The sequence below is a fragment of the Hylobates moloch genome, unplaced genomic scaffold (genome assembly GCF_009828535.3).
Source record: "Hylobates moloch isolate HMO894 unplaced genomic scaffold, HMol_V3 SCAFFOLD_1, whole genome shotgun sequence".
In the NCBI taxonomy this organism is placed as follows: Eukaryota; Metazoa; Chordata; class Mammalia; order Primates; family Hylobatidae; genus Hylobates; species Hylobates moloch.
Genome location: NW_026652276.1, coordinates 223678077 through 223746748, shown reverse-complemented (window position 1 = coordinate 223746748; position 68672 = coordinate 223678077). Strand labels below are relative to the sequence as shown.

General features: G+C 39.6%; 7 gene segments (V, D, J or C); all 7 read right to left on the bottom strand.

The window, feature by feature from the left end:
- Positions 1–8029: 8029 nt before the first annotated feature.
- LOC131384215 (probable non-functional T cell receptor beta variable 23-1) lies at positions 8030–17465 on the bottom strand. The segment is given in 3 exon segments: positions 8030–8265; positions 17013–17303; positions 17417–17465. Coding segments are annotated over 3 exon segments (576 nt in total).
- Positions 17466–24671: 7206 nt separating this feature from the next.
- Positions 24672–31976, bottom strand: LOC131384207 (T cell receptor beta variable 19-like). The segment is given in 3 exon segments: positions 24672–24719; positions 31503–31792; positions 31928–31976. Coding segments are annotated over 3 exon segments (387 nt in total).
- LOC116814444 (T cell receptor beta variable 20-1-like) lies at positions 26919–27620 on the bottom strand. The segment is given in 2 exon segments: positions 26919–27247; positions 27560–27620. Coding segments are annotated over 2 exon segments (390 nt in total).
- A 2505-nt stretch (positions 31977–34481) lies between the features above and the next one.
- LOC116812655 (T cell receptor beta variable 18-like) lies at positions 34482–35302 on the bottom strand. The segment is given in 2 exon segments: positions 34482–34882; positions 35155–35302. Coding segments are annotated over 2 exon segments (549 nt in total).
- A 16724-nt stretch (positions 35303–52026) lies between these two features.
- Positions 52027–52611, bottom strand: LOC116812609 (T cell receptor beta variable 16-like). The segment is given in 2 exon segments: positions 52027–52346; positions 52454–52611. Coding segments are annotated over 2 exon segments (369 nt in total).
- A 4289-nt stretch (positions 52612–56900) lies between these two features.
- On the bottom strand, positions 56901–57553 carry LOC116812601 (T cell receptor beta variable 7-9-like). The segment is given in 2 exon segments: positions 56901–57346; positions 57472–57553. Coding segments are annotated over 2 exon segments (495 nt in total).
- Positions 57554–61941: 4388 nt separating this feature from the next.
- LOC131384187 (T cell receptor beta variable 14-like) lies at positions 61942–62609 on the bottom strand. The segment is given in 2 exon segments: positions 61942–62447; positions 62534–62609. Coding segments are annotated over 2 exon segments (555 nt in total).
- Between the last annotated feature and the right edge of the window lie 6063 nt (positions 62610–68672).

Genomic DNA, 68672 nt, shown 5'->3' with positions numbered 1-68672 from the left:
TGAATGGAGGAGACACACATTCGCACGGGAATGAAATTGAAAAAGGCTTCCCAATTTCTGGACAAATGAGAGGGTTCTTCATGACACAGGCCAATATATTCTCTACTGTGGGCTGGCTCACGCACCTCTCTAATCGTATTTATAATCCACTTTTGCTCTGACCTATACTCTACCACAAGTAGAACACAGAGTTCTTGGTCTTACCTACAGACCATGTCCATCTGTGTGCTGTGCGTATGTATGTGATTCTAAGGACTGTTGAACCCCTCATTCCATGTGTGAGTTATTGATCTGTGTAACATACATCCTCTGGCATGAAAGGCTGCCAAAGGATAAATAATTTTATTTCTTTACTACTGCTTAGAGTTTTTGGTGTCCTAAGAGAATTTTGCCCACTCTCAACTCACAAAGATGTTTTTCTGTGTCTATGTTTTATTCTAGAATATTTGTGGTTTCAGCTTTTATAATTACTTCTATGAAACATCTCAATTTAACTTTCATTTATAGTGGTAGGTGACAGTAAAGGTTCATTTTTTCCATATGATTATCCAGTTTTTCCAGCATACTTGTTGAAAATTACCATCTTAATGCATTGAAACTTCCAATCCATAAACATGATATATCTCTCCATTTAAAAATATTTTATTTAGTTTCCATTTGTGGAGTTTTGTAGTTTTTAATTGAACGTCTATTCTAAATTGTTCTTAAGTAATTTGTTATCGGTAATATTGTAAATGGTATTATTTTCTGAAGTTTGTGTTTCAATTGTTTTCAACTAGTAAAAAACTTGATTTTTAAAATACTAATGTATCCTGTGATATTGGTAAATTCACTAATTATTTCTAGTTGTTCCTTGATTTCTTATGATTTTCTATGTAAATAATCATGTAATCTGCAAATAATTGTACGTCTTCCTTTTCAATGTTTAAAACTTTTAATTTGTTTTGCTTTATCATGTGGTTAAGATCTCCAATATAATATTGAATAAAAATAGTGAGAAGCTTAGTGCAAGCATTTATTAAGCCCAAGAATTCAAGTCCCACCTGGGGAATATAGTGAGTCCTCATCTATAATTAAAATAAAGTAAAAAGTAATGAGAAAACTTCATGGCTTGTGTCATATTATAGGAGGAAAGTGCTCAACACACTATTAAATCGGATGTTATTTGTAAATTTTTCATTTATAACTTTAATCAGATTAAGATAACTGTCTTACCAGTTTACTGATAGTGTGTCTTTTGGGTAAGTATTGATTTTGTCAAAGGTTTCTCTGCATCTATTGAGATGGTCAAGTGATTATTATTCATTGTTCTGCTGATATGGTGAAATATATTGATTTTGGAATGCTAAACCACTGTTTCTCCTGCAATAAACTCACTGGTCATGTTGTAGAATTGTTCACTTATACACATATGTATATGCACACAAATATATACATATGTTCATACATATTTGGATTTATTTATTTATTTTTGATCCAAAAGTATATTTTCTATTTTTTGAAGAAAATTAATTTTTGGAAGCTTTTGCTCATCAAAATTTGAGTGAATTATCTAGTTACCTCCCCCTCCAGTAGATGTACTTTATAGCAACTCTACTTTCTTTTTTTTTTTTTTATTTCTGGGATACATGTGCAGGGTGTGCCGGTTTGTTACATAGGTAAATGTGTGCCATGGTGGTTTGCTACACCTATCAACCCATCACCTAGGTATTAAGTCCAGTATGCATTACCTATTTTTCCTAATGCTCTCCCTCCCCCCACTCCATCCTGCAACAGGCCCCAGTGTGTGTGTTGTTCCTCTCCCTGTGTCCATGTGTTCTCACTGTTTAGCTCCCACTTGTAAGTGAGAACATGCAACGTTTTTTTTTTGTTTGTTTTTTGTTTTTTCTGTTCCTGGGTTAGTTTGTTGAGGATAATGGCTTCCAGCTTCATCCATGTCCCTGCAAAGGACATGATCTCATTCCTTTTTATGGCTGCATAGTATTCCATGGTGTACATGTATCACATTTTCTTTATCCAGTCTATCGTTGATGGGGATTTGGGTTGATTCCATGTCTTTGCTATTATGAATAGTGCAGCAATGAACATATGCATGCATGTATCTTTGTAATAGAATGATTTATATTTCTCTGGGTGTATACTCAGTAATGGGATTGCTGGGTCAAATGGTATTTCTGGTTCTAGATCTTTGAGAAAGCACCACACTGTCTTCCACAATGGTTGAACTAATTTAGGTTCTAATCAACAGTGGAAAAGCATTCCTATTTCTCCACAACCTTGCCAGCATTTTCATAATGGCTGTTCTGACTGGTATGAGATGGTATCTCCTTGTGGTTTTATTTTGCATTTCTCTAATGATCAGTGGTGTTGAGATTTTTTTTTGGTATGTTTGTTGGCCACATGAATGTCTTCTTTTGAGAACTGTTTGTTCGTGTCCTTTGCCCACTTTTTAATTGGGTTGTTTGTTTTTTTTCTTGTAAATTTGTTTGAATTTCTTGTAGATTCTGGATATTAGACCTTTGTCAGATGGACAGACTATAGAATTTTCTCCCACTCTGTAGGTTTCCTATTCACTATGATGATAATTTCTTTTGCTGTGCAGAAGCTCTTTAGATCCCATTTGTCGATTTTTGCTTTTGTTGTAATTGCTTTTGACGATTTCATCATGAAATCTATGCCTGTGCCTATATCTGAATGATACTGCCTAGATTTTATTCTAGGATTTTTATAGTTTTGGGTTTTACATGTAAGTCTTTAATCCATCTCGATTTAGTTTTTGTATAAGGTGTGAGGAAGAGGTCCAGTTTCAATTTTCTGCAAATGGTTAGCCAGTTCTCCCCGCACCTTTTATTAAATAGGGAATCGTTTCCCCATTGCTTGTTCTTGTCAGATTTGTCGAAGATCAGATAGTGTAGATGTGTGATCCATTTCTGAGTTCTCTACTCTGTTCCATTTTTTTCTGTGTGTGTCTGTTTTTGTACCAGTACTATGCTGTTTTGTTTATTGTAGCCTTATAGTTTGAAGTCCGGTAGCATGATGCCTCCAGCTTTGTTCTTTTTGCTTATGATTGTCTTAGCTATTCAGGTTCTTTTTTGGTTCCATATGAATTTTAAAATAGTTTTTCCTAATTCTGTGAAGAATGTCAATGGTAATTTAATGGGAATAGCATTGACTCTATAAATTACTATGTGCAATACGGCCGTTTTCATGATATTGATTCTTCCTATCCGTGAGTATTAAATCTTTTTCCATTTGTTTGTGTCCTCTCTGGTTTCCTTGAGCAGTGGTTTGTAGTTACTCTTGAAGAAGTCCTTCACTTCCCTTGTTAGCTATGTTCCTAGGTGTTTTATTCTCTCTGTAGCAATTGTGAATGAGAGTTCCTTCATGATTTTGCTCTCTGCTTGCCTGTTGTTGATGGATTGAAATGCTTGTGACTTCTGTACTTTGATTTTGTATCCTGAGATTTTGCTGAAGCTGCTTATCAGCTTAAGAAGCTTTTGAGCTGAGACAATGGGGTTTTCTAGATATACGATTATGTCATCTGCAAATAAAGACAATCTGACTTTCTCCCTTCTTATTTGAATACCTTTTATTTCTTTCTCTTGCCTGATTGTTCTGGCCAGAACTTCCAATACTATGTTGAATAAGAGTGTTGAGAGAGGGCATCCTTGTCTTGTGCTCATTTTCAAGGGGAACACTTCTAGCTTTTGCCCATTCAGTATGATATTGGCTGTGGGTTTGTCATAAATAGCTCTTATTATTTTGAGGTATGTTCCTCAATACCTAGTTTATTGAGATTTTAACATGATGTTGAATTTTATTGAAGGCTTTCTCTGCATCTATTGAGATCATCATGTGGTTTTTGTCTTTAGATCTGTTAATGTGATGAATTACGTTTATTGATTTGCATATGTTGAACCACCCTTGCATCCCGGGAGTGAAGCCAACTTGATCGTGGTGGATAAGCTTTTTGATGTGCTGCTGGATTCAGTTTGCCAGTATTTTATTGAGACATATTTGGATTGAATTTGTTAATATATTGTGAAAAGTTTTCTTTCATTTGCAGCCATGAAAGATACTGTTCTGTAATGCATTTGACAGATTTTGGCATTAGGTTTTTGCTGGGTTTATAAAGTGTTGTGAAATGTTTCTGCCTCTTCTATTTTCTGAAAAAGTTTATGTAAGATGGATAGTCTTTTTTCCTTAATTTTAAAATAGAATTATAAAGAAATAATTCGGGTCTGGAGTTTCCTTTGAGAGTAGGTTTTTGATAAAAAATTTAACTTCCTTCATTTGAAGTTCTTTACATTTCTTATTTCATTTTGAATCATTTTGGTAAGTGGTGTTATTCAAGTAATTTCATTTCATCTAAGTTGAAGAATGTATTGCATATACTTATAATATTCTGTCACTATTTTAATGTCTTTTTTATCTATAGACATGCTTTCCTTCATCATTGATATGGTAATTTGTGTCTTTCCCCTATTTGTCTTGATTGCTATGGGTTAATCAATTTCATCAGTTGATTAAATCATGACCATATTTTCCTCCAAATTCTTGAACATATTTCTATAATAACTGCTTGAAAATTCTCATCTGAAATTTCCAACATTTGTATTATTTCAGGGTTGGTTTTTATTGTTTATTTTTTCCCCATGTGTAACATTTCCTAGTTCTTCCCATATCTAATATTTTTTTCATTTCAAGATCGAAATTGTAGATGCTACATTGTTGACACTCTAGAGATACATATCTCTCTACAGACATATATATCTACAGATTATATATATGTATGTATTTATATTTGCCTTTATTTAGAGAGTGCTGAGATATTTTTCTTCAAAAGGCAGTGAACTTATTGGCAGATCAGCGAGATCGTTTTGAGACTTGCTGAGCTTTGTTAGGGCAGTTCTGGAGTGGTTTACTCTAGGACTTTGGTAGTCCTTCTCTTGAGATGTGACCCCTATGTGGTGCCAGCTGCATTCCCAGGGGTTTCAGCAAGGCCTCTCAGCTCCGCCGGGTCAGGATTCATGTCTCCCATGCTCATATGATTGTCAGAATCTCTATTCCTCTCACGGCTACCCAGCAACTGCTCTCTGCCAGGTCTTATGGAGGCATTTCCCATGCATTTGCTGCTTAGTTTTTGACCAAAGACTTAAGGGGACCTCATAAAATATTTGAAGGTCTTATTCTGCATAGCTTCCTTCTCTGCAGTAGCTTATCCCTCTCACTATCAGCCATGTCCATACCTCTGAACTCAATCTCTGCCTCCCTATGCTGGATAGACCACTGCCCCCTGCTTGGGCTTCATATACTTGTGCTGCAGCCCAGAAATCATATCAAGGCAGTCTTAGAACAATAGTGAAATTCTCTTTCTAGGTTTCCTCTTTCCCAGAGATGGCGACCCTGTACTGCCTGTTGTCTGATGTCTGAAAATAGTTGTCTTACAATTTTTGTCAAGTTTTATAGTGGCTTAAGGCAATAGAAACAAGTACAGTAACAACTATCTATTTTGATTTAGAGCCAAATTCCGAAAAATAAGCATTTTAATGTTTTTTGTTCCATATTGTGAAACTGACACTATTATAAGTAGTTTAACTAGACTCTTAATCAAATTGGACAACAAAATTCATTTGTAAGTGTTCTCAAACACATTTTTACTAATATTTCATTCCATATTCATATGAACTTTCTGTATTCATATTCTAATTCACTATTAAATTGTTTGTTCGATTTTTTTAGATTGTTATCTTTATGGTAAATCCTGATGGTTTGCAGGATATCATTTAAAATTTGTTTTCCTAAATTTATTTTTTTCCCAAACTTCCTCAGGAATTTGTTTTAATTTATCCACTGATAAATCACTCCCAAAGAGAATATAATGTTCTAATGTTTTTCATGAAAGTAATCTATATTTTGCCATCCTTATACACATTATTTGAAATACATTTTTATGGTTCTTTTTACTCTTCTCCCTTTCCCCAGAGACCAAAATTCCATGTAGTGCAGCTGAAAGTTTCTCAGTACCTTTATGTCTCAGTGAATGGGAGTTGCTCTGCAAGCTTTTGTGGGATCAAAATGGATCAGCTGTCATATCAAGAGCTCAAGGAGATAGGTGTTTGCAGTGGATGGAATTTGGCCCTAAAAGAGATAACGCGTGGGCAAGTATTAAGTCTTCCAAAAAGATGTGTGAAGTTTTTCTGTCCTTTGCTATAACCAGGCAGCATAATTCACTTAGAAAAGAGCAATAAGAATTAATTTGAATCAAATTTACCCCATATTGTAAAAAAGCACAGCTAAATGGAGTGAAGCATTTTTTCAGCAGTTCTGGATGGAAAGGGTTGTCGGTGGGTGATAGTAGTTTGGGGACGGCCATGGCTGGTAACTTTTCTACGCTGCTCAAAGACATGAGTAATGATGGAAGAGACAGCATGTTGAGCACTCAGCAAAGTGGAAGTGAAAGATAGTGGAATGGATATCTCCATTCACATAATGGAGATAACATGCATGCACCTGCTAAGGTAAGAGATCACCTGGTTCCTCCCACATCTACTGATTCTTTGAAGTCTGGGACAGGGGTGGTGCCAATTGGGTGGTGGTATTTCCATTGCCTAAAATTTCAAAAAGGAGACTAATATCTTGTATATCTCAGGACCTCCTACAAATCGTTGAGGAAAATATAGAACTCTCAATAGAGAATTTGCCAGGGATATGGGTAGGCCATTTTGAGAACAGAAATCCAGGACCACTATCCCATGAAGAAGCGCTCAAACTCATTAGTAATTAGGAAATTGCAAGGGAAAGAAAAGGAGGGAGAGAACATTATTCAGCCTTCTAGATTGTTGCCAGTTATTATTGTAGTAGTACAACATAATCTCTCAGTTCCTTTAAATTACTGGTTTTATTTAGTGAAAAAAAATTGTCACCTGTATCCTTATGGTAAACACTGATGATATTCTGGCGGTGGGTGAGAGGGGTGGGTGGCGTGGGGTGGAGAGAAAGAGAGACAGAGATTGGAATCTCTTTACATTGCTAGACTGAAAACAATCTAGATCACTGGATAAGGATTAAAGGAGATATTAGGATGTAGGAAAACACCGTATTCACTTTTATGTGGGATTGCAGATGTATACAGTGATGCTGAAGAACCCATGGTGGTATTTAGATAGATAAAATATGCATAGAATTCCATGTCTCAGCAATCATGACTTGCTCTGGGTATATAATCCTATAAAGCAATCATACAAGTCTATGAAGGTATATGTACAAGAATTTTCAATTCTGGCAGGAAACAGGAGAAAGTCTGCGTATGTATTTCCAAAGAAATGGGTATGAGTACTCTCTATCATATAGAAGCAACAAGACCGAATGTACATGCAGAAAAACAGAGCACTTCCCTTGCTTGAGGTGAGTGGAAAAGTAATATTTATGTGATTTTAAATACATACATACATGCCTACTGCTGAGTGCTCTGTGAGATGGTTCATGGCTGGATCATGACCGATCTGTTTTTTTTCTCCTGGGATTTTGAACTCAGGCTTAGAAAGAGCCAGGCTGGCATTTATCAGTGTAGGGAAATGATGGAAACTGAATTTGTAATCTTTAGTGACCATCTCATTCTCACCACGAGGCCTGGAGAAAAAGAGATAGTGTACAGGGAGAGAAAAGCATGCAGCAGCCAAAACTGAACAAAAATCAGAGCTGGAGAGACAGACATTCTAGAGCCCAGCCCTAGTGGTGCCTTTTCAGAACTGTCTATCACCTCTTGACTTCTGCTAAACACCCTTTATCCTTGTGTTAAATTCCACTGTGGCTTAAGCTGGCTCCAGTTATTTTCTGTCACTCCCTTCCAGCCTAATACATCACCTGCTTCCTGAGCTGGGTCTGTGACAAGTTTGTGTGCTAAGAGGAACTGACATTTCAGTACTGTGGATTGACTGCTGGCACAGAGATACAGTGCCGTGTCTCCCAGTTCTGAGGACAGGATTGCCAGGCTGCAGGGTGTGTTCTTGGGGCATTGAGATGAGGATCACTTCTTGTGCATCTCCGTTTCTTGAAGAACTTGTTCATTCTGAAAGGAAATCAAAAGCATAAACTCTTTGTTCTGATTCTTTTGATACCAATAAAGTATGTCCTTTTTCGGGGGTACAATCCATCTTTGTTTTCTTTTCCTTTGACCAAATGTCCTGGAGTCTGTGTGACTTTGGCATGAAAAGAGCCTGTAAGAGAACGAAACAGATGCTGTGGAAAGAGTCCAGGAAAGAGCTTAACAAACAAAACAAAACAAAAGCTTGGATCTGGGGGTCGGCAAGCCCAGGACAAGGATTTTTCTTTTGTGCTCAGGGCGCACCTGCTGCCAGGAGACACAGGGCTGCATAGCCGAGGAGCCTGGTGCCCATGATCGCATTGACGTTGCAAAGGGATGAGGCTTTTTCATCCAGTCTGCACCTTCTTGTGACGTGATCCCTCCACAGACTTATAATCATCATGTTATTGCTTCATGTTCCTGAGCAAAAACACTTCATGGTATCAGGGGAAAAAAAGCTTTTATCCTAACTCAGTAAATATAACTAAGTTATTTTGTATTCATTTAAAAATATTTTATGTCTATTTTTGCTAATATAAGCAATGCACTGATATTTTAGAAAGTTAGAAAATAAAATAACAAAATAAAAATATGACACCACTGCCAGAAATCAATTATCACTGTTAACACCTTAGTGAGTCTTTCTAGATCCTTATCTCCCCCATATATAAATGTGTAGATATATAGACACTTTTTTAAATAAACAATATTCTTGAAATTCTGTTTGATAAGCTTTTTTTCAGTTAATGATCATCCTTTCTCATCAACGCATTTTCATCTTATCTACTATTTAGTTTTTATGCAAAGTTTCACAGTTTCAAAAATGTCCTTTGCCGTTAATTTGAGCATCAGTTTCTAACTCAAGACTGGACGTTCCTTCTGGCTATTAATTATCTAATTATCTTTTATATAATAGGGATCTCTGTTGTAATTGCTATCTTTGTGATTCTGAAACTAGCCACTGCTTTGAAAAATACTTCACCTTCTAGCTCTTTCTAGTGTATTTTAGCTTGCTCATTTACTAGTGCCTCTTTTAGATAACCTCCCTTTTTTGCTTTTTCTCTCTGTTAACTATTTATTTTAAATAGTGAATTTTTTGATTTTTTTTTTTTGCTTACTTTTTTCTTCCTCCATCTCATCCTCATTTCAGGTAAGTAATGTTAGCAGCTTAATGTATATCTTTCCATAGATTTCTCCTTACTAATTTAATTGTTCAGTGAGGTTGTTTTCTCCACATTATAAAATGAACTTTGAATATATAGATAATAACTTGATAACATACCAACAGAATGGTCACTTAAAAGAACAACTTGGCACAGGAAATAAAAGATTATCAGAATATTTGAAAGCTCTTATTTCTTTTCCCAGATTCCATGCCTCTGTTCTCTAACTCTATTGAGGTGTTTGTTTTTGTAATTATTTGCTTCTCTTTTATATTTTAATACGTAGGCACATAAGCAAACAAAATAGTGTTTCGTTTTACATGCTTTCAAACTTTACACAAATGAGACAATACTGTACCTTTCTTCTGCAATGTAATTTTTCATTCAAATTTGTGAAATTCACTCATGTTTGTGTGTTTAGTTTTAGTTTATGAATGTTCACTGCTGTGTAATTTCTTTTTAATAACCAGGATTTATTCTGTTAAGTTACATTTGGATGTTTTATACGTTTTTGCTGTTACAGATGTATTACAGTGAATATTCTTGTCCTGATTTTCATAGAAGGGTTTCTCTAGAAAAGCTTTTCTCAAGGGTGGAATTGATGGATAGTGGGTACACACATCTTGAACTTTACTAGATAATACCAAATTGTTTTCCAACGTGGATCTGCCAATATACACTCTAGCCAGTGATTCAGAGTTCTTTTTGACACTTTCCCTTGCCAACACTTGATAGTTACTGTTTTTATCATCGTAGCCATTCGTGTGGGCATATATTTCATTGGACTCTATTTCTATTTCCCTGACTAGTAAATTTAGCCACATTTACATGTTTAATGGCCAGTGAGATTTTGCTAGATGCTTATGGTTTTCACTCACTTTTTCTATTGACAGTTACCTTTTTCTCATTGATCTGTAGATACATTAGTTTGTAGGTTTTTTTTTTTTGAAACGGAGTCTCGCTCTGTCGCCCAGGCTGGAGTGCAGTGGCGCGATCTCGGCTCACTGCAAGCTCCGCCTCCCGGGTTCACGCCATTCTCCTGCCTCAGCCTCTCCGAGTAGCTGGGACTACAGGCGCCCGCCACCACGCCCGGCTAATTTTTTTGTATTTTTAGTAGAGACGGGGTTTCACCGTGGTCTCGATCTCCTGACCTCGTGATCTGCCCGCCTCGGCCTCCCAAAGTGCTGGGATTACAAGCGTGAGACACCGCGCCCGGCCTAGTTTGTAGGTTTTTAAAAAATAAATTATATATACTAGCTTTTCTTGAAAATATAAATAGGGATATTAATTTGGTATAAATATACAGATATTTAATGATATGTCACTATACAGTCAATCTTGTCACTGTTATGTAATTAACTTTGATAAATTCAATATGTTAATTTTTATATAGCCGTTTTTATCAATCTATTCCCTATTGATTGAGAGAATAAGAAATCTTTCCCTGCTTTAAGGCCATGAAGATGTGCTCTTATACAGTATTCTAGAAGCCTTGTGATTTTATTACAATTATGCTTTTAATATAGCTGGGGTTAATTTTGGCTATATATTGAGATGTGTCCAATTGCACTTATTTTTCTTTATATAGATACCCAATTTTCCCAACACCATTTGTTGAAAAATATATTCTTTGATTATTGCGGTACCATTGCTGTGTGTTTATGAACATGTATCTTTTTCCTTGGATCTATTTATATATCAATGCCCCTATATTACACCACTTTTATTATTGTGGTTTTATAATAATTCTTCATGTTTGTTAGATTTAGTCCTCTCACTTGGAGCTTCTACTTCAGTGCCTCAGCTATTCTTTTATCCTTTGCAGCTATTCTTTTATCCTATCTATCCTTTATCCATTGGTAGGCAGACTCATGCAACTTCATTCATGAAGGCTGTTCATTTCCTAATTTGGTGATTTCTTGGAATCTTAGCTAAGTCTCTGTCTTTCCAAAAAGAACCTCAATGGAATAGGTTCTGTTCACCTCAGCAAACTAACATATAACATTTTACCGACTATTCCCTGTTACCCAACAAGTGTTTGCGGCTTCTTCTGCCTGGGTTACCTTTATTTTTTTCCCTAATTTTCTTAGAAATATCAAATACTAGACAAAACAAAACTCTCACTCTCTCTCTTTCTCTCTTTTGTTTTTACATCCCATGTTCTAATCACTCCTCACTCTCAGGCTTCTTTAATCTCTATAAGGAACCAGAATACCACAGTCTTAATTTCCATGCCTTTTATCTCTGTGATCTAAATCTATATTTGGTTGGAGTTTTCTGTCCCCATAGTTCAATTTATTTACATGCTGAAATCTGCAGAATTTCAACCTCTAGTCCAGCCTTATGGCATCTCAATTTCACATCTTGTCTATGCAGTTGCCTACTTCTAGTTTTTATCTGATTGTTCCATAGACAGTTGAACCCTATTATCCCAAATGGGAACTGCTACTGCTAACATGATTTCATATTGTTTGAAACTGTGCCCTTTGTAAAGGATCAAAGTTATATGAGGAAAATTGAAAAATTGTATCGTTTGCTTGTCTGCTGATGACAAGCTTCAGCTCTCTCTTTTGAGCAACAGCCTACAAAGGACTTTCATAACTTATTATATTCATGGAACCAAAAACTCAACTTTTTCAAAAGCTCCTTTCTGTCTACGTCCTCAAATGTATTCCATTTCTTTTGATTCATATAAATTGATCATCTTCTTTCTCTTTGTAAATTGTTCCCCAAAGTGCTACACTCTTGAATATGCCTTTGCAAAAGTTGTTCTCTTTGCCCAGAATGCCCTACTCAGAACCAGGTCTATCTGGTGAAGTTCTAATGTGACTGCCTCTTTGCTTTCTCTGATTCAATCAGACAGAATTGGGCATGTCCTCCCTTAAGCTCCGAAATGACTTCTGATTATAGTATTATATATTATATTTTCCATTCTATTATAATTACTTTCTTGCTAGACTCTCAGCTCCTTGGATAAAGGATCTATTTTCTTTTCAGTTTTGTATCTTTTGTGTTTTCAAAAGTAACAGGACACAGTAAAATCTCAAGAAAATATTAAAAATGAAAAAATTAAGCTAGAGGATGTGGTAGGGGCTGTAGGGCTAGGACACATTTCCGCAGAGAGACAATGGCTGTGCTTCCACTGTGGTGTGCTCCCAGGACAGAAGTACAAAGCTGTTTGGCTGGTGTGGGTCAACTTCACCATGAGAAGAAACAGCCAGTTCTCTTCTTGGGAGACACTGTAGCCTTCAGTTAGGTCTCCTCTCTGAATATTCTTTTCAACCCTTGAGTAATAGATCAGTCTCAGATTTTGCTTTGGGTCCTGCCAGTACCAGTACCAGTACATGTCACTGTGTCTCAAATTCTGTTTCCACTCCAGAGTCACATCCCATCCAGCCCCAGTGACCTGGAATGGCGTCTGATAGATGTCAGCATCCAAGGGTCCAAGAGACAAAGGCTGGAGATCATGCCCAGAAGAGAGGTGCTGGCCAGGGAGGGGCCTGGCAAGCCCAGAATAGGAATTGACCAACTGGATGTGTGCTGAGCTCACCTGCTCCCAGGAGACACAGGGTCACATAGCAGAGGACCCAGCTGCCCATGGCAGCAATGAAATCTCTCTGAAGTTACAGACACAGGCTCTGAGAGAGAGAGAGAGGCCAATGGAAGGGGCTGAGATCTAGCCCCTCCCAGGGGCTTAATATAAAGAATTTGTCATTGCTATGTGATGACTGATTTTCACAGCTGATTTTGCAGATGGTGAGACTAAGAATTAGAGAGATCAAGTCACATACACCTCCTCTTCTGCTTATAGAAGCTTTTTATATCCCTTCTAAATGGACAAGTGCCTGCCTGCATGGTCAGAAGAGCCAATCCCTCATTTCCTGGTCAGAGTCATACACAGAGTGCCATGCACCTGTGCTCAACTAAACACAAGAAGGGGTTTGGAAGTTTAGTGTTTTTTTTTGGTTTGTTTTTGTTTTTGTTTTTGTTTTTTAAAGAACCGATTCTCTACACCCTCTGTATTCACTATAAATAATTAATACAGTAGAGATGGGGTGGGGCTACTCCTGTAATTTTAGGAATAGCAAAGTGTCTGAAGCGCCCCTTCCCTAGTGACAGTGGATTAGAGCAGGGACTTGGGACACCACATGGGCTTTAGTCCTGTCTCTGCCATATAGCAGCTAGGTAACCTTGGAAAAGTTACAGAGCCTCTCTTCAATTTGACTTCATCTGTAAAATTGAGATAATAAGTAACTACCCCCAAACCTGTGACGAACATTACATAAATAAAGCATTTACAACAGTTCTTAGTACATAAGAAACACTAGATTTGCATTTGCTCTTATTACTTTCTGGACCTGAAGTTCTAATTCACAGGAAATTAGGAAGTCAATACTGTATCAAGTGAAATCAGACATTTGTGGTTGTAGGGTTGTACCAGCTGACTAAAGTATCATTTTCCAACTGAGTAGAAATTTGTATGAGTGTAAATTCATTGTATAACATAGGTTCTTCCCAATAGTTTTAGTAAATAAAAATAAGATCCTAGATGATTTCTTAATGAATGCTTTTGTTTTGGTAAACAAATGTTCTATTTCTGAGGTTATCTGCAATTAAAAGATGCTTTCATGATGAAACTTTTGGTTGCAAGCTGGTGGAGTTTAGAAGCTGTTGCTATTCCCTCCTAGAAGAAAAACAGAAGGCAGAGAGAGAGAGAGAGAGAATATAAGGTAATTATTTAGAGTGAGAAGCATTAAGAGGTGCAGCAGTGTGGGTGAAACTCTGAGAAAGAATGCTTGCAACATAGTTGCTTCCAATGCCTAGGTCTAGGCTTCAGGTTGTCAATCGTGCCTGCGTTGAGGATCTAATTCTGTGTCCAAGAGTTCTTCACATTGTACCAGGGACCTCTTTGTCAGACTGATAAATCCTAAGGACCCCATCTCAGAATAACATTTTAAATGCATAAACTAGAATATAGAAAATTATTTTGAAATGCAGACATCAAATTTTTTAAAATTCTCATATATTAATATAGGAACACCTTTAAATTTCATTAAATAAAATATAACCTGCTGAATCTGAAAACTCTCACTATTTCAGGTGGGGGTTAGTTAAAATAAAGATCTATTTTCCCATTCAAATTCATTGATTCCCTGAATTTTATCTGTGCACTCCTTGGAGGTCCATGGATCCCAGGTTAAAAACTTCTGCCTTAGAAGAGAATACACGTTATGCTGGAATCCACAGACAGGAAATTTTTTTAGGACGTTCATATAGCCTCGGAAGTGCTCAGCCTATATGTGTAGTTTGCAGATTTGTCAAGGTGTCAAGGGAAACAATTTAAACTACTTTTTTAGACTGTTTACAGACTTCAATTATAACAGGTATTATATTATACTTACCGTGATTGCATTCTAGTCCTGGAAACGTGGTACAAATTCTATCATCTGTCTTTCTACATACAGTCTGCATTATCAATTGTATTCATCATTATCCATATCATCATCATGATTATCATGTATATTTTATTCCTAAGGAGCATTATTGGAATAGAAAACTACAGGGACATAGTATGATAGTATATACTCTCTTGCATGAAAGAGTGAGGCTTTATGCTAAGAAACCATGTAATCAGAAATAGTATTCCTAAAATGGAATCACAAAATTATCTCCACACTATGTTTTAAAATAATCTCTACAGTACTATGTGTTACTAATTCTGAGACACCTCAGATCCCAATATTGGTGATATATACACTATTCTTATTGATAGAATTTAGACAGTTCTACTGTATTTAAGATCCTCCTTGTAGTCAGTGTTAGTGTCCTATTTCCTAGATAAAGGAGTAAATAATGAAAAAGTTTATGTCATTAAACACCCTTCCTATATTGCAACAGATTCAACAGTATGTTCCCATTTCGTGCCTCCAACCAATATGGTAATTCTCCATCTGAATACTTGTATCCATTTTTAAGTTAGTGAATTGTATTTTTGGAGCAATTGTAAGTCCACAGCAAAGTTGAGCAGAAACTACAGAACCCCAAGTAGTTCCTGTTCTCACATGAACAACCTTCCCTATTACTGACACTCTGTGTTGTAGAACTATAGACCTGATGAAGGTGGCCTACAGGAGAAACAAGAACGGAATTCAGAGGCTTGACCAGCAGGGCTGCAACACCCAACCCCTCATTCCAAATCATGTGCTGAATTGCAAAATATTCCCTTTAATTAATCTTAACTCATAAGTATGTTTTCATTAACAAAATGTACCTCTTCTTAAAGTACACCTTGCAGAAATTTCACAGCTTTTCCAGTACATGTAAATGAGTGTATTTTACCTGGAAACAGAGCAGCACTATCACTTGATTGGTTCACGTGGTAAATGAGGCTGACCCTGTGAGCTCACATATGGTCGTTCCAAACCATATGCAATTTCTGGAGAAGGTATTTCTATGTAATATGCAGAGGTAGAGATGTCAATTGAAAAATGTGAAGATGAAATTGAATTAGGCTGATGTGAAATCTTGGCAGAAAATATTTTTATTGAATACATTTATAATAATCTTATTAAAATAAAATTTAGCAAAATATGTATAGGATCTGTATAATAAAAAATACAAAGCAATGCTGAGAGAAATTAACAAGACTTCAATAAAGAGATGTGGGGGAGTTTTTGAGACGATGAAAATGTTTTGTATCGATTGTCATCATGGTTACATGGGTATAAAAGTGTGTTAAAATTTGTTGAAGTGTACACTTAAAACGGGGGTGTGTTTTATTGCAACGGTTGCATTTGTTTATTGCATACATATTTCATATATATCTTATGTCTCAACAGAGTTGCTTTAAAAATCTTTGTAATTGTTGGCCAGGCGTGGTAGCTCACGCCTGTAATCCCAGGACTTTGGGAGGCTGAGGCAGGCGGATTACGAGGTCAGATCAAGACCATCCTGGCTAACATGGTGAAACCCCGTCTCTACTAAAAGAAATACAAAAAATTAGCTGGGCGTGGTGGCGGGCGCCTGTAGTCCCAGCTACTCGGGAGGCTGAGGCAGGAGAATGGCATGAACCCAGGAGGTGGAACTTGCAGTGAGCCGAGATCACACCACTGCACTCCAGCCTGGGTGATAGAGCGAGACTCCGTCTCAAAAAAAATTAAATATAAATAAATAAATAAAAATAAAAATTTGTGATTGTAACATTCCAGAGGGCAGGAATTGCTAATGGTTCCCACTAAGCTTCTGTGGCAGGGAGAGCTGTGAGAAGCAGTCAAAAAGCCTTTTAGAGTCTGTCTCTAGTTCAAGGAAATGTGCTGCGTCGGAAGATCAGGGTCTACCTGAAAGACACAGTTGATCTGCTTGTCATTCTTATTTCTGCACTCACAACTTCACCAAATGAAAAGCACAGAATCCCATTCTTTAAATGAAGATTGTTAGAAATCCATAAAGCTCATATAGAAAGAGAGAGAGAAGGTAACCTAGCATATCTTACCTAATATCCTGAACACCGAAGAATCCAAGCTTTTTATGCCTTCTGGCCCCTTCCCTGGGGTTTTGTCCCCATCAGTTGTTTTAAATAACCCCCCTTTGTTTTTTGCTCACTTATTGCTGTTATTGACAAGTTTTTCCTTCTGATTTATTGTCTTTCAAGTTGGCTTTCTGTTATGTAGTGCCTACCAACCTGCTACACACTTACTTCCTGAGCTGGGTCCATAATGAGTTTGTGTTCTAAGAAGGGCTAACATTCGGCACTGTGGCTTTGCTGCTGGCACAGAAATACAGTGCCGTGTCCCCTGACTCCGTGGACTGGATCTCCAAGGTACAGGATGAGTTTTTGGGGCATTGGGCTGAAAATCGCTCATTGATTATTTCTGCTTTCTGAATAATTTCTTCATTCTGAAAGTAAACCAAAAACTTGAGCTCTTCTTCCAGCTTCTTACGATACCAGTAAACATAACTATGTCCTTTTATAGGAACACAATCCATCTTTGCTTTCTGTTCATTTGCTTTGACCAGAAGTCTAGGTCTCTGGGTGACCTTGGTGTCCATGGAGCCTGTGGAGGAAGGAGACAGCAGCTGTAGAAAAAGCCCAGAAGGGAGCTTGATACAGCAGCCACAAGAGAGAGTCTTGGAACTGAAATTCAACCAGTTCAGAACAGGGCCTTACCTACTTCCCAGAAAGAAAGGGCCACACAGCAGAGAAGTCTGAGGCACATGGTTGGCTCAGAGAGAAATCGTAGTGGTAGCTTTTTCTGTAAGGCTTCTTCACCCGCTCCCCTAGCCCCCGTCAGCAACCTGCTTGTGACGTGATCACTTTCCATAGCCTTCGTAGATTCTCTGTACATGGGACAGAGTCATTTCAATTTCATAGAATGTAGGAGGGCAGGCTTTGTTTTAGCTGTTAAAAATAGTGTAAGTTTCAGCCTGCTTTTAGTTTTTTTTTTCTGTGACTCACTGTTTTGCTATTTTTTTAAGTAAAATCACTCATACATTTATTTACTTAAAAAATTATTATACTTTAAGTTCTGGGGTACATGTGCAGAATGTGCACTTTTGTTACATAGGTATACACGTGCCATGGTGGTTTGCTGCACCCATCAACCCATCATCTACATTAGGTATTTCTCCTAATGCTATCCCTCCCGTAGCCCTCCATCCCCCGACAGGCCCCATGTGTGATGTTCCCCTCCCTGGGTCCATGTGTTCTCGTTGTTCAGCTCCCATTTATGAGTGAGAACATATGGTTTTCTGTTCTTGTGATAGATTGCTGAGAATGATGGTTTCCAGCTTCATCCATGTCCCTGCAAAGGACATGAACTCATCCTTTTTATGACTGCATAGTATTCCATGGAATATATGTGTCACATTTTCTTTGTCCAGTCTATCATTGATGGGCATTTGGGTTGGTTCCAAGTCTTTGCTATTGTGAACAGTGCTGCAATAAACATGCATGTGCACATGTCTTTATAGTAGAATGATTTATAATCCTTTGGGTATATACCCAGTAATGGGATTGCTGGGTCAAATGGTAATTCTGGTTCTAGATCCTTGAGGAATCGCCACACTGTCTTCCACAATGGTTGAACTAATTTATACTCTATTTACTTTTTTAACTTGTCAATTTACTTCTTCCCCTCCTTTCCATCTCAGGTAAGGAATCATACAACTCGGTCTTTACAAATAGTAGCTTTTGACACACTTATAAAATCACATAGCAGCTGCTTTACATTAAGTATTTATTTATTTATTTATTTTTGAGATGGATCTTGCTCTGTCTCCCAGGCTGGAGTGCAGTGGCGTGATCTCGGCCCACTGCAGCTTTTATCTCCGGGGTTCAAGCAGTCTCCTGCCTCAGCCTCCCAAGTAGCTGGGATTACAGGCCCCCACCACCGCACCTGGCTAATTTTTGCATTTTTAGTAGAGACAGGCTTTCACCATGTCACTGGCTGCTCTTTAATTCCTTACCTCAAGTGATCTGCCCGCCTCAGCCTCCCAAAGTGTTGGGATTACAGGCATGAGCCACCGTGCCCGGCTACATTAAATAATTAAATGTTGAGCTATACAGAACAATATTTATGACAAATATGCAATGCACATATAGAAGCAATAAAATGAAGACCTTTGCCTGAACCAATCAGCTTAAGAGTTAGATTATTGCTGAAAATTTCTCAGTCATTGGTTCTCCGTCATGCCCAGGTAGGTGTAATCTGAAGTTTAAATTTGTCATTCACTTGCTTTGCATTACAGTCTTTAGCATTTACACAAGAATCTGTAAATTATGTAGTATTTAATTTTGTGTGTCTTTGAAATGTATCTAAGAGGAATCAGCTAGTTTATATATTTTCTATAATGTTATTTTTTCATTCAACATTAGATCTGTGATAATATGTTGGCACATAATCTAGACAATTTACTTTCACTGCTATCTAGTATTACACTATATTTATTGGCTAGAATTTATTCATTCTTGAATTAATGCACACTAATTTTTCCCTGGGTGTTTGTGCTGCTACAAACAGCGCTGTATTCTTGAACATGTCTCTGCTTTTCTAGGTGCAAGATTGTTGCCATATCTGGCAATGTAAAGACTGCGTCTTCAAGTCAACATGTCAACTTTATGTAACATAACAAAATGCTTTCCAAAGTGATTAAGCCAAATAAATGATCCCACCAACAGCTCATGAGTGTGTTCAGATGTTCCACATCTAGGACTACACTTGCTATTTAATATACTTTTAATTTTGCCAGTCTAGTATGTTAATATTATCTCATGGTACAATATAGTTTTAATTTGCTTCTTTCTGGTTGCTAAGAAGGTTGAACATATTTGATATAGGCCACCAGTGTTGCCTGTAAACTGCCCTTTGTCCATATTTCTTTTTGGTTGATTAGCTATTATTTATTTGTAACAGTTCTTTCTAGTCTCTGGATACCCAACCTTTGTCAGCTGTATGTGTTGCTAATATCTTTCCAATTTGTGGTGTATGTCTTTATTCTCTTTGTGCTACTTTTTGCTGGATTTCTTTAGTAAAATGCATCATTCTTTTATGTGGGGTAAACATGTTTTTTAATTCTTTATTAAAAAAAATCTCCCATAGCCCAAGCTAATGAAGATATAATCCTTATTATTTACCAAAACTCCTAACATTTTGAATTTTGCATTTAAGCATTTAATCCACTTGTGATTTATTTTGACATATATTGTGAAGTAAGGTTTAAATTCATCTTTCCTTGTATGGATAACCACCTGTTCCAGAATAACTTGTATATTACATCATTCCTCCATATAGCTTCAATAACACCTCTATTATATATGAAATTCCTGTATATTCATGAGCCTATTTTTCATTTTCTATTTTCCATTCGCCTATTTAATCACGCTTCTTTCATTATCCTAAATGATAATATAATTTGATAATTGGTAGAGCAATTCACATCACTTTTTGTACATCTTAAATATTGCTTATTTTTGTTCTTTTTCACTTAGTTGTAGATTATTTGCCAAATTTCATAAAGTAAATCTTTTGTAGTTTGATTACTGTGGTATTGAATATATAGATAATACTGCAGAAATTGAAATAACCTTACTATTGGATTCACTTTTTCATGATCATGTTGTATATCTTTACTTATTTCAAACTTTTTTTTTTTTTTTTTTGAGACGGAGTTTCACTCTGTCGCCCAGCCGCCTGGAGTGCAATGGTGCAATCTCAGCTCACTGCAACCTCTGCCTCCCGGGTTCCAGCAATTCTCCTGCCTTAGCCTTCCGAGTAGCTGGGATTACAGGCACCCACCACCATGTCCGGCTAATTTTTTGTGTGTTTAGTAGAGACGGGGTTTCACCATGTTGGCCAGGCTGGTCTTGAACTCCTGACCTCAGGTGATCCACCCACCTCGGCCTCCCAAAGTGCTGGGATTACAGGCGTGAGCCACTGCGCCCAGCTTATTTCAAACTTTTAAAATCATCCCCTTAAATGTATTTATTTATTTAGAGACAGAGTCTAGCTCTGTCGCCCAGGCTGGAGTGCAGTGGCATGATCTCGGTTCACTGCAAGCTCCGCCTTCTGGGTTCAAGCCATTCTCCTGCCTCAGCTTCTGGGCTAGCTGGGACTACAGGCGTGCACCACCATGCCTGGCTAATTTTTTTGTATGTTTAGTAGAGATGGGTTTCACCCTATTGGCCAGGCTGGTCTTGAACTCCTGACCTCATGATGCGCCCGCCTCGGCCTCCCAAAGTACTGGGATTACAGGCGTGAGCCACTGCGCGCGGCCCTCATTCCCCTAAAATTTTAATAGTTTTCTGCATGATAGTCTCGCTAATCTTCTAATAGATTTGTTCTTAGGTGTTTATTTTATATTTTATATCATTATTTGTAAATTGTCTCTCTTGTTAAGAAACATAACTGCTTCTAGTATGTGGAAATAAAATAATGTTTTATATTTATGTTAAATTCAGTAAACTTACCACATTTTGTTATTGATAATGCATTGCTTCTTCAGACCCTTTTGAATCTCTATAAATAAACTTCTCATGCGCCAATACTTATTTTTCTTTCCTTTCTCACTTTCAACTTTTTCCCCTTGTTTCACTGGTTGCAAATTCAGCACAATGTTGAATAGAAATCACGATATTATTCATTTATGTATTTATCAATTATGTAGAAATCACACAACTACAGGTGCCAGATATGGGTAAACGCTAAGGGTGTTACAAAATGTTAAGATTAGATCCTGCCATTTTAAAGACCAATTGGCCTCCCAGGATATCTGCAATTTTTTTGGTCAATCAGTACCTAAACATCTCATCTGAAATATCCGGTGAAGCTGTGAGTCCCCACTTGATGGGCGGCAGATATTTTATAGAAAGATCCACATCACCCTCTAGTGGTCAAAGGAGCGAATTCCTCCGATGCCCGCTGAGCTCGACCTTGGCCTGCCTGAGTGGGGAGTGGCCCGCCCCGCAGCGAGGCAGCCAAGAAGGCATCCCAAGTGTCAGAGGGGAATTAAGAAAAAAGCAGCACTTGATGTGGTACCTGCCACATACTCCACAGCATTGTTACTAGCAATTACTTACACAATTACTCAGCCATTAGTCTAATGCCGATGGTGGTTTATCAGTGCATTTTGCCTCCCTCAACCTTTTACTGTTCCCCAAGGCAGGTATGTTCCCTAAATCTCTATCCTATGTTCTCTGCTCTTTTCAGTGTAAACTCTCTATCAAGGGGTTGAAGGCACTTTCGTTCTTCCAGTGATGCTAAATGTCCCAAAGGTGTACTTCTGATCCAGATCCATTTTCTGAGTCCATGACTTGTACATCCAACTGCTCTCTCCATATTCCTGGTTAGATTACTGTCCCTAAGGCACTCCCAGTTTCAAAGCAAATCTTGATCTTCTTCCCACTTGGTCCTTCTTATTTGTCTGTCTGTAGCAGTCTCTTTTAATCACCACCCCCCACCCCCTGCATATTGCTGCTCATGTCTAATCAATTGCCAAGTCCTTTGATTTACTTCCTTTTAAATGTCTCACTTTCCCCATATTTCTAACACCATCATCATTATCTGAGCTAAACTACTGCTTGCCTGAGCTAAGTTTTCCCTCCGCATCAACTCTGTCCACACTGCTGGAGGGTGGCAGCGTAAGCCTCCCAACCCTCTGCTCAAAATATGCCACTTTGGCATAAGGATTATTTTGAGCTAGAGGCATTAAAGACAATAGCAAGTATAAGAGGAGTACTCTGACCCTTCTCCTTTTCTTCTTGAAAAATGGAACAAGCCTCCCATATAAAAGATGTCTTATCTATACCAGGAAGAAAGAATATTCTTCACATCCAAGATAGAATGGGATGATGTTGAGGCCAAGGAATCTGTACCAAAAAAGCTTATTAAACTAATACTCACCTTCCTAGTCACTTTGCCATTCAACCAGCAACCCTAGCCTAAGCCCCTTTACTTTTTCACCTCTCCACAATGTATGACTCTTTGCCCAATTCAGTATGTGAGTGTTCAACTCTAACTGCACATTCAGGTCTTCCTTTAATTATGGGGGCTTTCATGTGATGTAAAACTTGTATTAAATACATGTGTATGCTTTCCTCCTGTTAATCTGTTCCATTCTCAGGACCAGCCGAAAACCCTAAGAGGGCAGAGGTAACATTTTGCCTTCCCTGCACGGTCTGTTATTTCTTCACTTTGTGACCAGGGTGATTAAATACACAGATACACACACAGCCACGAATCTGATTACTAAAGAAGTCAAATGTTGAAAACCTCAGTGTCTCCTGTTAAGCTTTATGTTGGATTCTGCATCATTTACCTTGACCAGTAAGGTTCTGAGTGGTCTGATGCCTTCCTGCCTTCTTCAATTTTGTCCTGTACTCAACCGCCTCCTCCCCCTGCTCCTGTCACTCTGCTGACTTCTTTCCTGTCATTAAACACAACAATTTATTTCCTGATTAAAACATTTTGCGCTGGTTCTTTAATCTTTCTTAAATGCCCTTGAATTCATTATCCCTCGTCCCACTTAATTAACTCTAGCTCACCTTGATGTAAGTTATTTAGGAATAATATTTAAAATTTCTTCCTATACCTCTTATTAAAAGGAGGATGACCATTAAATATGCAGTATCAGGGGCTTCAGACTCTCCAGGGAGTATTTCATCAATGATTACTTTCAAGAAATTAGACATAGTTCATTTTTTTAGGATAAAAGAGTCTTAACTGGTTTTCAAAAATGGCACCAGATAGGAGATTACAGATAAAAGACACTCACATATTTATGGGTAGTTAAAATTGACTACTGGTCAGTGAATAGGAGTCACACTGCTTTCCACATTCCAGAACGGAAAAACAGCAGCAGAGGTATGAAGTTGTGAAGTAGCTAATCAAATATTCACCTTTGGACACCTGAGATGGTGCATGTACTATAGCAAATGGGTTGAGACTCTGGGAAACCAGTTCGAGAGATTATTTTTGACATTAAGAGTGGGGATATCCAAGGATATAGAGGAATTAGAAGACCCTAGCTCCCTTGAAACCTCTGAAATTCTTCCCGTGGCTTCTCCATTACTGGGAAAAACAGTGGCTCCGTGTGTGTGTGTGTGTGTGTGTATGTGTGTGTGTGTGTGTGTGTGTGTGTGTGTGTGTTGGGGAGGAGGATGTAAGAGTCTGTCTCTTACCTCACCCATCACTGCCTCTGAAAGGTGAACTTGATTTTAAATACAACAAAGCACAGAGAGTAGAATATAAAATCAGAACAGAAAGTCCAACACTTCAAAAAGAATTGCTCATCAAAAATTTATGTCATTCAAAATTTACAGGAAATGTGATAGGATTTTATTCTGTTGGTACTTGTCCAAGGAAGACAGAACACAAATTTGGATTGAATGCTGTTCAATGCTGTTGTCTCCTTTCCTAAAGTAATATAGATAGGCAGTAGGCTGTGTCCTTGACAGTCACCTGGTTTGGGAAAGGCAGGTCTGAACCCAGCACCGTTCCATGCTAAATGTCACTGAAACACTACACTCCTCAGCTTAATGTAGAGGGAAATAGTGACTGCATGAAATAGGAATGTAACCACTGTCTCCCTGTTTCATGCCAGAGCCTTAAAAGCTCTAGTCTTTTCCATGGCACTAGTGAAGCAGTGGAATATTTTAAAAGTATTTTACTAGCTCTGTTCTCCAGGCTGAAAACACTAACAGAGTAAAAGGCTACAACCAAAATGGGTCCTTGAGTTCAGTGGCAATGGCACAGTCTGAGGTGACTGAACCCAGGTGGGGTATGTAACCACCAGCAACACACGGTCATAGCGGAGACGAAAAGCAGCAGCGTGTCCACTGCGGAATTGGCTCCCATCTTATTCCAGTCAGTTTCACCTTGGTCAGGGGCCAGGTGTCATCTCCATGCTTTCACGTTCACCCTTGTTGTCTAAACCCCTGTTCTCTGTTGCAAAGGGGTTGACAAAGGTCCAGGTCTGTTGGGTGGTAGGTTGTCCGCTGTGATTAATTCAGCAGCCGATGTCTACACGAGGATGGTAGCAGTTGAGCCACTGCTATTTCACTCCTGGTTTTGACTATAAAATGCCCTTCATCCTTTTCTTGTAAGAACGCTAATCTATTCATTTATTTGTTTTCTCTTCTTTTTGATGCTATATGCATATAATTTTATTTATCTTAACCTATGTTTCATAACACACAGGCATTGCTTGTCAATGAACATTTATTTAAAAATATAACAGGAACTTGTAAAACATCTCCTCCTCAACATTATGCAAGATAGACCTTGACAATAGTTAAATGTATAGCTATGTAGTTCTCTCTCATTCTATCTCCTGCCATGCCCCAGCCTTATAAAAATCCTGAACTTGGGTCATTATTATTCCCTGCCAGTAGTGTGTTGGTAAAGGGTTGACAACTAACTCTGGAGGAAAATAAAGCAAACTGTAATTTGTTCTGTTTGCCGATTTCTGTAGTGTAAATACCCTCACTATGGCCAGTTTCAAGCTAACAAAATTATGTCACTAAAACTGGAGTTGGGAAAAATGTATACAGTCAGTTCCCATGAGCTGATAAAGTAGGCTCCAGCATACAACTAGTCTTTGCTTTCCTTTCAATATAATTTGATCTAATATATTTTAGTCCTGAAAATTATTTCCTTGACTTGTTTATAGCTTTATGAAAAGCACCTTATGCTTTGCATAATCTCATTAGACTTAGTTTTTAGATTTGCTATTATATTGCTAAGATTCACCTATAACCTTGCTCTTCACTATAATTCACTCATTTTGACTTATATGAATATGCCACAGTTTATTCATTCACTCTTCTCAGTGCATATGTGGCTCGGTGCCATGTTTTTCTACTGTTTGGTGCTGTTAAGAACGCTTTTGTATTATGTCTTCTGATATGTGTATGCAAGAACTTCTCCTGATGTAAACCTAGGAGTGGAATTGCTGAGTCATGGTATATAGGAATCTTCAACTATGAGATAGTGCTGAACTGTTTCCAAATGGTTTATAGTACTTATGCTCCCATCGGTAATTTTTAAGTAATCCTATGAATACATACCCTCACTAACATTTTATATTTCTAAACTTTTTATATTTTGCTAATCAAGTGGGTATAAAGCTATGTATCATTGTGTCTTGCTTCATATTATCCTGATCATCAATGAAGTAAAATATCTCTATATGTTTATTGGTCATACATGTTTCTTCTATTAAATGTATGATCGTATGTTTTGTTCATCTTCTATTAGTTCATACAGATTTGTGGTCAATGTAAATGTTTGGCTTCTCCTAGGAAAGGATTTTCACTGTTCCACTTACTGTCTTCTAGCTACTGGCAGAACTTTCCAACTCTGTAGACAAGCTATGTTGCCTGAGGTCTTCCTTCTAGGTACCTCTGCCCCCTCTTCCCCTTGACACCTTTCCCAGGAGCCAGCTCACCAGCACCTTCCCTAGCGATACATTCCGTATGGTGTGTACCTAGGCGTAGAGGGTGCTCCCCTCCCTTTGTACCGAGTCTTACTCTGTTCATTCATCAACCAAAACACCATGGAGAACATGATGGCGTCCAACATTTACAGGAAATGTGAAGGATTTTATTTTGGTGGTCACGGTCCAAGGAGGACAGAACACAAATTTGGAGTGGATGCTATTCAGTGCTGTTGCTATCCTCCCCTAAGGTAACGTATTCATGCATAACTCTCTACTTGTCTGCCTCTTGGTTATCTTTGTCTTGAGAGCCCAGCAGGATGACAAGAAAGCCAATCGCTGAAGTTTATTATAGGAAATACACAGTGATTACACAACTGTCTTCATATCTACCACTAGGATTATGTGTAGATCTTTTCAGGAACACATGACTAATGTGGCAGAGTCAGGGCAAAATTCCAGGTTTTACAATTTTCAGGGAACTTTCCATGTCCGCTGACCACTTTAGGCCCAACTCTGTTGCCATTTCGTGGGTCTCGAACACTACACCTCCTCCACACTCCACACTCACAGTGCTTCGTTTCTTTTTCTCCCCCCCACCCCCACCCCACCCCCTGCACACACACTCCCAGATGTCTCAGTCAGGAAAGCTGTGGTTTTCCATTCTCCACGCCTCCCTTCTCAGCACTCAGGGGGCCCGCTGGGGCGGAGGGCAGCTGCAGGGGTTCTTGCCGCGGTCTCTAATCCCCTCCTGGCGCTGTGTCTCTAGCACTGCAGATGTAGAAGCTGCTGTCTTCAGGATGGGCACTGGTCACTGTCAGAGTGGAGAAGGTCAAGTCTGGATGGTTGATGGGAAACTTGTCCTTCTTGATGCCTTGCTCGTATGTGACCGTGGAGCCCTCATTGGAAGTTGCCATCAGCATGAGGCTCTGTTTCGGGAACTGACGATACCAAAACATAGTTGTGGCCTGAAAGTCCAGGGAACGGCACTCGATCTTCACAGAGGTTCCACTCTTACAGATAACCCTGCTCGGATGTTGAGAGACGACAGCACCAAGCCCGGAGCCTGCTGAGACAGAAGCCAGAGAGAGAGGAGAGAGGAGAGCCCAGTGGGAGCCGAGTCAGACAGGATGCCAGGCAGAGCTGAGCCTCACTCCCTCCCTGTCCTCCCAGCTCCTGGAGAATCCTGTTTGTTTTGTGCAATCTTCCCGTCATCTCCCTAGGGCCACAATCCCCCATCTCCTCTGACCGGCGGCTCTCACCTTACCCTTTACACCTCTAGAGAGCAGGGCCTCTCCCTCTCCCTTCGATGAGCATAAACAATCCACATTGCAACCCTGCTGGCCACCACTTGACCATGCCAACACACGCACATGCCCACCAACGTTCCCAGGTAGAAGGAGGCTTATACCTGGCCCCAGAAGCAGCAGAAGCAGCAGCATCTTCCGTGATGGCCTCACACCACCTTCTCTGGGGAGAGTTGTGACCACTGCCTCCATTCACCAGCGAGGAGGGATGACTGATCACAGAATCCCAAGGATGCCCTAGTCTGCCCCCTGGTGGTAATCTTTGCCCATGACTGATGTTACGTGCATCTCTGCCTGTCAAAAAACCATACGGGTCGGGTGAGGTGGCTCACGCCTGTAATTCCAGAACTTTGGGAGTCCGAGGTGGGTGGATCACAAGGTTAGGAGTTCAAGACCAATCTGGCCAACATGGTGAGAACCCGTCTCTACTAAAAACACAAAAATTAGCCAGGCGTGGTGGTGGGCGCCTGTAATCCCAGCTACTCGGGAGGCTGAGGCAGAGAATTGCTTGAACCCGGGAGGACGAGGTTGCAGTGAGCTGAGATCATGCCACCGCACTCCAGCCTGGGCTACAGAGTGAGACTCCGTCTTAAAACAAAAGAAAACAAAAAAACCCATACACTGCCTGAAGTGGCCTAAAGACTTCCCAATTCAACTTCCAAATTTATTAAGATACAAGGAGACATAGAGCATTGTAATGACTTAAGTGAGTTTCTTATAAGGAAAGGAGTGTCGGTTTGGGTAATGAATGGCATTGGAGTCTGTTTGCTGCTTCTATTTCATATCCTCAAAGTAATGACACCAAGACAACTCATGGTTGTTAATCACTAGACCTACAGGTTGGCACTACCATAAATACTGATAACGTGCAGGCCAGTGCCTTGGCTGGAAGTCCAATGTTTCTTCATAATCATGTTGAAGCCACTTCATCATTTTCTAAATGAGATCGTTACCTCATGAGTATCTCGTGACAATTTCCCTCATATATAGAGGGACTTAATTCTAAACATTCTAATAATATGTCTCAATTTAGCTTGTATGTTTCCGTGTTAATCACTGTTGAGGCTATGAGAATAATTAGTTACATTTATTCTATTGTAATGGCGGTCATACTAAGTACTGGACAGTGAAAATAGTTTGTAGGAGGCATAAGAAATTCCTTGATTTGAACAGGCTGGGATACTTGTTTAAATGGCTTGATGTTGGAAATGTGTAGCAATTACAAAGAGCTGGAAAGTTTTTTTGAAAGCCCTATGTTTTCATTTTTATAACAGCCTCCCAATTGTGCTTTCATTTAATATTTAGTTCTACTTCTCTGGCACAGGTAGCTAGAAAAGATAAGATTAAGACTTCGCCCATCATATTATGTTTGTGCAATAGTGAAATTGTTTTTAAAAAATATAGCTATTGCATTGTGTTAATATTGATGTATCTATTGAAGGGCATCTATATGCTTCTGTAGCTATGAGGCCACTTCCTGTCTTTCACTTCAGGTGATATCTCTCTTACAACCTGGTTGTGGGAATGGAGATTATGATGAAACTTCATAGCTACAGTGTTCTTTTCAGTATTAAGATTACCCTGAAAAAAGCAAATGGTTAATAGTTTTACAGTAGAATTTTTGAAGTCTATTTAAGTTCTTATGCCCTGCTTTAATAAATTCCTCACTGAAAGAAAGGAATTTGTGTCCATTCTAGTCACGGACAAGAAAAACAAGGAAAAACAAGATTGTCTATCTCTTACTGTCTTCCCTTTCATTTTCTTCCTCTCATTGGACAGACAGTCTTTCCCAATCCCATCACCTCTGGAGAATGGCTTGTACACAGGGCACAGATAACACTATGGGACTGTGCCTCTGCCACCGCCATGAAGGTCCCTGGCTCCATCCTCAGGCTCAGAGAATGACTGATGTGGAGATATCTGTGAGTATGGTCTGAATATTCAAAGTGAAGTATCTTAGAGCCATCTCATTTCCAGTGTTTTACTTACTACTGTCAGAAAACATTAGTTTCAATGACTGGTTGTAGTTCTCATGATACCATATTTTAATGTTCTTTAGATCCTATTCAGGGAGAAATGTCTTATCCATCCCTATGTTTTAGTATTTTGGTTTCTGTGGGACTCTGTGTGAGTCAAACTCCCATAGGCTATGCAGAAGAAGAAATCCAAAGCTAAACACAGAATCCAGGAAATAATTCGAAGAAAATTCGTGGAGCCAAGGCTTGTATATTCTGGACAGGGACTCATATTTTTCTAAAAATTTCTTATCCCTGGAAAAAGAGGACAATACAGCAGGACAGACTAAGGTTATCTGATGCTTCTGACAAGATTTTACAAAAATTTTCAACCAGCAGTTTTAGTTGTATTTGAAGGATAACATAGAAACATCAATTTCTAGAAATGTAATTATATGATCAAATAGACATTTGTAAGTCAACATAAGAATTAACACCACTTACACCACCTACCTTCCAATTCAATGCATAGGTGGCAGAGCATAAAGAGAGAAAGCATAGAAGACAAGATCACCTGGAAAGTTTTACTCACACCTGTGTGCTTAACTATCACTCAAACATTTCTCTCAAGCCCGACCCTCTCTTCTAAGTGCCAGACCTGTACTTACGGAGCCTCTTGGATATTTCTACACAGATGTCCAATGAAGGACCACTAGAACAAGAAACTCAATTTTGTTCAATAACTTGACTCCATTCATTTGTCCAAATTTTCTTCCATTGCCATATTCCGGTGGAGGAGGGAGTGTTGATAATTTTTTTCCTGGTATTATCTCATCACTCTTTCCTTTCATAGTTCCCTTAGCCTGCCTCCCTCTTTTGGTGCTTGCCCATCTGGTGAAATCCTACTTGCCCATCTGGTGAAATTTGAACAATAACTTTCATCTCAAAATTTGCTTTCTCTTTGACGCCCTTCCTGATGTCACCAGACAGAATTGGCTGTGTTACTTCCTATACTCCACTAACGTCTCTCATTAAAACACGCGTCATATGAAATTGCGATTACAGGGTTTGTCTTCTACATCTCTCTTTCCACAGGCTTTTTTATCTTCCTGAAAGAAGGGAAAATTTTCTATTCATTCATTCATTTCTATTCATTCGTTCATCTATTCATCTAGCATTCAGTAAAATAGAAAAAAGCTTGGGGTTGTAAGATTAACTTTCATTTCTTCTCTGTGTCTCTCTGACTCTCTCTATATGTATATATCTTATATACAATATATAACATATATATAACATATCTGTATCTATATCATATATAAACATATCATATCTATATCTATATCATATATGACAGGAAACTTCACTCAGCCACTAAGTGGCTATATATATATATATATATAGTTTTTTAAAATAACTATATAACACTATAAAACAGGCACAGTGACTCATGCCTGTAATCCCAGCACTTTGGGAGGCTGAGGTGGGTGGATCACCTGAGGTCAGGAGTTCGAGACCATCCTGGCCAACATAGTGAAACCCTGCCTCTACTAAAATACAAAAATTAGCCAGGTGTGGTGGTATGCACCTGTAATCCCAGCTACTTGGGAGGCTGAGGCAGGAAAATTGCTTGAACCCGGGAGGCAGAGATTGCAGTGAGCTGAGATCATGCCACTGCACTGCAGCCTGGGCAACAGAGTGAGACTCCATCTCTAAAAAGTAAATAAATAAATAAAACTACAAAACTATAGTTTAAAAAGTGATATATATATATATATAGTTATATATATATAAAACTATAGTTTAAAAAACTATATAAAACTATCATTTTAGTCTCATATATAAAGTTTTAGTTATATATAAATATATACATATATAGTTTTTGTTTTATATGTATAGTTCATATAGAGAGTTTTAGTTATATATAGTTTTTTAAACCTACTTAGTGGCTGAGTGACATTTCCTGCCATCATACAGTGCAGAGGAGCCCTGCCACCTGGTCGGGGAAGCAGGACTGGGCACATTTATGCACAGAGAGGCGACATCCATGCTTCACTGTGTCTATACTACTGGCACAGAGATAGAAAGCTGTCGGGTTCTTTTGGGCCGATGTCACAGTGAGAGGAAAGGATTCCTTCTTCTCCCGAGAGACGCTGTACCCTTCAGCTATGTCTCCTCCCTGAAAGTCATTTAATATCGGTGAGTAGTAGATCAATCTCAGCCCTTGCCCTGGGTCCTGTCGGTACCAGTACATGGCATCGTGGTTCAAATTCTGTTCACAACTCAGGGTCACATTCTGTCCTTCCTTTCTGAACAGGTACTTTGGGGACTGAGTGATTCCACCATCCATGGTGTCTGGAAAAGAAAGAGAGGCATGCCTGAGTACAGCCCAGGGAGGCACCTGATGCTTCTTCTGTCCCTCGGGGAGGCCTTAGATTTGGAACTTGCAGCACTCCAGATAGGAATTTTCTCCCTGAACCCAGGACTCACTTGCTCTGAGGAGACAAAGGACCACACAGCAGAGCACCTGGTTGCTCATAGTGGAAAGGGGGCCTCCTTGTAGCTCCAAGCACTCGTTGGAAGAGAATGAGAAAAGAGGCTTGGCTCGGGGGCTTCTCCTGGCCTAATGTGCAGAGTTTGTCAGAGGCTGGAATGAAGAGGTGGGAGGTTCCTAGAGATATTCAAGACAGGCTTCCTAATTTTGCAGATGAGACAGGACAGACAGCAGAGTCATTCACACCTCCTGTAACTCTGCATTGCATCTGTGCTGAGGGGGCTGGCACCCCACGTTTCCGCGCCAGAGTTTCACTCCAATTGGCCCATTGGTTTTTATCTTTCCAGCAACCGTAAGGTTTGGGTTACTCTATGAGTGCTGTAGACACTCTGATTATACAAGAATGTGGAATTCATTTATTTTTCCTTTTTTAAAAAAAACATTGATACATAATATGTGTACCTATTTGTGGGTGCCTGTGGTATTTTGTTACATGCATAGAATGTGTAATGATGAACTCAGGATATTTAGGAAGTCCATCCCCTGGAGAACTTATTGTTTATGCCCTCAGCTCTCTCAGGGAAAGTGTGACTCCTGGGGTCTGGCCAGCAGTGCTGTGGCCACTGTGACAACCTACTGCTTAGCCGTCCTGCTGCACAGAGCCCAGCGCTGCTGCTCCAGGCCCCTCATGCAATCATACAAAGACCTCACCTTCTTTGACCACCTTCTGACTGGCTGGTTTCACTCATGTCCTTCTCATTCTCCTACTTGTTTCTTTGTCTTTGTTCAATGTCCTGACTAAATTTTCATTTGGGTTTATTCTCCGTTGGTCATCTTTTAATTTATTTTTCATGACTGGGATAACTTTGTCTTTTTCTTTCATGTCCCTCCTGAGTTCAATCAATATGTTTTTTTGATGTCTTCTCGTTTTGGCCATTTGTAGTCTGAGTTTTTGAAGTCCTGGTCTAGTTATGGTCACTTATATCCTCAGCTGCTTCCTTGAGTGTATTTATTTCTGTTTGGAGTGTAGACGTACGTTTTCTTCTGACTCATGATTGCTTTTGAGATGAGAGAACAGGGAACAGAGGTGAGATGTTTTCCTTTGTTGTACGGGTATTACTTTCATCTTGCTCATTTTCGTGTTATTGAGGTGTTTTACAAAATTCCTAGTCTAATGTTCCTTTGACCATCATTCTAGCAAAATCCAGACTCCTTAGTGAGCTTTGTTTGTTTTTGTAGTGGGGCTGGTTGTGGGTCCTCTTAATTTGTGATTTCCGTTTGTTTTGCAGAATTCTCAGTTTCCCCCTTTTTCCTCTTTTTCTCCTCACTGTTGAATTGCCAGAAGACGCTCTTTCTTCCTCTTTGCCTTTTTTTCCCCTCCCTGTAAAGCACTACCTTTGGAAGACTGTGCCTTTAAATTGCATGTCTGGTGCTTTAAATGGCATGAAGTTTGGCATCCGTCTTCTATGCAGCCTTGCTGGGGTCTCAGGGTTGGTCTTTTTCTGGAAATCTCTCTAGATCTTTCTCAGGCTCCCCAGCTGATGTCCCTCTTCTGTCTTCCTGGGAGATTTTCTGGGTTTTTCTCCTTTTGGGTGAAGTGAGGGAGGGGCAGGAGTACATTAAATGATTTTAGAAAATCAAAGGGCAAAAACTGCAGTGGAGTCACATGGTTTATACTCCAAGCTGGTGAGGCTGGACTTAGTCTGCACATATATTTGAAATGACTTTGCTTTTGTCTACCTTTTGATTTTATGAAATTGTTTCATCAAAGCAAATTATAACAAATCTTTTTTCTGTAGGTGGCCTATATCTGTTGAGTGATGAGAATAAAAACAAACATTAAGACAAAAAGTTGAGGTGACGCATTACTAATGAACAATATCTGTGGGCCAGACCTTTTCCCTAAATTCTAGACAAATTTATCCAACTCTATTTCCGTCATCTCTCCGATGTTCTATAATTTTATAGCAGGAATTCTTGAACCTAGCATCCATACAAACCTGCACAGGTACTTGGCAAGGAACAGAACAAGGATTATGCCTGAAAGAATGCTAAGCAGCATGATGTGAGATAAAAGTCATAACCCTTTGAGCCAAATGCTTTCTGCCACCTACTAGGTTGCCTTCTCCCTTCCCTTCCCTTCCCTTCCCTTCCCTTCCCTTCCCTTCCCCTCCCCTTTCTTCCCCCATCTCTGTCTCTTTCTTTCTAAAAATTAACTCCTAGAACCATAATTTCTCTTGGCGAAAATGAAGAAAGCGCTTCCTTTGCTTGTGTGTCTTGGTGATTAAATAAAATTATTGATGTAAAGCATGAAATATAGAACTTGACATACAGTATGGAGTAAAAAACAGTTACACTGCTAAGTGTTTTGAAACTGACAAATTAAGTCAATGCGGAAACTGAAAAATTATGTCTAGTTCTTAAAAATCTTTATGTTCTTTGGATGACAGAGTCTTAGTTTCTGAGCATAGCCTGGGATGTTTCATGCTATTCCTACAATCCTCCCCTATTTCCATCCTCAACTTGCAGAATGCCTTAGAGCTGACCTGTTCAGTGTACAGGTAACGCGTTTCCCTTCCCAGCCCACCGCTGTTTCCAAGGCAGGTCTGGAGGATGTTTGTGGACTGAGAGGATGTGGCTCTGCATCGATGTGGGTGGTGAGCTGGCACAGAAATAAGCTGCAGAATCTCCTCGCACTGCCTGCTGGATCCTCAGGATGCTGGGGCCCTCTTTGGGAAATTCAGCAGAAAATCGTTCCTTTGGCATTCCTGACTCATCTATGATGTTTTCTTTCTGGAGATAAACCATGAATTTCAGACCTTCCTCTGGGAGCTGCCGATGCCAATAAACATGACTGTGTCCTTTCATTGGGCTGCATCTCAGTCTTGCCTCCTGTCCCCTCCTCCTGACCAGGTGTCTTGGGTTCTGTGTGATGCCGGCATTTGAGAGACCTCAGAGGAGAAGAGACTGCATGAGACAGAGTTGTAATGGCAGAAGGGTGAATGTCTTACAGTGAAGGAGCCTGTTTGAAGTCTCCTGCATTCATTTAAAAACTCACATGAATTTTGCTTTTCACTCCATAATGCAATTATTTGTTTTCATATAAATGTCAATACCTTTCACAAAATATTTGGTCAACACAGAGGTCCAGGGTATATTTGAGAATCTGCTGTAGAGCCCAAAACAAAGCCCACTGATGGTGATTCTTTAGCTGAAAACTCACCTGTCCCCAGAAGACAGATGACCACACAGCAGAGGACTCTGGTGTCCATAGCAGAGTTGGCCATGGAGGGAGCCCACAGGCAGGGCAAAGGCACTTGCTACAGCACACTGGGGAACCAGACCTCACAGCTGCCTCCTACAAGATGCATCTTCCTGTGAGGTCACCATTTCCAGTGGGTCCTATGGTTTCGAGAACCAATCTTACATGTCAGTTAAATGGTAGATCTTTTGTTCTAACCTATACACACAACCTAGCTTAGTGTGTGTTTGTGAGGTTAGTGTTGTGAAGTAAGCACCTCTATTACTCATTCTTTTTCCCTCTTCACCTTTTTGTTTTTTTTTTTTTCAAGACTGGATCTAGCTCCGCTGCCCAGGCTACAGTGCAGCAGTGCAATCATATCTCATTACAGCCTCAATCTCCTAGGATCGGTCAAGTGAGTCCTTCATCTCAGCCTCCTAAGTAGCTAGGACTACAGGCCACCACACCCAGGTAATGTTATTCATTTTTTTCATAAATGGGGTCTTGCTGTTTGCCCAGGCTGGCCCCAAATTCCTGGGCTCAAGCAATCCTCCCACCTCAGCCTAAGTAGCTGATCTCTCCACTATTCTTATTTTTTGTTCCCTTATTTTCCTTTTATTGGCTCATATAATCTTTCTATTTTCTGGCTGTTGCTGAGTAGAGGTATTGACAAGCGATGATACATAGATGCACCCATTAAGAGACAGGGAGGTGGACACCAACATTGCTGGAGGGAAAATTTGAGATAGAAAATGATTTCATATTGTTTCAGTTTGCTTTTTTGCTCCCACACCTCAGCTAAGGGATGGCTTCAAGCATTTTCAGGGAACTTTAAAATTTGTAATTCACTTTTGTCACCTTCGCTTATTCCACTTGAATTTTCGATATAAGTAATTCACAGTACAAACTCTAAAAAGACTCCCCCCTCTGACCTCAGGTCCCCTTATTCTGCATACCTATCTGTATCATTCTCTGTAATCATGCATGGGATGCCTGTGTTTGAGAGATCTCCCTTCCTCCCTTTTTATTATTTATTTATTTATTTATTTTTAGACTGAGTGTCGCTCTGTCACCCAGGCTGGAGTGCAGTGGCGCGATCTCGGCTCACTGCAAGCTCCACCTCCTGGGTTCACGCCATTCTCCTGCCTCAGCCTCCTGAGTAGCTGGGACTAGAGGCGCCCGCCACCATGCCTGGCTAAGTTTTTGTATTTTTAGTAGAGACGGGGTTTCACCGTGTTAGCCAGGATGGTCTCGATCTCCTGACCTCATGATCTGTCCGCCTCGGCCTCCCAAAGTGCTGGGATAACAGGCATGAGCCACCGCGCCCAGCCCCTTCCTCCCATTTTCCTGTCCTTTCTTATCCTGTAGCATTGAATAAAAATTATGTGAAAGTCTACTTTGTCCCAGGCATAGTGAAAGAAAGATACAAGAAGCAAGGCACAATCTCATTCCATTGGATAGGCAACCCAGAGGAGTTAGGTGTGTGACTTGCACCTCTAGGCCCCTCCACACTTTGACTAATAAATAAGATCATGTTAACATTTAGTGTCCAAATAATAATGACTCATGGTCTTACTCATATCAGGATCCTAGAGATCCAAAAATATAGTCTTCTTTCTGATGTTGGAGCTGTAATTTTGAATATCTTCATGTTGAGTGTCGACATTTTCTTTAAAATTGAAATATAATTTACATACCATAACATCCACCCTTTCAAACATATAAATAAGTGGTTTTTAGTATATTCACAAAGCTGCAACCGTCACCATGAATTCCAGAATATTTCTATCACCGCAGAAAGAAATTCTTTATCATCAGATGTCATTTCACATTTATTCCTTCCCACAGCCCATGGCAATCATTAATCTATTTTCTGTCTTTAAGGATTTGCCTATTTTAGACTTTTTTTTTTTTTTTCTGGAGACAGAGTCTTGCTCTATTGCCAGGCTGGAGTGCAGTGGTGCTGGGATTACAGGTGTGAGTCACTGCACCCGGCCTATTCTAGACATTTTATATAAATGAAGTCCAACAATATGTGCCCTTTTGTGCCTGCCTTCTTCACTTTCTATAGCTTTTCAGTGTTCATCCATGGTATAGCATGTATCCGTGTTTTGTTCCTTTTTATGACCAGTTTTATTTTATAAATAAAACCTATTTAGTTCATCCACTCATCAATTGATGGATATTTTCACTTTTTGACTAATATGAATAATACTGTTTGAAGTGTGTGTATAAATTTTTTAAGTGAACATATTTTTTATTGTCTTGGGGGTATACCTAGGAGAGGGATGGCTGGGTTACACGGTCATTCTATGTTTAACTTTTGAGTAACTGCTGGACTGTTTTACACAATGGCACCGGCAATTCTTGAGGGTCCCAATTTCCTCACATCTATGCCTACACCTGTTATTGTCTGGGTATCTTTATTATGGCCTACTGGGTGTGAAGTGGTATCTCATTGTGATTTTGATTTGCATTTCACTATTTGCATCACGACTAATGATGCTGAGCATCTTGCATGTATTTTTTGGCCATTTGCAGATCTTCTTTGGAGACATGTTTAGATCCTTTCTCATTTTTAAATTAGGTTATTTGTCTTTTTATTATTGAGTTGTAAGAGTTCTTTATATATGCTTGATACAATTCCCTGTGAGATATATGATTTGCAAGTATATATCCATTTTGGGGTTGTCTTTCTTGAAACTGTCCTTTGAGGCACAGACTTTAAAAATTTTGATTAAGTCCAATATATCTTTTTCTTTGGTGGCCTGAGTTTTGAGTTTCATATTTAAGAATTCACTGCCTACTCTGAAGGATAAGTCCCTGAATGACCTTGGCAATGCGGATCTCCCTTTTCTCTTTTATAGTTCTTAAGAATAACTGTAGGATGTGCTAGCAATACCACATCCTGTGATAATGAGGAACTGGCAGGAAAATCCTGGCCTCTTCTTGTCTCTCTTAGAACAGGATGTCCTGCAGTGCTTTAACCCATTAAATGTAGCCCCTGGGTTTAAAACCCAGGACAGAGTGCACTTTCAGCGTCTCTCAGCTACAGTGCAACATGAGGCATATGCAGGCAAGGTTCCACTCATCCTGGGTAGTTTTTCTGAGCCTTGAGAGACAAACTCACCATGAATCCTAAGCTTCTACTGTCCTTTGCTGCCTATCTGAGGGTAATAAAGTTGCTTTGCTCAACTTGTTATATGAATCATGCAAGTGATGGAAATTGCAGTTCAAGATGCAGTGGGCTGAAGTGGTGGTTGGCATGGTGATGACCTCCTCTATCCTTCATGCATTTCTCCCTGGAAAATTAACACAATCCCTTGGAATTCGTAACAGTGCACAGCGAATCTGCTTCACATATACCTGTTAGAATAGGTAGGCAGATATGAGGAGGGCATGAGAGACCCCCTCTTCCCCCTCCCCCGACCCCCACCACACACACTCCAGAATGTCAGGTGATCATCAGGTGATGGTCAGGTGGTTGTTAAACTGTCTTTCAAAGATGATAATTAGTCACAGCCAGCATCGGGGAAAGACAGTTTCCACATAGATAAGAAAACATCTGGAGCCTGTGATCAGCAGCTTCCCGATAAGATCTCTGGAGTTGGGTGAGTGGGCTCAAGCATGTGCACGGAGGCTAAATGACGGAGTTTAACTAACATATGACTCTAGGAACACCCCACTGGTAAGGGAAAAATGCCTCAAGTGAGCACGTGCACGACTCCAGTAAGAACACTACACGCACAGCCCCTCCCAAGTGCTGGCAGGCCACTGAGCACACAGACAGCTTGCCCCAAGGAAAAGACATCAAGGGGGGAGAAACACAAACCCTAGAACCATGATGATGTGTAAAACCCCAAGTCAAGGGCTAAACAGGGCACTTAGGTCTCTCAGGTTGCCCACTTGGCCCTCTTCCAAGTATACTTTGCTTCCTTTTACTCCTGCTCTAAAACTTGCCTGGGTCTTTTCCTCTGCCTTAAACTTCTGCCCCTTGGCCAAATTCTCTCCTCCTAGAGGCTAGAATTCAGTTTACTGCGGACCCATATGGATTTGCTGCTGGTTACATACACACCAAGGTCACAAAGATGTATACCTATGCCTTCTTCCAAGAGTTTTAGCTTTTACATTTAGGTCTTTAATTCATTTTGAGTTGTTTTTTGTTTATGGTATGAGAAAAGATCCAACTTCACTCTTTTACACATACACACACAGTTTTCCCGGTACCATTTACCATTCTTTCCCCATTGAATGGTCTTGGCTGGCACTCTTGTCTAAAATTAATTGCCCATAAATTTATGAATTTATTTGAGGGTTCTCAATTCTATTTCATTGATCTATATGTTTATCCTGTTCCAGAACCATACTGTTTTGAGTAATGTAGTTTAGTAATAAGCTTTGAAATTGTGAAGTGTGAGTTGCTCAACATTTTTTCTACTTTTACAACATTGTTTTGGCTGATCTTGGTACTTGGGACTTCCATATGAATTTTTACTTTGGTTTGTCAATTTCCAAAAAAAAAGTACAACTAGAATTTTGAAATTTTGATAGAGATGAATCTATAGATCAATTTGGGGAGTGTTGCCACTTAACAATGTTAAGTCCTCCAATCCATGAACATGGAGTATCTTTCTATTAGGTCTTTAATTTCAACAATATTTTGCACCTTTCAGTCTACAAGTCTTTTCTGTTTTTTTTTTTGTTTAATTTATGCCAAGATATTTTATTATTTTGTTGCAATTATACACATAATTCTGCTCTTAATTTCATTTTCATATCATTGCTAACATATAGACATACAATAGAACTTTTGGTATTAATCTTTTATTCTGCACCTTGCTGAACTTGCCTATTAAATCTAGTGGAGTTGTGTGTGTACATGTGTATGTGTGTGAGAATTCACATTTTCTATATACAAGATTATGTCATGTCAACTGTAATTAGAGATTGTGTTATGTCTTCCTTTCTAGTCTGATTGTCTCTTATTTTCTTAAAATGACTAATTTCCCTGGCTAGAATGAGGTTGTTGCAGGTTGACTTTTTTCTTTCAGTACTTTAAAAATGATGCTTTTCTATTTTTTTCCACTGGATATCCCAGAAAAAAAAAAATTGTCCGTACTTTGCCTAGACTCACCTGCTCCCAATAGACGAAAGTTTTATGGAAGAATTTCCACTCATCCATTACAGAGTGCAGCAGAGAATGCACACCTGCAGCTTCAGGTACCAGCTCTGAGAATGGTGAGAAACAATGCTGAACTTGGAGTTCTGCATGGATTCACATGCAGATTTTGTTTATTCTATTAAATGACAGAAGTCATAGATGAATGGAATGGTTCCTGGCTTAGATGAAGATCTGTTCTAAATTTTAAAATTTTAGATTCCCTACGGCCTAATTTTAAGCTACTTTTCTTGGTGTGTGTGTGTGTTTGTGTGTGTCTGTGTGTAAGCCCTGAAGTGTAAGGCAGCAGTGAGTGAGGTCACTGGTCATAGAATGAGCAGATAGTGAGTTCGTTTTGATTATAAGGATAGATGTGAGGATATCTCAAATGTGCCTCAATTTCAGAATGATCCCATTTGAATTTGTATGTCTCCTTTATTGACTATTCTCTTTCATCTGTGCTCCCTGGATTTGTTGGCCACATTTTTTTTTTTCTTGAAATCCAAGGTCACCTTAATCCCTCTAATCTCCCTCATTTTTTACAGCAGACAGTGTTAAAATTTTGTTCATTCTATATCCCAAGAGTTTATTCTCCTCTTTCAAATTCTGTTACTGTTGTTTCAGTTCAAAGCCTCATAATTTCTTGTCTAGGCTATTCCAATAATTAAATTTTTCTTTAAGAAATTTATTTTATTGTTTGTGCTATGAGACTTACCCTGCAAACACATTTTTTAGTGTATAATACAGTACTGTTAGCTATAGGTTAAATGTGCTACCTTTTTTCTTTCCCATTTTAACATCCCTCCATTTAGTTGCTTTTGACAACTTTGTCTAATATATAGATGACTTAATTTTTTTCTGGCTCAATAATATGAAAAGATCATTTTCGAAATCAAAAGAAAATTAAAAATCTTTGGATTCTCTATGGCTTAATTTTAAGCTACTTTTCTTGACTTCACCCCAATGACATTACACTGTGCCCCGGTTTTGCTGAGCCCATGTGTGCCTTCCCACTTCAGTGACTGTCCTGCTCCCCACTCTGCCTAAACTTTCATTTTCTAATTCCAATACCCAGTGCAAGAATCATTCAAGGTTGCTTTAAAACATTCTTTTCTGCCAACATTCTTGGTTTTCACCTCTAACTCTGAGCAAATGGAGCACTTTCTTTATGTCTAACTTAGGGGATTTCCCTCAGCCTCTACCACTTCTGTTTTAAGTGTATGTGCATGTGTGTGTGTGTATGTGTGTGAGTGTATCTGTCTGTGAGTGTAGCTGTCTGTCTTTCTTCCCACTAAATGGTATGTTCCTAGAAGGGAAAGTCTTATTCTTCTTTGTGTTGTTAATAACATTTATCATAGTCCCTGATGTGGAGGAGCTATTATTTAATAACTCTAAATTAATTAAATTTCCTGTTAGTCAAGATTGAGTTTATCCCCCCTAAAATTTCTAAGCAAGTTAACCTCAAAAAATACAAATCATTTTTTCTCTTTCCTGCTTCGTCATTCTTCCTTTAGCCGAGAAGTTACTTGAGTCCTTATAATATAATTGCACGGGTCTGGGGCTACTGGGTCTTCTCAAGAGCTCTAAGATTGATATGTACACCTGTCTTACTAGATAACTGAAGCCAGGATAATTTCCTATTGCAACCAGGTGATTGTATCACTCTGAGTAGCTGGTATTGTAGGGGTAACTTGCAGAGTCATTTTAGGCAGCAGATATTTTGCTGTGAATAAATATATTAGCCTCAGGCAGACTGACTACAAATCCTTGGGAATTACTTTTTCTGATTAATCATTTTACTCTAAGCAGCTATAAGCAAGCTGTGGTCCCATCTCTAGATTTATCAATACCACAACAAGAGACATTCCTCAATGTCTTCCCAAGCTTGTCTCATTCTCAACTTCTGATTGGATATTGTCATTTCTAGGTGACTGAAAGTGAAAACAAAGACAGGAACTGAGGAAAGGGCAGAAGAGTGAGCCTAATGATGCAGCCATCAGTGAAAAACTTCAAGCCAGGTCCCAGAACATCTGGAACTGGAATGCCCCACCTGCTCCCAGTAGAAAAGGCCACGTAACAAAGAATCTGGGGCCTAGGGCAGGACCAGTAGGTATGTCCCACAAACAAGGGAGAGACCTTATGTCTGTCGCTCTGTGGTTTCTCTACCCCAACCCAAATAGCCTGGCACATCACAGTCCCTGCATTAGCTCCTCCCTGTCAAGAAGCCCTACCTCCTGTGCAGCCTAAGTCAGATGTCAGAAATAGTTGGGCCGGGTGCAGTGGCTCACGCCTGTGATCCCAGCACTTTGGGAGGCCGAGGTGAGCGGATCACGAGGTCAGGAGATCGAGACCATCCTGGTTAACACGGTGAAACCCCGTCTCTACTAAAAGTACATAAAATTAGCCAGGCATGGTAGTGGATGCCTGTAGTCCCAGCTACTCGGTAGGCTGAGGCAGGAGAATGGCATGAACCCGGGAGGCAGAGCTTGCAGTGAGCCGAGATCGTGCCACTGCACTCCATCCAGCCTGGGAGACAGAGCGAGACTCTGTCACAAAAAGAAAAGAAATAGTCAAAACAGCCTCTCCACTAAATCCTAAGTATCTGAAGCTAGGTCTTAAGCATTGGCACTTTGTGTCTACTCATCATCAGTCAAAATATCTATGGCAGGTCACCATGGCAACTGTTCAATCTCATGCCAACCTTCCCAAGTGTCAAAATTTCTGCTTAGCCACAGGCAATGGCACTAGCATTTGCCCACAGTATTGACAAGTTTGGTGGTCACTGTATAGCAAGAAGACATAATGTGCTGTGTTCAGACCTCTGGGAACTGTTCTTATTCTTGTCTTTCTCCAGATAATTTGTAGTTTGTCTTTGCACAGTATTTCTGTACCTTTCAGCTTCCTATTTTCAACTTCCATTAGTCATCCTTTAGCTGTTGTGCCCCTGGGCTTTTTCTCTCTGCTTGTTCTAGTTCCTTTCTCATTCTTTAAAAAAAAAAAAAAAATTATATATATATATATATACTTATATATATACACACACTTTTTTTTACTTATTTATTTTTTTTTTTTTGAGAGAGAGTCTTACTCTGTCGCCTAGGCTGGAGTGCAGTGGCATGATCTCAGCTCACTGCAAGCTCCGCCTTCTGGGTTAATGCCATTCTCCTGCCTCGGCCTCCTGAGTAGCTGGGACTACAGGTGCCCGCCACCACGCCCGACTAATTTTTTGTATTTTTTAGTAGAGTTAGGGTTTCACCATGTTAGCCAGGATGGTCTTGATTTCCCGACCTCGTGATCCGCCCGCCTCAGCCTCCCAAAGTGCTGGGATTACAGGCATGAGCCACCGCACCCAGCCTTAAAAAAAAAAAAAAAAAATTTTTAATTTTTATTCTTTTTTGAAAATTTCTTTTTTTTTTTTTTAAATTTTTAGAGACAGGGTCTCATTCTGTTACCCAGGCTGGAGTTCGGTGGCATGACCATATCTCACTGCAGCCTCGAACTCCTGGGATCAAGCAACCCTACTGCCTCAGTTTCCGGAGCAGCTAGAACTATAGGTGTCAGCCAGTGCACCCAGCCCTTTGTCATTCTTAACTCAACATGATGATAGTAGAGCAAATCAAATTAAATAAAACCCTTGATTACAAATGCCAGCTCTACGATCGGCTTAGTGTACATCCTGCACTTACCCTCCTTAAACTTCAATTTCTTTGTTAGTAAAATAGGGATAAATCACATAATTTTGGGTTACTGGTATGGATGAAATGAAATACCATATGTGAAATATCTAGCATGGTACTTCACGTATAGCAATATCCTGCCTAGTTTTTTCTCCCTCTTAAAGCCCATACCACCTCTAATGAATATTACAATATGTTCTTCTAGGATATTATTGAGCTGATTTAACATAACTGTTGTGATGATCACTGCGTTTGCTTAGAAAGAAATTAAGATCATTCTTGTAATCTTACTAGAAAAAAAGTTACTGCTTCGTTTCCAATCTTTGCCATGAAACATACTCACAGTTGTGAGACATTGGACAAATTATTACTCTTTCTGAGCCTATAAAATTGGGGATAATAATACCTACACTAATAGTTCTCTTATTCACAATTAAGGGAACAAGTCCCATGTAGCATATGGTCACAGTATCAGCATATGTTGACCACATATGGTAATTTTGACATTTATGCTGATATTGTCTGGCACGGCTGGATTGACTGAAGCATAATGACATCTCTGGACAGATTTCTTTCCACTTGGATGGAACAAGCAAGAGAAATGCACACTCGTTGTTTGTAGTAGATTTGGAAGGTATCGCACAGTATCTGGGGGTAATGACAGAATAACCAGTCACGGAGTTGCTTCTGTCAGTGATCCAGTAAGAGCTAAACCGTGAAACTCAGCAAAAAGCTGAAGCACAGCAATCCTAAATAATAACACCTCATAATAGTAGGCCAAACTTATGTATACTAGCATTTGAGTTTTAGGCACCATACTAGAGATTTTCATTATCTTATTTAACCCAATACTATCAGGTAGGTATTATTATTATTATTATTATTATTATTATTATTATTATTGAGACAGAGTTTCACTCTTGTCATCCAGGATGGAGTGCAATGGTGCAATCTTGGCTCACCACAACCTCCGCCTCCCGGGTTCAAGAGATTCTCCTGCCTCAGCCTCTTGACTAGCTGGGATTACAGGCATGTGCCACCACGCCCAGCTAATTTTGTATTTTTAGTAGAGACAGGGTTTCTCCATGTTGGTCAGGCTGGTCTCGAACTCCCAACCTAGGATGATCTACCCGCCTCGGCCTCCCAAAGTGATGGGATTACAGGCATGAGCCACTGTGCTCAGCCCCAGGTAGGTACTATTATCTTCATTTTAGAGGTGAGGAAGTGAGGCATAGAGAGGTTCATAGTCTTGCTCATGTTCACATAGCGTTTGAGTAGAGGAGCCAGAATTGTGGTCTGCATTATTTGATTCCAGAGCCTACACTTTTAACTATCACCTTCTAGTGACCCATGGCAGGCAGCATCACATAGCTGGGTGGGCAGTGGACATTTGAACGTCTTCTTGAGGCATCCAGGATGAGACTTAATGCTGTGAACACAGATAGTTCCTTTGAGAGAAAGGTATTTCTTTAATCATGAGTGAGTAGGGGTCAAAGACTGTACCTATCAGAAGTCACATTGTCCAAGACATTAGGTGGAAGATCACTAATCTTGTTATATATTACATGTTGAAGGGACATTTTTATTACGTATGGAAAATATACAAAAATTTTTTATTATTTGTGAAAATATATATGAAACATATAAAACATGCCAAGGTGAACACGAAAGATGTTTCTATAATTCTGAGGATTTCCAAGGCAGGCAATAAAGATGCCTTCATTAAGGGAGTTATCACTGAATAGGGAAATATTTTAAGAGACCAAACAGAAGGCACAAGTTGGGAAAGAATCAAGTAAGAGAGACAGAAAGAAAATTTGGTTCAAATGATGGGCACTGGCAGAAGGGGAGAGAGAAAGGGGCTGGCCTTGTTATGAAAGCCCATCTGGGAAGAGCAGGAGCTCAAATGCTCAGAGAACCTGGAAACATATAATTAAAGCATGAAAATAAAACAACAAATTACTCAGTAAACTGCAGAGTGCTAAATGAACATGAGGTATTTTTACAGCCAATGACGTTGGCAGGGTGCACAGGAGACTAGAGAGAAGAGGGTGGATTTCTCCGGAAGGCCAATAAGTGTATAACAATTCTTTTATCCTGTTTCACTTTTATTACTTATTTTACCCTGTTGTCACTGGCATTTGGTTACATTTATGTATTAGTAGATGAATGAGGGAAAGTCAACGTCGGTTGGTTTTCTTCACAGAGAAAATAGGTCTGGAAATATCCTGGTAGGTTTATTAGCAGGTAGGAATTGGGAAACGTTGGAACACATTGAGAGTCAGTGGGTGCTGGGCAGACAGTGACAGAAGCACTAAGAAGACCAAGCTGAGTTTTTAAGTTGAGGCTTCATACACCACCTATCGCTAATACAAACTGTAAGTAGGGCTGAGATATATTTAAATAGTAAAATGACAAAAAGCAGACCAATGCTATAGCTTCGTGTTTATTTATTCTATAATTTAAAAAATCGATTTCATTAAACCGAAACAAAGAAATGAAGGTACTACAACATTAATAAACAATTTACTTTCAACAGAGATGCTATGATTTGTGTCATTATCTACAATGACCGTATAGTTTAATGTTCAAATTGAGACACTTTTGTATGTGAAAGAGGATGCTATTAACAATTATGACAGGACAACAAGACTAAACCGGGATTGCGTGGTAAATATGACTGCGCGGTAAATAAATCATGACGTCCCCTCCCCGGACTTTCTAACATGGTCCTTTACTGCCATCTAGCAGCAGTGGAGGGGATTGCAGGAACTGTATAATACTTGCACAAACCACATTTCAAATTAGCTTCAAAGTTGTGGTATCTAGGGGTGATCTATAATGTCCCTTGCAACCAGATAGTCTCTGGATCTGTGTTATCTGCATATGTAATTATGCTCATATTTGCCAGCTGGTAGTGATGTCTTCCATCGCAACCCTGATTGTCACATGTGTAAAATAGCTGTAGATAGATAGATTATACATACACACATATATTTATATATTAATACTTATATATAATGTATTTTTAATATTTGTATTAAAATTTACATAAAATATATTTGCATATGTTTATATATAAATCTTATGTGATATAAATATTTATATTTATATCAATAAATATATATTTATTTTTATATTTATATAAAATATATATAATATATATTTATATTTATTGATATAAATTTATATAAAATATTATAAATTTTATGTTTATATTAAATATAAATATATTTATGTTAAATGTATATATCAATATTCTAATATTTGTATAAATAAATAAATAGCTAGCGAGTCAAATGATCATAGTTGTATTAGATCTTAGAGACTAAGTGCAGCAAGTCTCTAATTTTGAAGAGGAGGACACTGACTCCCAGAGAAGTAAGAGCATTTGCCAAGATTTCACAGATGAAGGGGAGTAAACAAACCAGTTTTGGGATTAGAAAGCAATTTTTCTGACTCCAGTTCCAGTGTCTGTGAGTCTAGGGCCTCCGAGAGAGAGAGGAACAGTTGAGTGTTTGAAGTAACAGAATAAAACATCGCGCTCCCCTGGGCAGCCGTATGAGGAACTGAATTTGCTAGGACGGTCCCCGAGTGGGGATTTTAGACAGTGTTTCTCTGGCATCCATCCGCTAAGAGGGTCGTGTTGCCGTCTGCCTTGCGGTTTGGTTTAGTCACTGCCCTCCAGGGAAAGTTGGTCTTGTTGAAGAGGTGGATCTGCAGTAGTCAGCAGGCTGTTCCACAAATGTACATGTCATTGCCTCTGCTGGGGTACGTTGGTGGGGGAAGAGTTTGCAGGAGAACTGTGTTTGAGATAAAATCAGTAGGAATGTTTTTGTGTTTTGGTAAGTAATATCAACCTCAGATAGCTGGTCTCTGAACTTGGAAATTCGTCTAGGGCCCTTCCTTCTAAACATGTGGATTCCTCCTGATCCACAGAATGTCTCGTTCTGTATTTGGGTAGTTTCAGGAGCGCATTGCCCAATGTACCCATCACGACCATTTAAGACATTAATTCATGGTCTGGTACTCTCCTGGTAGCAGCTGCAGCCACAACAATCAACTCGCTTCTTTCTTCTGGGGTAGGAAGATAAGGAAGAGGCTTTTTCAAATGTTTTCTTGGAGTTCATCTGGGAGGAGAGCAGCCAGAGGGTTTGCACCCTGGAGGGAACTGACTCAGCCATGCTGTGCCACCGCTACTGCAGAGATACACGGCTGAGTCCCTCGGCTCTGTGGGATGGATCTTCAGCATGGAAGACATTCCGTTAGGTCTTTCAGCTGTGCATCATTCCTTGGGCATCCCTGAATCAACTGCAATGTTTTGGTATTGGAAGGAAATCAGAAACTTCATTTCTTGCCTCAGATTCTGTCGGTACCAGTGAACAAATATGTGACCAGAAGATGGATCGCACCTCAGAATCACCTCCTGTCCTATCTCGGTGACCTTGTGTCTGGGGGTCTGGCTGACTCCAGGCTCTAAGTGTCCTGTGGAAGAAGACAGAAGCCATAGAAGGTGAAGGGAAGCCCAAAGAAAACATCTTTTTTTTTTTTTGAGACAGGGTCTCTCTCTCTTGCCCAAGCTGGAGTGAAATGTGATCTCTGCTCACTGCAGCCTCTACCTCCCAGATTCAAGTGATCCTCCCACCTCAGCCTCCCAAGTAGCTGGGACTAGAGGAGCATGCTACCACGCCTGGTTAATTTTTGTATTTTTTGGTAGAGAAGGGGTTTCACCATGTTAACCAGGCTGGTCTTGAACTCTTGACCTCTGGTGATCCACTCACCTCAACCTCCTAAAGAGGTGGGATTACGGCCGTGAGCCACCACGCCCAGCCAAAAACATCTTTTATGCAAATTTTTAAGTATATCTGGACTCACTTGCCCCCAAGAGACACAGGGTCACCCAGCAGAGGAGCCAGATATCCATGGTGAGGTCAGGCAGGGCAAGGCACTCCCAGCGATGGGTTCTGATGTGCAGTAGCAAAGAATAGTGAAAGTTCTGGGTTCCCTTGGCTGCATGAGGTAGGATCTGGCTGTGACATAATGTCCCCAGCAACACCCACAACCTCAGGGCACCTTCCATAGGAGATGGGGGTCCTTGGTTCAAATATTTGGCCTCATCCTTATTTTGCTACATGGATGATGTTAAACAAGGCTCCAGTCCCACTTGCAGGTGCTTAGGAAAGTTGAAGATTCAGGAAAACATAAGATGAAGTGGAAAAGGAAAGAGAAGAAACAGAATAAAAAAATGAAGAACAAAAGTGTAAAACACTACAGAAGATTTCGATGTTATTAATCTTATGAAGTCCTTAGGGCAGAACTTTAGCACAAACAGAAATACTCAAGAGCAATGATATGTATTCCTAAAGTCCACCAACAAGAAATTTTGACTCTGAAGTTCTGACCCTGTCCTAGGATATACCTGTTTAACCCATCCCTCAGGTGATACTGAGAAAAGTTGTCTCAGACCACACTTCACAACTTTTTTCTTTTCTTTTTTTTTTTTGAGATGGAGTCTCTCTCTGTTGCCCAGGCTGGAGTGCAGTGGTGTAATCTCAGCTCACTGGAACCCCCGCCTCCGAGGTTCAAGTGATCCTCCTGCCTCAGCCTCCCAAGTAGCTGGGATTACAGGCTCCTGCCACAGCGCCCAGCTAATTTTTGTATTCAAATTTTTTTCAGTAGAGATTTTTTAAAGACTAAACAAAAAAGAAGACCACTTTCCCATTAAATTAGAATGTTAAACTTTAAATAGAATGAGAAGAATTTTCCTGGGAAAGAGAATATTAAATAGATAGATTTAGTTTCTGGGAACTGCACTGAAAACAAAAAGAATAGAGAAAATGAGAAACCTAGCTGAAAATGATATAAATGAAACTGAGCAAAAATTAATGCTCAGGACTTAGGACATGGTCAGTATTGTCAAGAGCTTCAAAGAGATCAAGCAGGCAAAGAAACACATATGTGTGTTTTGGTCTGGTAAGTATGTAATTTTAATCTTTAGGAGAAGAGTTTTGTTAGAATGGAAATATTTCAAGAAAAAGCTGAAAATGGCATCTAGAGGAGTGACTTCCCTGTAACAAAAGCAAAGATGTAGACCACCAACAGCAAGACTGGGCTTGAGGGAGAGCAGGAAAAGGAACTTGAAATGAGAACGTGTGGTATTAAATAGATCAGAAAAGTGATAAAGTGAGAACTTCTGTTTCTAGGGGTCAGAGTGAATTTTTTTCCCAAGAAAAGAGGTAACTTTGGACTTCTGGAAGTAAGACAACTGGGTTCAGCTTATACTGAAATAAGAGCAGATGTAACTGGGGAGAATAAAGGAACTTCTCTCAAGGCAAATACTAGGTAGTGACCAGATCTGTGAACAGAATGGATTATCAAATTTTAGCAGAGTTATTTTGAATTCTATAACTGCTCAATGTAAGTGTAGTCTCCTGCCTACGTAGAGTTGATACCATAATGCCTCATTAGGAATGTTGATGTTGAATACGTTGCCCCTCATTACAATTTGAATCATATACCTGAAGATTTTTTAATTGTCTGTGCATGAATGTTTTACACCAAGAGCACATTAATCTGTTCTCCTTCAGTGCCATAGAGGCCAATTAGTGAATTTGTAGGAGCTGAAGTTGTCACACTTAAAATGAACATGCTTTTTGTGTTATCTAGGTTTAATTTCTTTTTTTCCTTCTATTTTATTTTATTTATTTATTTTTTTGAGATGGAGTTTCGCTCTTGTTGCCCAGGCTAGAGTGCAGTGGCACGATCTTGGCTCACCACAACCTCCCCCTCCCAGGTTCAAGCGATTCTCCAGCCTCAGCCTCCCAAGTTGCTGGGATTACAGGCATGTGCCACCACACCTGGCTAATTTTGTATTTTTAGTAGAGATGGGGTTTCTCCATGTTGGTCAGGCTGGTCTTGAACTCCCAACATCAGGTGATCTGCTTGCCTTGGCCTCCCAAAGTGCTGGGATTATAGCCATGAGCCACCACACCTGGCCGGTTTAATGTCTTAAAGAGAGATTAACCAGACTCTTTACGTGGTCTGATACTGTTCTAAATAATAAGGTTTTGATCCCCTCTCCAGACTCTTCTCTTTTCCCAAGGATTGTATATTCCAGAAAATGTATTAATTATCCCTGACTTCTCACTTGTGATGGGTGCCTATTGGATGTTCTGACCGGATTCCACCCCCTGAAATCCTTGGTCCACAAGGTCACAGGGACAGGCTCTCAGATACCATCTTGTTCAAAATAATTCAATTCCCTTGGATTTCCACGAGCACATTCTTGAGTAAAGCAGGATCACATTTTTTTTGTCTCCTGCACCCTGGATTTGTAATCTAGCATGAGAGAAAGTCACGTTTGTCTCAATTGACTGGAGGGCTAACACCTGAATGTGCAATTTTCTAATTACTGTAAGACCCAAGAAACAGAAAAAGACGACTTATAATAAAACAGAATAATGAGGCCGACAAGGTATATAAAAAATGAGTTGTCAATCGACCATGCCATGGTTCTAAGGTTTCTTTTCTTTTCTTTTCTTTTTTTTTTTTTTGAGATGGAGTCTCGCTCTGTCTCCCAGGCTGGAGTGCAGTGGCGCCATCTTGGCTCACTACAAGCTCCGCCTCCCGGGTTCACGTCATTCTCCTGCCTCAGCCTCCCGAGTAGCTGGGACTACAGGCAGGCGCCCGCCACCACCCCTGGCTAATTTTTTTTTTTTTTTAGTAGAGACAGGGTTTCACCGTGTTAGTCAGGATGGTCTTGATCTCCTGACTTCATGATCCGCTCTCAGCCTCCCAAAGCGCCGGGATTACAGGCGCGAGCCACCGGTTCTAAGGTTTCATTGCAGTTTATTTCTGGAAAGTTCCTGTGTTCTTGCTTTGTGGTTCTATGGGACGTACATTTAGCCTTAGAATACATTCCCCTTTGGCTTAAGCTAGCTCTAGTTTCTGTTATTTCCTTCCAACCTAGTACACCACCCACTTCCTGAGCTGGGTCCGTGATGAGTTTGTGCCCTAAGATTAGCTAATATTTAACACTGTGGATTGGCTGCTGGCACAAAAATACACGGCTGAATCCTTCAGCTTCGTAGCCTGGATCTCAAGGCTACAGGGTGAATTTAGGAGGCACTTAGCTGAAAATCTTTCCTTGGGCATCCCTGTTTCATCAAAGATATTTTCATCCTGGAAGGAAATCAAGAACTTGAACTCTTTTTTCAAGACCTGTTGGTACCAAAAAACATAACTGTGTCCTTTTATTGGGGCACAATATAATTTTGCTTTCTGTCCTTCCCCTTTGACAAGATGTTTTGGAGTCTGGGTGACTTCTTCACCAGGAGAACCTGTAAAGAAAGCAGACAGGAGTTGGAGACTGAGCCCATGAGGGAGTTTGATGACATGGATGAAAGGCTTAGAGCAGGGAGCTGACAACTGCAGAACAGGGACTTACCTGCAGCCAGGAGACAAAGGATTGTGATGCAGGTGAATATTGGGCTCATGGCAGAATTAGGGGAAGAGCAGGCAGCAGAGGCAGGTGGCTATCTGTGTGGCTGTCTCCACCTCTATCGGCGGCTTCTCTGTGACGTGATCACTTCGTAGAATCTAATTGCCTTTGGCATCCTGCTCTATACAAGTAACACAAATTAACAGGATATATGAAACAATTGTATTCAGCCACTGGAAAGCAGACAGCGCAGGACTGTGATTCTGCCAAAGCACCAAAACATGGGGCAATTTCTGCACACACACAGTGGGGAACAGAGCAACAGAGCGTTGCAAATTTTGAGTTGTGGAAACGGGTTACAAAATCAGCAGGGGCTGAGGCAGCTAGAATTTTCAAGGAAAGACCACCAGAGAGGAGGAAGCTGCACAAGAACTCCATATGTCTGGAAGAATTATCTTAAATTCTTGGCTAAACAGTAATATGTGTCTGTGTAGGAAAAAGCTTTAAAAGGCATTGGAGAGAAACCCCAGAAAGGCTTTACCGGCATCTGCGGAATGGCCATGCTCTAGTAATGAGACAAAATTAGGCTAGAGCAGGAGTTGAGTTGGTGAACTACAGCCCATGGTCTGGACACCTATTTCTATAAACTGTTTTATGGGCAGGGGGCAGGAGGGGAGAAGTAGTCCAGAATGGCCACGTGAGGAGTTTTGAATACCCTCTCCCCAGAGAAAAAGACATAACTGCTGAAAATTTAAAAACAACCATGGGGGATCTCTGAAAATTCATGAGTCACGATCAATTACCTGAATCTGACCTTGGGTTAATACTTCTTGGCCTCTTAGAGAGTTGGAAACATCTAGTGTTGTTAATCTCTATAGGTGGTGATGTAATAAACCATTCCATAGTAGGGATATCTGCATTGTCTTTCAAAATTAAAATGAGTATGAGGACACATTCATTCTCATCCTCTGAAACCGACAATCTAAAGTTAGGAGGTACCAATTCTTTCTTATGCTCGTGAACCTTATGTATTCAAACATCCATTTTTCCAATCCATCATTATAAGTATTTCAGCCCACTAAAGGCCATAAAATACTGGCTTTTAGAAAGCTATTCTGGTAGATTTCAGAAATCCCGTTTCTTCTAAACAAGGCTATGGTACTTTATATTTTGTATTACTATTAAAAATTTAAGTCAGACTCTAATAATTTTAATATATCTTCTAAAGCAACACATCTAACTTTTTAATAGAATTCCTATTTATATGCCACATGAGTGGTTCATCAACAGATTTATATTAGGGAAAATAGTTAAATGCATTATAAATAATGCATGATCCAGGCAATTTATTTGTCTTAAGTTCTGGCACAAAGTTTTAGGAGTTCTAATTTTCCTACTTGATAAGAAAACTGCAAGACTGCACCAATGTTCCTATGAGGGAAGTTTCTTCTCTTTCTTAGGGCATGGATTCATGAGAGTGAGGTTCTGTCTTGTCTAGTTTTGCCCTTAAATGCAAAGAGCTATACAGCTATAGGATTCCTTACAAGTCTAGAGGATCACAGATGTCTGCCAGACTGGGTTTGCACTGGCCAGTGTTAAGGTAACAGGTTCCTTCTTATCCAGAGTGGCATTGTTCTCATCACGTACATCTCTTTGGTTTATAGCTTCCAGGCATTTAAAACAAGTCTATCTGGCTTGTTTATTACCTTATTTCCAGAACCTGGAACAATGTCCATTATACAGGAGTTCCTAAATACATATTTGCTGAACAAATGGCACAAGAATGAACATCAGTAGGCAGTCTAAGTCCTGAGTCTTGTTTACAGCATTGTAAGTTTCATCGATCACATCTGAGTGTCACCTCTGTTTCTGTCTCTGTGATTAGGATATCCACAGAGTCTGTGGGACTAGAATATAGGAGCAGGGGCTGGAGAGGAAAATGGGGGTGAATATTGGACTGAATATTGGACTACCAGAGGAAGGTATGGAAACATACTACAGTGTGTGCCCAAGGCAGACAGGCTACCTATGCCCAGGACTCACTGCCCTCAGGAGGCAAAGGGACTCATAGCAGAGGAACCTGGTGCCATAGGCAGGCTTGGAGCAGCAGCGGGGCCTCAAGCTTCAGAGCTTTAAAAGCTCTGCCTCCAAATTCTGTGTGTTGTTTCTATTTTGTCTCTGTTACCTACGGCTCTCTAAAACCCTGCACATATTTGCTTGGCAAGAAATTGGCAAGTTTTTAAGGATCAAAGAGGGGTCTCAGACTCTCAGATAAAATAAAACAGGGTTAGTTTTTCTAGGTTAAACTAATGTGTTGTCAGCACTAACTGCATACTTCAGAGAGTATACAGGTGACTAGTTCATGTCTATTAATGAGGAAGGCAGGCAGGCAGGAAGAAAGGAAAGAAGGAAGGAGAGAAGATTGAGAAGGACAAGAGAGAAATCAATTTATTTTTATTGAACCTGAGCTTCTTCTGGAAAGACAGGCTTTATGCAGGTCATGTAAATTGATCATCTCTAAATAGTATGGTTCTAAATTGTATGGTTCATACAGAAGAACTATGAAAAGGTCTAAGCCAGCCTCTAGCTAAATCCAGGGTTCTAGTCCCAGTGGTGAAAGTGCTAAACCTGTAGGTCTGTTATCTCCCAGCTGGGCAGGGATGGGGTGGGTGTATATCTGTGATACCACTGCACATACCTACTCTCGGATTCCAAGTGTCATTTTTGACGTAGTCAGCTTGCAGTTTATGGTGACCCTTTCCTCATATCTCACAGCCTTCTGGACTGCATGTTGGGCTAGTCTGGATAAAGGATGCTCTTCAGCTTCTCTTACCACTCTTGGAGGCAGCTGATTTTCTGCCTGCACCTGCCCCCTGAACATCCTGTCACTTCTTCATCCATGTTCCATCCTCATAGGCTCCCTACCATGCATATAACCATGATTCAAAGTTTACTACTTGAGGAAAACATCTCAGCATCTCTACAAGTTAAAGAGTTTATGTTTAATTTCTCACCTTCTAAGGGAGACTCATTCATCCTTAAAGGATCCCTTGGGATCAAGATTTAAGGTCTGCATTTTTTACCCTTCATCCTCCCAGGTTTATCCCAAAGACCTTCTTTCTCTATGTTGGTCTTCGGTGCAACTCAGTGCTAGTCAACCAGTGAGGCATAGTCACAAGGGCTCACCCCTCTGGCCAAGACCCAAAGAAAAGCGAGTGCAATGTTGGTGAGAGTGTGGAAATCTTCTGGCTTATAACCATTTACCTTCCTATCCGAAGGTCTGACTTAGAATCCATGTAAACTCTGAAGAGAGAATGAGCTCCAGAAGTAAATTGTCTACCTTTTGATCCTGGCTCCACCACAAACGAGATATGTGATAAAGGGCTAGTTACTTGTCTGTGTCTCAGTTTCCTCATGGATAAATGGGTAAGGTTACAATAGTATTGACTTTCTGAGGTTGTTATAAAACTTATATGAACTATAAATATATGTGAAGAAGACTTAAGGTCTAGCATGTGTTAAGTGCTTAGTAAATGTTAGCTATCATTATGTTATTAATATCATTAAAGCAAACAATTTGTAAAAGCTCTTTTGTAATAGATCTTGTCATATTTTTCCTAGATTATCTTTATTTAATGTGTGAAATTTTACATTTTTAGATAGCCATATAACTATATTTTCTGCTTTTTTTCTCAGAATATCATTCTCATTGAGGGATGTTAATTATAAGGTAATTTGTAAATATATACTTCCATGTGACAATTTATGAGGTTGCAACATTTCTCACTCAGCATTTTTTTTTTTATCTTTGTTAAGGGGAGCAGGATCTCCCATCTTCTTCCTTCCTATAGTTTTTCTTATTGACATTTGCTTTTGCTCTTATGCACCTTAATGACATTATTACTCTCTTCTATACAGATGGCTCCATGATCTTCATCTCCAAATGTACTCTATTTTCAATATCATTTCTTTATATATTTATGGTTTCCATTTGGTCATCTCAGTAGTACCTCCAACTCCAGATATGAGCAGATTAATGTATGGTCTTCTCTTTTTTCCTCTCCAGTGTGGTTTTTCCTCTGAGAGATTTTTATCTTGGGATACTTGTGCTTTCATTGTCCCATTAATGAGGTAGTTGCTCCAGGTCTAGGCTAAAAATATGTGGATTCTCCAGGAGGATTAAATCCTATAAGTGTTCATCGAATGCCAGAGACTTGAGTTTATATGACATTGGGTCTCCATAATTCTTCACATATCACCTCTTATATTTCTAAGCCTCTGACTTAGATTAAAACAATGAAAAAAAGAAAGAAAATGTTGCTATTCATCTTCTGAAAAGGACAGCATGGGTTCTAAATGTGATCCTGGGAAAATACCACCAACTGAATGCCAGGCATGTGTAACCACTTTTCTACTCTTGGCATAACTGTCAATGGTTTTTATTGGTTTGTGCTCAACTTCTGTCTACAGATGAGATATTGACAGCCACAAACCCACTTCCTATTGTTGTGAGAGGTGGTGAGGGAGAAGTCCTAGAGAAAGCACCTGGATCTGGGAAACAATGAGGTTTATGAACAAAGAGGAGGAAGCACTGCAGCTCTGTGTCTCTGCTGGTGGCACACAGGTACACTGCTGCGTCCCCCAGGCCTGGTGAGCGGATGTCAAGAAAGCAGAAAGAAGTATTTGGCCTCCTGGATTGGAAGTTATCAGGGGTGTCTGCTTCATTGTTAAAATCTTTGTCATAGTAGTGGAACAGCAGCTTTGGGGCCTGACTTGACTTCTGCTGGTACCAGTACATGACATTATGGTTCAGATTCTGAGAACAACTCAGGGTCACTGGCTTTCCCAACTGGGTAACCTGGTATCTTGGATTCTGGATGACCATGCCATCCCCATGACCTGTAGAGAAAGAAGACAAATTTGGAGTCAGAGTTAAGGAGAACAGTGTTACTGCTGTGAATGAAAGGTGCAGACTGAGGACAAGATAGCTTTGCTCAAGTATTTCCTTTCTGCCCAGTACTCACCTGTTCCAAGGAGACAAGGGGCCATCCATTGGAGAAGCCCAGGACCCATGGCGGGAATACCACCCCATACAGGAATGAAGCATCTGTCTGTCTCAGGCTCTGATTCCTGGGTTGAGGGGCGGGAGTTTAGAGAGTCTCCAGTCCCTGATAGGCAGATTTGCCTGCGATGACTGTTGCTGTTGACTTTACCAGGGCCGGGGTCATTCCTTGTTGCAATGTGATACACAGCTTCCTACTTGGCAGGTACATGGGCTTGTCTGGAACAGGGATGGAACAGATATTTATTTTCTATATCATTTGCTGCTTCTTTGAGACAAGTGTCCCCATATTTGCCCCTGTCCCTGTCCTGTGTTGATCCAGTTCTCCTCGCTTTACCCTACTTTTCTCACATCCTAAAAAGCAGCCCAGAGATTTCTCCATAATGATAGTATTTGCTAAAGTCTCACTCGAAAACCATCAAGATAGTGCCTTTGCTTTTTGCTGCTCACATTAAAGACGCATGAATGTGATTAGGTACTTAGTGTATTTACTATAGAAAATTAATTTCTATTTATACCATGACGATATATGTTAAAATATTGGTGCCTAGATGTAGGAAAACTGATGATTACATAATACTTGGAGTACAGAGATACATGTGGTAAGTAGGGTCTGTATCTGACCTAGTCCAGGAACTGTGCAAAATGATACTTGAGAAGAGGGGCCTTACAACTGTAATTATTATAGGTGTCATCTAGAGCTTGGCTACTCAGTGTGGCCCATGGACTGGCAGCTTTGGCATCACTTGGACTCTCGTTCAAAATACAGGGAACCTTAGCTCTAACCCTGACTGATTGGATTAGAATCTGCATTTTAACAAGGTCATAATTTACATGCACATTAAAGTTTGAGGAGGCCTGGGCTAAGAGGATTTTTGGAGATGGTGGAGAAATATATGCAGAGCACGATGTTGAGGACACATTATAAGAAATGATATTATGTAAGGATGGTTCAGATAGAATGAATTGCATGGTGGCCTTCCTAAGGATATTATTTCTTTTTTGTCCTAAAGTAGACAATTAGAAGTTGACTTTTAGAAGCTTGCTGAACTAGCTGCCATGAATCTTTACCTTTCACTGGTCTGACTGAGAGAAAAATAAGGATCACCCATTTCAAGTCTGAGATAGCAATCCATGATTTTTTAGTGGTCTAGGAAACTGTGGAAGACTCACTATTATGAAGATACCGGTTCTTAAATTAATATATAGTTTTAATGTGATTTCATTCAAAATATCAGATTGGATAAGGCTGATAATAATTTTCATAAACATGAAAATTTGATGCTGTATCATAAATGACATTTGTAGGCACAGTGTGGCAAACAGTAGGAAATACTTGAGGCTAGAGGTGACTGTTTTCAAGGTTCTCATGGCCTGGGTCTTGCCTGACTTCCATCATGGTTGAGGGGATTATTACAGCAGCATGCCTGTTGTCCATTCATGGAACCCCGTTGGTAAGCTCTGTCTACCATCACAGGGTGAGTCTGGCCCATCTGTGTAGCCAGCTTGGTCAGCATCGTATGTGTGTAGCCTCACCATCCTCACAGCACCCTGCTGAGTCCACTGCCAACACCACTTCAGGACAATGAGAGTGATGGGCACCGTGAAGCACTGAAAGTCTTTCAGTTCCATCTGATCCAGTCATATGCTGTGTATTTATGACTGTAGACACTTAAATCCAGACAGACATGTTCTCTTAGGGATTCTGTAAGAAATACCTTGTTAGTTCTTGCAATTTTTTCTGGGTGTGGCCTCATGTGGTGTCATGCCAGGGGTCTGCTTCAGAGTTACCATCTCTCACCTGTCCAGGCTTAGGATGAATTTCCTGTCATATGGTGATAATTAAGGGAGAAACTTTACTAATGAAAGGCAAAACATAAAGGCCAAGGGCAGCATGGGAGGAGAAGACCCTGGTCCCTCATCCTCCTATCATGCCAAAGAGAGGTGTGCTGGGTGCAGGGGTCCGGGCTGCTTAGCACTAGACATTCCAGGTTTGAAGTATCAGCTGCTTATAGGAGTTGCCATCCTTGACTTCTTCACGTATAATTTAAATTGCAGCTTTTATCACTTCCTGGAAAGTGTAAAGACCTTAAAGCCCTTATCTGCATTTATTCTTTCCATCTTTTATGCTAGTATTGTTCATTATTTATAGCTAATCTAAAAATAGCTATTATTTGCAACCTGAAGACATATTTGAGGCTTAATCAGAATAAAAGTTGATGTTTTAGAGTGTGCTCGAAAGTTCTGGAGACCTAATGGACAGCATGGTGACTATAGTTAATGGTTATTGTACACTCGAAATTTTCTGAGAGTAGATCATTCTCCCATACATACACACACAAAGGTAACTTTGTGAGGTGATGGATGTGTTAATTAGCTTGAGTGTGGTAATCATTTTGCAATGTATATGTATATCAAGACATCGCCTTGTATAACTTAAATACATACAATTTTTTTCTGTCAATCATAACTTAAGAAAGACTAACAAATAAAAAATTTATAAAAATTGTACATAAAGATACCACTTGAGCTAACAGAACTATAAAGAGAGCCACTGTGTGCCCATTACAGGATAGAACATTCGGTGTCTATAGTATGAAATGGCAAAGCACTTAATTAAACTTCCACTTTTCAGATTTTGGAGTTGAGGCAATGTAACCACCAAGAACTTGTTTTGACTCATAGCTGCTATTTTTAAATATAATGGAGAGATTACAGAGTGGAAAAATAAATCAATAATTTAGTTACTTATTATGACCTTGGATTACATAACACAATAAAAGGAAAGGCACCAGTTAGGGTTCTCTAGCTGAAATTTTGAACAAAAACTCATGTCCAATATGTGGCTATGCTTTAGAAATCTATTTCTCTTTGTTCTTATCATACTAAAGGAGTTTATGGACAAGTTTCAAGTAAGATATGTGTTTGTGATGCCTGTGACAGAAACAATATACCTATTCATATTACATGTCCACATAGAAAGAGAGAGTACTGATTGTCTAAAAATTGGATCTTGATCATTAGAAAAGGAAAATAGGTTTTAAATCGTTTGAAAAAATCAAAATCCAAGCCCACTTGTAATATTTTCTCACTATTCATTTGCCTAATCAGGATTAGGATATGAGTTCAATAATAATTTGAGGTGCTAAATAACAATCAGACTGGGAAAATGAAAGTTATTATTAGAGTGAATTTCAGGATTGTTTGCAAAAACGTGGCTGAAACATGAGCAGAATATTGGAATCCAGATATTAAAAGAAGGCAATTGAACCAGGTAGAATGTATTATATATACCATTAGGTCTCGTTAAGAATTACATATTCCAGGCGAGGCATGGTGTCTCATGCCTATAATCCCAGCACTTTGGGAGGCCAAGGCAGGAAGATCACTTGAGCCAAGAAGTTTAGGACCAGCCTGGGCAACATAGTGAGACCTGTCCCTACAAAAAATGCAAAAAATTAGCTGGGTGTGGTCATGCATACCTATATTCCCATCTACTAGGGAGCCTGAGGCAGGAGGACTGCTTGAGCCCAGGAAGTCGAGGCTGTAGTGAGCGGTGATCACACTGCCATGGCACTCCAGCTGGGGTGACAGAATGAAACCCTGTCTCAAAAAGAAAAAAAGGCTGGGCACAGTAGCTCACGCCTGTAATCCCAGCACTTTGGGAGGCTGAGGCGGGCGGATCACTTGAGGTCAGGAGTTCAAGACCAGCCTGGCCAACATAGTGAAATCCTGTCTCTACTAAAAATACAACAAATAGCCAGGCATGGTGGCAGGTGCCTGTAATCCAAGCTACTTGGGAGGCTGAGGCAGGAGAATCGCTTAAACCCAGGAGGCAGAAGTTGCAGTGAGCTGAGATTATGCCACTGCACTCCAGCCTGGGTGACAGAGCAAGACTCCGTCTCAAAAAAAAGAAAAAAGAAAAAAATAGGAATATATATTCCTATTGCAGCAACTGGAAGTGATCTTAAAAAATGTTCGGTATCGGCTGACAGATATCTATTTATAGTGCTAACTATATTTTTTACATTAAAAACTCAGACCCTATGTGGACAGAAAGTTAGCATTAACCTCTGATAATGGACTTGGCTGTTCCACTCTAAAATGAGATTGTTTTAAAGTGTTTGGAAATTTATAAATGCTAGACAAAAGCAACCTAAACTCATCACCACCATTACCAACGTCACTACTACCACATTACTAGCATCATCATTGAGCGTCCTAAAAGCCGGTAGTAAACGCATTTTTATTCATTATTTTTATTTTCATCAGAAAGACTTGCTTCTCTTGCTATAAGAAGGGATAGAGGATGTGGCCTCATAGTCAGAGTCACAAACCTTTCAGAGCAGCAAGATAGGCAGGAAGTCTGCTTTATAACCAGGCAACATACACTTTAAAAAATAAAACCAGAAACACATAGATTTAGTTCTGTTTAAAGAACTTCAGTGATCTCCCAAACCACAAGTATTTTCACCCAAATCTTCTTGGAATACTCTTGTATTTTGTGAGTTAATTCTGGTTCTTTATCTCTCCTCCCTTGGGGGAGGAGGCACAGGGAAAGCCTTCCTTTTGGGCAGCTGTGAGTTGAGAGGAGAAGGTTATGGTTTTGCACAGCAAGGACATGACTGTGAAGCACTGTGTCTTGGCTGCTGGCACAGAAATAAACTCCAGAATCCTCCAGTTCTGCAGGCTGCACTGTCAGAGTAGAATATGTCCCTCCAGTCCTGTTCGCTGAGAATCGATTGTTGGGCATACCGGACTCATCCTGTATAGACTCTTTCAGAAAGTATATCAGAAATTTTATTTCTTTTCCCATAACACGTCGATACCAATAAAGATAATCATGTCCAGGAATTGGGTCACACCTCAGAGTCACAGTCTGGCCCTTCTCTATTACGCTGTGGCTGGGGAACTGAGTAACTCCAGCTTCTATATGCTCTGTGGGAAGAGACAAAATCGGAATACATGACATGAATAGACTGGGATAGGGTAGAGCACAGATATTTAAGTACCTGAAGACTCACTTGCTCCCAGGAGAAAAAGGGACACTAAACTGAGAAGCCTGGAAACCATGGCAGGACCAAGGTAAATCACGTTTCCAGATGAAGGAGCTTACAAGCATGAGAAAAAGGAAAGCAAATCTGTCTCTTGGCCCTGTAAGATGTGGCCTCCAGTGACATCAGCATATTAGCCAATGTCCACAGCCTCAGGAGCTCCCTCTAGGGACATGAAACATAGAAGACCTAGCCAGGGTTCTCTGAAGAAGATTGCCTCTAGAGGCGGCAATGGAGAAAAACTGACATCAATTAAAATCAACCTGTTGATGCATTTGACTAGGTGTTAACCTTATATATACCACTCATAGCTCCTGAGTCTGATGTCTGGATCCTACCTCATCCCATCTAGCTCTGTCTTCCCTCAGGTATCACATCCCCAAAGACTGTGGGGCATTTCAACCTATGGTAGCTATTGTTGCTATTGCTAATGATCAATACTTACCTCCAAATTCTCTTTTCCCATTATCTCTCTAATGCACTCCAATCAACTTTTTCCCCCCACCACTCGCAAACAGCATGCTCAAAAACATGAAAGATTATCCTCAGCTTTACTCCACCAACAGCCTTCCAGCTGAAAACCTTAGAGTGGTTCTCGAATCCTCTTTTTCTATCCCACCCTATAGCCAATCCATTAGGAAATTCAACTGGCTCTATCATGAAAATACACTCAGAATCCATCCATTTCTTCATCACCTTCTTTGCTAACCCTTGGGACAAAGCCACCATCATCTTTTTCCTGGATTACTGCAATAGATTCCTAACTGATCTCCCTGCTTTCACTTACTACTGAACTAGCTCTCAAACTCAGCCCTCTAGAATATGCTGGATCATGTCACTCATTTCCAAATCATCTACTAGCTCCCAGTTTTATTTGGGATAAGAAAACAAAACAACAAAGCACTTAAGGCCATCAAGGTCTTATATGATCCATCCTGTCCCATTACCTCTTGGAAGTAAACTCTACCACTCCCTTCCTTAATTTTTCAGTCATATGGGCCTCCTAAATATGGGTCCTAAAATATTTTTAGCGCTTTTGTACTGGAGCCTCCCTCTGACTGGAATGCTTTTCCCCCAGATACCTACATGTCTCTTTCCTTCATCTCCTTGAAATCATTGCTCAAATGTCACTTCCTCATTGGGCCCTACTCTGAACAATGTATTGTCATTTCAACACTCCTTACTCTGACAGTCCTGGTCTCCCTCATCTTAGTCTGCCTTTTCTTTTCTACATTGCAGGTATCACCTGCTAATACACTATATACCTTACTTATTTGTTTATCTCTGTCTCTCCCTCCCTGCAAAAATGTAAACATCAAGTAAACATGAGTCTTTGTCTTTTTTCTTTTTAATATGTGCACTGAGAACATAAAACAATGCCTAAAACTCTTTCAAGAGGAGTACTGCTAGAATAAAATATTGAAAGGAGACTAGACTTTTCCAATGAACTGTGGAAGGCACACCCCAGACAGGGGGACATTGAAGTCTCAAAATTATTTTCTTTCATTATAGTTTGAGGTGGGTGTCAGATAAAAACATGAGAGCAAGGTTTGCAGAAAATATTATGAGGACATGAGTTTCTTGGCCTAGTCTCAGGTTAACTGGACATATTGAAGTGTATTAATTTTGAGTGGCTGCTATAAAAATTACCACGAAGTTGCTGGCTTATAATGACAGAGATTTATTCTCACAGTTCTGGAAAAGTCCAAAATCAGTATCACTGGACCAAAATCCAGGTATCATCAGGACCAGATTCCCTCTGGAGGCTATAGGAGAGGATTCATTCCTTGCCTCTGTTTCTAGTGGCTGCCTCACTCCTTGGCTTGTGGTCACATCACTCTAATTTCTTCTTCTGTGGTCACATTGCCTTTTCTTCTCCATTTGTGTCTGATCTCCCCCTGGCTGTCTCTTATAAGGACACATGTAATTGCATTAAGGGCCACCAGGCTAATCCAAAATAATCTCCTTATCTCCAGATCCTTAACTTCATCACATCTGTAAAGTCCACTCTCACCATCTAAGGTAACAGAGGCAGATCCCAGGGATTAGGATGTGAATGTCTTTGTCGGGAGGGGTATTATTCAGCCAGCTACACAATACAAAATCTGGCTTTTGGAAATTCTCACAGGTATCATTTTCCTGCAATAGTAATGCATCAACTTTAATCTTTTGTACGTAAATCTGACATGGACATTCTCTTCACAATGGAGCCTCAATATTTGCCTCCTCACAAAACTAGCTTTGGTGGAGTCTGTGTGGCCCAGCGTGCTTGGGATTGTGCACAAAGGAGACTACAGAGGGAGCCCCTGTCTCAGAGAACCATCAGAGAAGCTCTAGTGACGGGTTTCTGAATGATGGGCTTCTGCTCAGCCTCCCTCACCACCCCTCCACCTAGCCACATTTAGGATGCAGTGAAGCAGAGGTCAAGAAGAAGAAGAGGTTGATTCTAGGTCTATCTGAGAGCTCCGAGACGGGGGAGTAAGGACAACTAACGGCAGCTTCACAGGTTGGCTTGGTAGGGACTCAGGTGACCCAAAGCTGGAGAGTTGATGTCTTGTAGCTATAACAATGCTACCGAGTGACTTTATATCCTTCATCCAACACCCACTAGTGCTAACATCACACAAACTAAGAATTTGACATTGGCACAACTAAGCTAAAGACTGTATTCAGATTTCCCCAGTTTTTCTAATAATGACCTTTTCCTGCCCTAGTACCTAATCCAGGATCCCATATTGCATTTAAGTGTCATATCTTCTTAGCGTTCTTCAATTTGTGACAGCCTCTTTCCTTCTTTTTAATGATAGTGACATTTGAAGATTACTGGTCAGGTGTTTTGTAGAATCTCTTTGAATTTGGATTTGTCTGATGCTTTCTCATTATTAGACAGGAATTATAGATTTAGGGGAGGAATATTACAGATATGTAGTCACATGATAACATCACAACATTGCATCATAAGAGAATGCACATGAGGTTAACAAGACTTATTATGGGTCATGTTCATTAACTTTGGTCACTTGGTTACCATTTTTCTATTTCCCTTGTCTATCCATTAGAGGCAGGCCACTGAATCCAGGAAAGGGGAATCTAGAGGGATGAGTATAAAAGAATGTGTGGGCCTATGTTAAAACCGCCATATTAATTAATATTTTGGGGATGATACTTTGTGACTGTATAAATGATCCATTTCTTCTTAATTAGTTACTAATTAGTAATTAAAATTAGTTACACCCACTAATTTTAGCGCTCGTCATTGGGTCTTATGTGCGGCAATTACTCACAATGGTGTTGTCACAGTGACTTTTCTATTTCCCTCTGTTTCTTCTACATATGCAATTTGGAATTCTTCAGTAAGAGATTGTCCTTTCTCACATTTTTTATTATTTGTTTATTTAATCATTTCATTCTCAGTGCAAACTTGTGGATTTTCTTTTCCAAATTGTTCCAGCCTTAGTCATTGGAGAAGCTCTTTCAGATTGATTCCTCTGTCCTTTTGAGATATGTCCCATCCTTTTTTTTTTTTTTTTAACACACCTCGTTACAACATTCTTGTATTTTTTACCTCAGGGTCCTAGAACAACTTTTCGTTTTTTAAATTGGAGAATAATATTTGGCAACAAACATTTGGGCACTAGTGGTCTTCTAAGTGGACAGAAGTATGAAATACATGTATATATACCAACCCATTATTCACAAAGGTATGTATTCATTTCCTTACGGTTGTATCTATATGTTTAAAAACAATAAATTCATACTGATATCTCCAAACAGTTATTCTTGTATGTTAGAAATATTCTTTAGTTTTGCTCTGAGACTTAAGTTACTTGGAAACAATTTGATATTTTGAGGTCTCACTCACGTAGGCCAGGAGCCAAATTTAGTGAAGGGCTTATTTTTCTTTAATACTGAAGCAAAAGTCATCTGAAACCTCTACTGACTGACCAATGAATTAATATGTTCCCCATTCTCACTGCAATATATATATATATATAGAGAGAATATATATATATATGGAGAGAATATACATATATATCTATATATATGGAGAGAATATATCTATATATCTATATATATGGAGAGAATATATATATATGGAGAGAATTATATATATGGAGAGAATATATATATATGGAGAGAATATATCTATATATGGAGAGAATATATATATATGGAGAGAATATATCTATATAGGGAGAGAATATATATATATAGGGAGAGAATATATATATATATATAGGGAGAGAATATATATATATAGGGAGAGAATATATATATATATACACACATATATTACTCTCAGCCCCTTGTGAGCTCCAGGCATTGTTTCCTGTAATCTTTTTGAGTGGCTCTTTCTCCAACCTTAGGGAGTTTCCTCACACATATACCGCTTACAGCACAGCTGAAGGGTTAAGGGAGACCCTAGGAAGGTCTCCAGGATTCTCTCTGTGCAGCAATCGCCTTTTCAACGCCCTGTCATGTGAAATCTAGCTGCTTTGATCTTGTATTTCCAACTCTGACTCTGAGCTCAGTGAGATCACCCAGCTCTGCTTGGATTCCCCTTTCTGGCCCACGGCCTGGAAACTCCCTGGAAACAGTCATAGTTCTCAGCTTGGTTGTTTCCATCTCTCAGAGATCATTGTCTTCTGTTGCCTACTTCCAATGTCTTGACAACCATTGTTCCACATGTTGTGTGAATGTGTGTGTGGAGGGGGACAGGGTGGGGGGTGGGGTGTTAGCTGTTTCAGGCAAGAAGTTAAATCTAATTCCCGTTAATCCATCTTGGTTGGAAGCAGAAGTTTACTCCAGAACCGTATTGAATCTCTTAATGTCAGGGTCTCCAAGGGTTTTAATGGTTATGGACCTTTTTGTCAGTTTTTGGGTATATGGTGTGCATTCCATGCAGAGTATATTTCATTCCAAACACATGTGAGACACAGTCTGAAGATTCAATTTTTCTCTCCTAACTTTTCCTTTTTATCTATCACCCAAAGGCCTGACCAAACATCCAGTTTCCAATTACATTTCTGGGTCTTTGGGGTGTAATGCTTTTACTTTATAAAGTCTAGGAGCATTTTGAAGCTCCAGGATTAAGGCAAGCAATGTAATTCTGGCTCTTTTCTGTCATCTCTTTCATATGGACATTAAAATCCCAGCTCCAGCTGTGAGGCCTATACTACTCTGAAAACTTACAGGTCTTTATAATTTTAACTTCCCCTTAATACTCTGCCTATAAGCTCTCGCTTTTTTTTTTTTTTTACATAGTAAATTCCTTTTTCTTTTTAGCTTGTCTGTATATTGTTTTATAGCAGTGGTGTTGTTTTACATTTTAACGGTAAATAGTGTATCAAATTTAAAAAGGAAAAGTTTTAAACAAAGACAAGGCTAATCATGTTCTTTCTGCTCTTTCTATATTTTATCTCTCCACATAACCAGCAAAATATATCACAACATTTTTTCTTCCTCACCCAAGCATATAAAACTATATATAAACTTAACAGGGATATTTATTGATTTATTTTTTTCTTAAATAATTTTATGTGCCATGGATTATTTTGCAAATATTTTCCCCTTGGAAGTTTGTCTTTATCATTCCTACAAGAGAATGGATAAATATGCCTATTCGGCATTCTTTTAACTTTTTTGTACGTATGACGTGAAGTGCATACACATGTAAAAGTGATAGAATCATACATTCTGGGTGCATAACTTTTTTTAGTGCTTCTATAATTGTCAAAAGTGTAACTATAATTGAAAGATGAAACTGATGAACTCATTAAAAGGTAACAAGTTCTTTTAATAGAAGAGCAGTATATAATTTTATATGCATAGAGGGACTTACAGACCTCAAGACACACTCTATAGGTATAATACCGCTTGACAAGGGTAAGGGACATTTTATGTTCTCTGTGTCATTGAAAGGGGCACAGAATAGGCCCCATTTTATTTTTCAGGTAAGAAACAGAAAAGGAAAAGAGTTGAAGACATATGCAAAATTTCACAACCGTCTTGGAACACATGGTCTAAGTCAGATAAGGAATATAGTACATGAGGAGATGATATATGGTGCAATGTTTGCAGGAGAAGTCAATTAGTGGTCCTGATGGGG